Below are 72,089 nucleotides of genomic sequence, written 5' to 3'. Positions count from 1 at the left end.
GTACAACACTCAATAGAAAGTCTAACAATGTCAGCACGTTCCTTTACTTTAATATTATTTCTTGCAATTATCATAGACCCACCTCTGTTAACTGACTTTCTATTGAAGCAGCTGACAACATTATAATTATTTAAACTGAACATCATATTGCTTTCTTTAAGCCAATGTTCAGTGAAACAGATAATGTCAATATTGTATTTTTCCAAAAATAATTGTATAATTAACTCACTGCCGGGAAAACTTTGTATGTTCTGATGAACAATTACCAATTCTAATTGCTTTCCCTTTGTCTTTGTTAGCAGTTTAAATCTGCAGTCAAATTACTTATATCACTATTTAAACAAAAATTAATAGAATTATTTGTTATGTCACAATTTTTATATTGAAGTTTACCATGTAAACTGTTCATGAAGTCAATATTATAAGCCACTAAAGTGGCTATTTTATTCTTAGAAGATTTAGAAATATACATTGTATCTTTTGTCAAATAATTGAATGTCCCCTTATCATCAAATTCAGGACCTATTACTGGGTATCTATCGCTCTCCTTCTAATAACAACGCAGACGATTTTATATACACACTGGATAATCATTTAAACAATTTGGAATCTTATAAGAATGTAATTTTGACTGGTGATATAAATTTAGATACCTTTAAGATACGGTGAGAAAAGTGATACCTCTACTTATGATTGCAGCAATAGGTTACAATACCTAAATATGTTGGCAACACATGGCATGCTACCGGGTCATGTACTGCCAACAAGGGATAGTAATTGTCTCGATCACTTCATTTTGAAACTTGATAGTGGTACAAACTCAGCACAGATAAATGTTTTTAATACTACTATCACTGACCACTGCATGATATTATTAATTTTACGTAACAAAAATAACGTCCGTAAATGTATAAAGACGAGGACTGTTACTGATTTCGAGAAAGCAGTACAAGATTTAAAAACTAATACTTTATCGGATTTACTATTGAATAATAACCCTAACTTACTGACTGATCAATTAATAGAAATATTAAGAAAAAGTATATCTGACAACACAATAACAAAATTTATATCATGTAAATATCGTACAATTAAACCATGGATAACGCCAGGTATTTTGCGTTGTATTAGAAATAGAAATAATATGCAAAAAAAGCTAAAAAGGAATCCAGAAAATGAAATACTAAAAATTACATACAGAAGGTACCGAAATTATTGTAATAATCTGATTAAAAAACTTAAATATAAATTCGAAAGAGATCAATTGCTAAAAAATAAAAAGAATTCTAAAATGCTATGGAAGTGTATAAATGACATAACTCACAGAAATAAAATAAAAAATAACAGTTATGAACTATTGCATTGTAGACCAACCCCTAAGGAATCTGTTGACTTTGTTAATGGATATTTTTCTAATATTGGACGAATTCTGGCCGAGAATATAAATTATCTAAACAAATTTAATATTTTTTCAAAATCTCAATTCGGCTTCCGACAGGGCATTTCGACTGAAGACGCTACTATTTCCCTAACATCTGAAATTACTAAAAACGTAGATAAAAACCAAAAATGTATAACAGTTTTTCTTGACTTAAAAAAAGCTTTTGATACAATTTCTGTGTGCACCCTGGTACAGAGACTCGAGAATATAGGTATTCGAGGACATCCCTTAAAACTTTTAAAGGACTATCTATGTGGTCGTAAGCAGAGAGTCAGAGTTGGGGAACTTGTTAGTGATGAGGCCGATGTAACCTTCGGGACGCCACAAGGTAGCGTCTTAGGACCTACATTGTTTTTAATATATATAAATAATTTGTGTAACCTGGATATTGAGAAAGGACAGGTCTTCTCATACGCTGATGATACTGCGGTGGTATTCTCTGGTCCCACTTGGGATGCTGTGCGTATCTCTGCCGAAACTGGACTAACCAAAATAGCCAAATGGCTGAACACAAACTTCCTAACGTTGAACGCCTCCAAAACTAATTACATATGCTTTTCTAAATACAATAATACACAACCGCCTCCTACATATCAAATTAAAATTCATACAGCTAACAGCCACAGTTATAACATATGCTCTTGTGACGTCATTGAAAGACAAGAAAGCGTAAAGTACCTCGGCGTAATTATTGACCAGCGTTTGTCCTGGTATGCCCATATAAATGTTGTAATGTCCAGAATGCATAAACTCGTATGGCTATTTAGAACATTAAGGTTAGTAACAAATAAGGAATTGTTAAATCAAATATATACATCAATAGCTCAATCTATTCTAACTTATTGTATTCCTGTCTGGGGTGGAGCAGCAAAGACTAAATTCCTAGAACTTGAGAGAGCTCAGAGATCCTTATTAAAAGTTATGTATTTCCAGAAACATAGATTTCCTACGGAAAAGCTCTATCAGATGTGTGATCTTCTTTCTTCCAGGCAACTTTACATAATCCAAGTAATATTAAGAGTACATAAAAACCTCTTTTATGACTCCAAATCTTTAAGCAAAAGAAGGAAGCACAATGTAGCACCTGTACAACCCGTTAGATCGACCTATGCTGGAAGACAGTTTGGTAAACAATCGACTTATATTTATAACGCTGTAAATAAAATTCTTAACATCTACCCTATGAATCTTTATACCTGTAAAAAAGTTTTAACAAAATGGCTAAAATCTAAAAACTATAACGAAATTGAAGCTATTTTGTACAGTTCTGGATGACAGCATGGTCTATGAGCAATTGGACTGTAGTCCTGAGGAATGTAGTCACAATGTAATATATATATACAATGATTATAATATTTTAATAAACATACATTTGCACCCAACACCCTTCCACACTTACATACACACACACACACACACACACACACACACAGTCTTTTACAGTAGAAACAAATTCTTAATATAATAATAAATAACCCTAGAAGAGCGTGATCTCCTATCACAAGTATTTAATTATGCTTACAAGGAGATCCCAGCCCCGGCTTAAGGAAGTATATAAATAAGAATATGTGATTGTTGATATGTAAAAAAAAAAAAAAATTCTAAAACATCTATGTTAATGAAATAAATTTATTATTATTTATTATTATTATTATTCGCGGTATTGGCAACATTCAATCTGTATATTCCCGCGGGTCTATCTCCCCTTACCTTTAAACCAGTTCATAGATCGTATCCTGTGATAACAACCCTGCAGTGGTTGTTGATGTAATTGCAGGCCCCCATCCTGAGATTGAGTTGCCTAGGCCTGTCGTTAATAGTACTAATCACCTTTCCGTAGCGAACCCCTCCTTTTATAAACCAGGGCCTATTGAGGTATTGTTAGGTGCCGACGTGTTCGGTTACATTATGCAACCTGAAAAATCGATTTCTCTTCCTCATGGTCTGACCGGCCTTTCAACCGTTTTTGGTTGTGTGTTGTCTGGACCTGTTGCTGGTAATTTCCCCGACCTTGAACCCCCTATGACTGGCATTTCTCTATCCCAGGTCGTAGATAAATTTTGGAAAATTGAGGAACTGCCTCAAGTTCTCAATCCCAATCCTGAGGAGTTAGAGTGCGAACGTATTTTTAAGAATGGAATCGCCCGTGAGAGTGACGGTCGTTTTATGGTCCGACTTCCGTTTATCTATGATCGTCCCCAGCTTGGTGAATCCAAGTCTACAGCGGTTCAGTGTTTCCTAAATTTAGAAAGACGTTTCAATGCCAACTCAGAGGTTCGTGAAAAATATATTATATTTATGCGTGAGTACATAGATCTTCACCATATGTCTCCCATTTCCTATAATCCATCATTACTTGAGCATTATTATATTCCCCATCAGGGAGTGTTTAAGGCCGACGACCACTCTAAAATTCGTGTTGTTTTTAATGGAAGTAGTCCAACCTCTAATGGTATTTCATTAAACCAGTGTTTACACACAGGTCCCAAGCTCCAACGAGATATCACTCATATCCTTCTTAATTTCCGTAGACATGCTGTGGTCTTTGTGACAGACATAAAAATGATGTTCCGGATGACCTGGGTGCACCCCAATGATCGTCAGTATCAGTTAATCTTGTGGCGTGAATCCCCATCTGCACTTCTTGTTACGTACGAGTTAGCTACAAATACTTACGGCCTACGGTCTAGTCCCTACATTTCCATTCGTACCCTTTTAGAGCTTGCTGAACGTGAGCGCTCATCATACCCACGAGCAGCTGCTGTTCTGGTAAATGATATTTATGTTGATGACTGCCTAACCGGAGCGAGTTCACTCGGTGAAGCTCAAATATTAAAAACAGAACTTCAGTCCCTAATGGCCTGTGGTGGTTATGAGTTGAGAAAATGGATCAGTAATGAACCCGAATTGCTCAAAGACATACCCCTCGAACATCTACAGAGTCCATGTGAATTTCATGACCCAGATAACCCACCAACCATTCCTGTACTTGGTATTCAGTATAATCCGACTGCAGATTCCTTTACATGCAGTTTTTCCTTTAAGCCTCAGAAGTCCCTAACCAAGCGTACAGTTCTCTCCCTCATCGATCGTATTTATGATCCATGTGGATGAATATCTCCAGTTGTATTTAAAGCCAAAGCGTTTATACAACGTCTATGGATGTCGGGCCTCAACTGGGATAAACCTCTTAACCAATCCCTTTCTGATGAGTGGTTATTATTTGTACAAGACCAGGAGAATATTAAACAGCTGAGCATTCCTCGTCGGATATTGCCTGCGGATGCCACTTCCATTTCCTTACACGGCTTTTGTGATGCTTCGGAGGCTGGTTATGCAGCTGTTGTATACCTTAGGACTGAATCCTATTCTGGCCATTGCTCCGTCCATCTCCTCATTTCTAAGAGTAAGATTGCCCCTATCCGTACTCGTCTCACAATTCCCAAGCTGGAATTGCAAGGAGCTGTGCTCCTCACAAAATTAATTCATCACGTTACCATTTGTCTACAGAAGGTAATCGTGTTGGATGCTATCCATAGTTGGACGGATAGCAAAATTGTGCTGGCATGGATAAAGACTCCTCCTCACCTGCTTCAAACATTCGAAGCAAACCGCGTGTCTCAAATCATCTCATCCGATTTCCCTTCCGAGTGGCATCATGTTCCTGGTTCTATTAACCCTAGCGATTGCGCTTCCCGAGGTCTTAGCGCATCGTCTCTTCTTAACCATGATCTATGGTGCTCTCCTTCCTGGTTGACAGAATTCCCTAATCATTGGCCTATTGGTGCAGACTTGACAAACAATCCTATTGATTCTTTACCTGGCCTTCGCTGTTTGTTAATTGAAATACCTACGCTAGCTATGGATCTCTCGTTTCTCCTCGACCGGTATAGTTCCTTAAATAAACTAGTCGGAGTGTTAGGCTTTATTCTGCGTTTTATTTATAATGTTAAATATGTTAATTTACGTGTTATTAATCCTTACCTTTCTGTTGACGAACGACGTAATTCTTTGTTGATGCTTATTAAAGCAACCCAGTTACATGCATTTTCTAACGAAATAGAATCCTTAAAATGCGGTAATGTTATTAAATCCCCTTTAAAACGGCTGTCGTGTTTCCTAGATGAAAACGGTTTAGTCAGAGTTGGCGGACGTATACGTAATTCTGAACTCCCATACGATGCTCGTCACCCATTACTTTTACCTAAGTCTGGCCCCCTTGTTAAATTAATAATTTCCCATTATCATATCGAAAAATTCTCATGCTGGTCCTAATGCCTTACATGCTATCCTTTCCCGTGAATACTGGATATTATCGGCTGTAACGATCGCCCCTTTCCCTAATAAGTTTTTTGGATAATATTTTATTCTCTTCTTCTAATTAATTGGATAATATAATAATTATTTAAATATATAGATCAGAAACGAGAACACTCAATCATTTGGCCATATAAATAATGATATGTGATCGTCTAGTATCGGAGGACCTGTTGTGTATGTGTAGTAACTATAGATTCTTTGATTGGTATATGACGGAGTAATAACTACGAGATAAATACATATCTCGATAATACAAATTATGATACAAAGTATATGTTATGAATAATAATTATACAGTAAATAATTTAAAGTGAAATCATTATGGTTTTAATAATTAAGAGGGCCCCCTAAGGGGCAGAGGAGACTGGCTCCATCCACACGCCAAGCCTCAAGTGGAAGACTTACCAACTAACTTGTTCCTTCCCCCTTGAATATGGAATATGCAAAGTAGGATTGCGATATACACCATTTGAAGGTGAGATGGGATGAGTATTCTCAGCACCAAAACAAGTTTAGTTTATATTATTAAATCAACATTACAAGTGGCTTCACCAAGCTTGTGATGCTTCAAGTAGATAAATAAAGATATAGTTGCCAAAGGCAAATCGAACTGAATTCAGGATCACTCACGACACAGAAGCTTACTTATGGATATTGACCCCTTCAGTTCCATGAGGCGATAGAGAGACCGTCAAAGAGACTGCCGACCTCGAAACTAAATCCCAGCATCACTCAGTCACAGAGCCCACCTAATTGGGAACACCCCGGCCCCAGTGCGACAGTGGAGATCAGACTGAAGATACGAGTCGTAACAGAAACTAGGAGGTCACTCAAAAGCCAGAACTTACTAATGGATCCCAGTATCCCTTCAGCCCTATAATGTGACATTGGAGATCACCCGTAATTGCAGTACGATAAATAGTAGAGTGGTATGATAGCCCGATGCCATCAACACCACAATATTGGTCAATCCAATATATAATGTTGATAATTGCTATATTACAAACATAGCATGTATAATTTATAAATTTCATTAATACCGATAATACTCGAGGAAATAAGGATTATGTATTCGTTAATCAGAGCTAGGCTCTGTTATGATATGTTATATTTAAATAAGATTACTTACATTGTAATCATTATATTAGTGAGATATTGTAAGCGAGGACCATAAGTCCCAAATCTAAATAGACATGTCTGGATGATCCACATGATGAACCAACTAGAAGATAATGTTTAGTTTATATAAGGACTGCACGTCCAAATATATATCAGTAGGATTTGATTAATCACATAGTGAAATAATCAGAATAATATAGATAATAATGTCAAAGGTCTATGACATGGATTATTGTGATGTATGAACATCCACTAGGTGGATAGTCGATGTGATACAGGACCGGAGTCCTTAGATGTAAAGGCCAAAGTCTAAGATAATTGATGAAATGATTAGCCATAAAAATGGATAATCATAAATATATATAGATTGAGGACCGAAGCCCATAGAAGTGATTATATTTATGTATACATAAACATATATACATAATATGTATATATAAATTAAAGGACTAAGAGTCCTAATATGATTAAGTTGAGCACTACAGTAAGTTGAACACTAAAGTAATTAGTATTTGTTATTAAGGCCAAGGACCTTAAAATAAACTTTTATTTTATTGAATTGTCTGGAACAAGGAAAATAATAATAAATATCTTAATTAATAAAGAACCGAAGAAATACTCTAATAATAACCAATAAGAATTAATAGATACCAGTTTAATTAGTAATTATACTTTTATATGTGTGTGAATTGTCCTGAGATTATTATTATTATATGTATACGTTTATTAAACCCACTAATTATGATGACGATTTAGGCCCTCATACTGGCCACTGATGGTTCAGGGAGAGAACCACAAGTGGTGCCCGAGACTTGTGACACGGGTGTAGGTTTAAAGGACCCTTTTAAAATGCACTAACACTCACCTTCACTACTTCTGGTAAACTCCCAGATCTCATCTAATAAACCCCCCAATGCGTACAATTTTCACAATTACATATCTGTTGTTATATGATAACTATATATTATAATTAGGCAATTCTACTATTTACGGAAAGCAAAATAAGTCTCTATAGCTATAAGGGAGTCATATTGAACAGCATTGCTATTGCTTCAGCTGATTAATATAGATAATATTGATTACGGATTAATTCATCTATTATATACATATTTGTGCAGTGTAATAATTTGTATTATATAATAAATGTGATATGTGTCCTAAATCTTTACCTACATAACACCATATGTCCAAGGTAGCAACATATCTCTATATTGATACACCACACATATAACGCACATATAGTAAAGTTCAGGGTGTGAGACCTAGATAACCACATAGTTATCAACTAAACTGAAGTCCCTATTGGTTGTAGAAATCTCCACAGGGATCGTGGTCTAAAACCTTCATTGCGAGCTTTGACCCATCTCTCCTCAAATGATGGAACATGTGACTTCATCATAGATTCATCGATCTGAGCCTCTCTCTCCTCCTGATGAAAACTTCCACAACTAATTCAGAAATTATACTTCCTTACTAAAGCCTCCATAGAGATTTACGGATCATAATATATCATCAAAAACTCTTGGAAAATGTCACTTCAATAGTTCAATCATCGATACAAATATTTTCCTCCTTCTAGTGAAGCCTTCAGTAACCACGAACTCCCCCATGCGACACCTTTTGTAGAATGTATATAATTGTAGTATGGGTAAGTACTAAATCCCAACCAGGCAGTATCCCTCTATTTGAAATAGCAACCTTGCATTACTATCACAAACAAAGAATACTACAAAGCTAGTTATTCTGTGTTAGTAATAAAATATTTGAAATAAATAATTAATAGATGAATTTAGTAAGGGAAATATTTACCGTTGGCAAGTAATTGAATTATTAATAGCTACACAAGTGCAACAAAGTTCTATTATAACTCCATTAGATTACTTTTATTTATTTAAAGTAAATTTGCTATTATCTGAATTCTTATTGTAAATATTAAATTACCTATAAACGTTGAAGATTTTAACATGAGGAAATTCCTTAACATCGAACAAGAAAGTACCAAACGCTGTATAACGTATATGCTTAAGAAATAAATAAATATAATATAAACCGATACACGAATTTCTAGAGACTATAACGTACGTAAAGATTCAATTATTCTAATATATATTTTACCCATTGTATGATGTACAATTACATAGGATTTAAGCACATAGTAAAACACACAATTTATATGTAGAAAAGGAAATAAACACATGTAGAACCTAAAGAAAATAATTTTATAATACTAACATGCACAAAATAAAACAATAATATAAAAATAATAAAATCACACAATTTATAAAAAAGTAAATAAACATATGTAATACCTAGAGAAAATGATTTTATAATACTAACATGCACACAATAACTCAATAACAGAAAATAACAAAATTATACACATGTATGTCTGCATAATAATTTACATGCGCTACGCATGTAACTCGAACCCGCGACTGCAGGAAACAGCGTACAGCTTACCACCAAACCATAGAGGCTCTCAATCTTATTATAACTTTAATATCTAACATTTAAACAAGGCTTAGATTATGGCCATAAGTCGACTTAACATACATCTAACCGAGTTTAATAATCCTATTATTTGCAATTATAAATTTAGCTGGATCAACACATCCTAAATATTATCTTCTCAATAAATTTCAGAATGCCTCATTTAAAGTAAAAGAATTAAATCACTTACCGAGATGCTCGACAGGAACCACTAATAAAATAATTAATTAAACACTTGCTCACCTCACGGTCACTCCCGACTAATCCCTTCTAACACCCATATTGGCTATTTATAGACATTTTTGTTTACCAATGTACATTAGTGTGCGTAAATCAAAGCTATCGTTTTGAGCTGATGAATTCTATGAAATAAGATTGAAACAATTTTTATTTAATATTATTTTTGTATTGTTTTTACGTAAAATTATTTAATATATCTTATTTATTAAACCATATGATGTTTCTATTTATAATTATTTTATTTTTTAAATAATCTAGTTTATAGAAATTAAATCAATGTTTAGTTAGTGAATTAAAGTCCTAAAATGAATTGTTTTTAAAATCTAATACAATTTTTGAACTAAATATTTGTAATATACTTATGGGTATAGGTGAACCGTCGCGGCCCGACGTGCTATTCAAAACATAATATTTCATTGTCTCTCTTGTTACCGCCTTAAAGCATCCGTATCTCAACCCCCTATGGGTGATCTACCCACGGACCAGGTTACTTCGGCTAGACCATTTTCTCGTGTTGGCACTGACTTTGCGGGCTCTTTCTATACTAAAGTACAATCCTATCGAAATAAGAAAATAGTAAAGAGTTATCTGTGTGTATTTGTTTGCCTGTGAACTAAAGCGGTACATTTAGAAGTAGTATCCGACCTTACGACTGAATCTTTCCTATCTACCTTTACCCGATTTGTTGCGCGTCGCGGATTACCTACCCTTATGCGTTCGGATTGTGGACGAAATTATATAGGAGCGAGTAACTATATTAGAGAGCTTGATTCATTCCTGTCCCAAAAGCATGATGATCTTGCTTCACAACTAGCCCGCAAGAATATAAATTGGGAATTTGACCCACCGGCCTGTCCTTATTGGGGAGGATTGTTTGAAGCAGCCGTTAAGTCTGCCAAGACGCACCTTAAACGAGTAATCGGTGAAAATCCCCTTACCTTTGAAGAATTGACCACTGTATTTGCAAAAATTGAGCCTGTACTTAACTCTCGGCCTTTGTGTTCCTTATCTCAAGATCCCAATGATCTTGAAGTGTTAACCCCTGGTCACTTTCTCATTGGTCAACCCCTTACTGCGTTACCCGAGTACCCATTGAGAGACGAGAAGCAGCATCGCATTTCACGCTTTCACTTATTGCAACAAATTACTCAACATTTTTGGTCGCGGTGGCATTCAGAGTACCTATCAACCCTTCAAACTCGTAATAAGTGGACTTCTCCTATGAATCCTCCTAATGTTGATGAATTGGTTTTGATAAAGGATGACAACCTCCCTCCTTTGGAGTGGCGCCGCGGACGTATAGTACAGTTATTTCTTGGTCAAGACGGTGTAATTCGAGTAGTCGAGGTCAAAACCTCTACTGGTTCCTTAAAACGTTCTCTTACAAAACTGATACGCCTCCCTATTGAGTAATGTATTGTATAGCTCCATTACCTTGTAATTTTTCCCTTAATTTTGATAATTTGTTCCGTAAACATCACAGCTGTTTAGAGCGGGGGCTTCAAAATCTACCCTGTATCATCGTAAGCACAGATTATTATATTAGAGTCCGTTAGTTTGTGTTCCCGCGCGTTCCCTTCCCCTCCCTTACCTACAGTACTGAACTGACCGTACAGCGGCCTTGACGCGCGCGCGCATTGTGTTGTGAATTAATATAAATTAGAACTGTGTTAAACCTACTGTGAAACTGTAAAGCTAGCGAAGATATCTTCGAGACCCTGAAGCCCAAGAAATCCGCAGAACCATACAGGTACGTGACTGACGCTTCCACACTTATTTTTCCCTATATATATATACAGAGTAAATTCCCTAACATTTTGGGAGCAGAGAGTACTTTCCCTAACAGACAATGTTGCTTCGTGTCCGGTTACATTTAAATTGACATTTATTGACATTGCTACAATTACGGAAACATTTAAACAATTAAATTTAAAAAATACTGAAGACCATTGGGGCATGCCTGTTAAAGTTATTAACACCGCTATAGATGTTATTGCTCCATATTTAGTAACTATCTTCAATAAATGTATTTTTGACGGTGTTTTTTCCAATTTAATGAAACATAGCAAAATAATTCCACTTTATAAGTCAGGGGATAAAACTGAAGTAGGTAATTATAGGCCCATTTCTATCTTACCAGTACTAAGTAAAGTGTTTGAACAAATTATGTTCAATCAAATGCTTCAACACTTTAAAACAAATAGACTGCTTCACAGTCAGCAATTTGGTTTCACAGCCGGTAAATCAACTACTGACGCTGGTGTAGCTTTAATGAAACACATTTTTCACTGTTGGGAGAGGTCTCAGAATGCTATCGGTATATTCTGTGACCTTTCAAAAGCATTTGATTGCGTTGATCATGAAACACTCTTGCTCAAACTAGAACATTACGGTATTAGATATGAAGCACTAAGCATGATGAAATCCTATCTAAATAATAGAATGCAAGTTGTTGAAATAAATGGTGTAAAGTCTGAGGGAATTAGTGTTGAAATGGGTGTTCCTCAGGGCTCTATTCTAGGTCCTTTCTTATTTTTAGTTTACATAAACGATCTTCCTTATATGGTAGAAAAGATAGCTGACATAGTTCTGTTTGCTGATGATACTTCATTAGTATTCAAAGTCAATCGACATATTGATGATATGGACGAAGTAAATGGTGCTCTCTCTTATGTTTTGAAATGGTTTACTGCTAATAATATGCTTCTAAATGCAAATAAAACTAAATGTATCAAATTTACGCTCCCCAATGTAAGGACAGTAGATTCAAAAATCGTATTGGACAATAAACCTATTTATTTTGTTGACGAAACTGTATTTTTAGGTATCACATTAGATTCCAAGTTGCAATGGGGTGCTCATATTGCTAAATTGGCGAGTCGACTTAGTTCTGCCGCTTATGCGGTAAGAAGAATTAGACAATTAACAGACGTGGCAACGGCTAAACTTGTCTATTTTAGCTATTTCCATAGCATTATGTCGTATGGTATTTTGTTATGGGGCAAAGCAGCTGATATAAATACAATATTTAGTTTACAAAAGAGGGCATTATTATATCATTATTTATTTATATTTAAGTTCTAACTTGGCCAGTTCTCATATACCAATTATTACTTTCGATTGCTAGTTACTACTAATATTAAAATAGGAACCGACAAGTAACATGTTTAGAACTTGCGAAGGCTACAGTATATTTCGTATATGAAAACTAGCCAAGTTAGACCTTAGGCTACAGTATATTATCCTAAGTTATAAGAAGAAATGATATTTTATATTGTTATAAATACATTTCAGGACAGACCATTGAACTTGGCACCCATTTAGATCTCATCTCTTTTGTCGTAGAAGTCAACAATCAAGGCATATATCATAATATTAAACTCGGCTATCATTTTACATTTATGTTTTTGATGGGATATCATTACTTTTTGTACATAAATTATACGAGGTACTTATTTATAACTAAATTAATACCAAATTATTTTTGATAACTGTATTTTCGTATATTTACGGGATATAATTGTCTTTTTTTTGTGTTATTTTCTATATTTTCTTGTAACTTTTAAATGTTGAAGTCCAAAGCCAATTCAGTATCAGGAATTTTTGGGCAAATCGGGGCGGTATAACGTCCACAGATGGTTGTACTCTACAATAGAGCTCTCGTGACTTGGATCTAAATTGTTAAGACGTACTCCATCTAAGGTTTTAACTCTGGAGAGTCCAACGTAAACCTGCCCTTTATTAAATATAGAGGAGCCTATGTTGAGAAGAGGACTGCCAAAACTAAGGCCTTGTGATTTGTGGATAGTAATAGCATATGTTAAGCAAATACGGAATTGTTCTCTTTCAACATATACATTATTTAACATCTGAAACTTCGTATTGACACGTTATAGTTCATAAAGACGATTATGTAACAAATTGACTGTTATCTATTGAATTCTCAAGAAAACAATTTGTTACCAATGAGTTCTCATTCTCGAGTTAACTCGTACATTCCTACTTATAACTGTACTAAAATTATTATTAATTTTTGGTTTAAACTATTGTCTATACCATACGTATTTACTAAAATAATGTAATAATAATATAACCACAAATATATAAGTATAATTTAAGAAAACTATGAATTTCGTAGCATAAATCGCAACCTTATACATAGGTTAGTTCAACGTTTTATCGCACCGCTCCCACACGGCGCCGCCGCGGCGCCCTATACCGAAATGCCTATTATTTAATAATTATTTATAAAAATAATGATCTTACACTATCGATGTGCGCTAAATATTGAAACAATAATTAATACCAAATCTCAGTTAATAACATAATAAATACGAAATTCGACTATACTCCTAGTTATAAGTACGAGTATATTTTAGACAGAATCTAAATTATAGCAACTAGTGTTTACCGCTCAATGCAATATTTGAAGTTTGCTAGTTATCGACACTGATGTGAAGGGGTCAACGTAAATTGGTGGCTATCGACGTTTTCATAGAATTTTAGTATTTGTAAGCGACGCACTACTTATATATAATTTATTGTATATTTTTATGTCATGTTCCTCTTAAGATGTTCTTGTTTTGCCCTATTGTTTAGAAATGTATGTATACCTGTATTACGCACCTACGTATGATTTTTATTAAAGGTACAGGTATGTGCAATGACCCGCCGTACTGTCCGTAAGCAAGCGCAAGCCTCCCCACCTAATTGCTTAGTAGCTTCCCACCAACCAACGCGAACGCGGCTTGTTGCACGTCCTAGTTTTAAACTACGCAATATCTTTTATTTTCATCCCTTATAATCTGATCCTTCGACCCAAATCTACACCAGTGTACAGTGAAGTACAATCATGTTTGTAACACCTCCCCGCGATAAACTCACAATAAAAGAACGCAATAAGTTGTGCGACAGGTTAGATAGTGCTAGTGAACATGTGCTCGGCTCAAGCCGCATGGTAGTACCGAGCCCCGCTAAACCCACGGCTCGCAGTGATATTGTTCATGACCGTAAAATGTCTACATCGCGTCATACTATCAAGAATGAATCGGTTGTTACCAAAGAATCTACGTCGTTAACTCGACGCAAGCAACTGGAGCTGGAAGCTGCCAACGCTAAAGCTAAAATACAGATGGAGCTGATCGACAAAAAGCTGGAAGTCGATTTGGCTATGCTTGAAGAAGACGATGGTGTCGCGTCTAGATGTCCATCCCGAATAAGCAGGACTAGCAGCCGGAGGAAGGCGCAGTCTCATGTGGAACAGTGGTTAGAGCAGAGCAACATACAGCCGACAGGAATTGAGGTTCCAGAGGCGGCAGCAACGACGAACGAGGCAGGGCTGGCAGCTAATGTTAAGGATATAAGCCATGTTCCTGCTCCCGAGATGCCCGTCGATAGTATCTTGCAGCTAGCTCACACATTGAAGGACATCATGACTACCTCGTCTACGCAGCAGGATGACCGCCTGTTGACCCGGTTGTCCACACCACGAGAGTTACCATCATACAGTGGTGACCCTATAGAATGGTTGCATTTCAAAAATGCTTATATAGAATCCACTAATACATGCCGGTTTAGTGATTCAGAAAATTTGTGGAGACTACGTCGAGCCCTGAAAAGTGACGCCAAGGAAGCCGTCACTGACTTGTTGATCGGCAACACATCACCAGAATTTGTAATCCAGTCATTAGAGATGAGGTTTGGGCGCCCTGATGTCATCATACAGCACCTTACTTCACAAATGAGAAAGTTAAGTCCATTACCTACTTCTTATCATCATGACCTAATTAATTTTTCTGTTAAAATAAATAACTGCATTGCAACGTTACTTGCACTCAATCAATTAGATTATTTACGCACTCCAGAATTATTATCTGCAATTATATCCAAGTTACCCAGTATTCTTATAACTAAATGGACAGAATATATAAGTTACAGTTATTGGCTACATTTTTAAAGCAGGAAGCTGAGATGGTGATCGTTGTGGGAGTATCACAGTATAAAAAATCAGAGTCCGTACCCCACAAAAAGATTGATGACAGATCACGATACAGTCGACCTATTTTTACCACTACATCAAAACCAGATAGTATATTCTGTAACTTTTGTAACAAGTCCGCTCATTTCCTAACCGATTGCAGAGTATTCAAGCGAGCTATGAGAAAGGACCGGTGGAGATATGCTAAGATGCAAGGCTTATGTTATAATTGTTTATCTAGTAAACATGATAAAACCGTATGCACGGCACCTATGTGCGGTATTGAAAACTGTGGACTCGCGCACCACCCATTACTTCATTATAAAAAGCCTACTACGTCACGTGAGAAGCCGACTGTCGAGGCACAATCATCAACATCGGCCGCCGACGCAGATAACACGATCGTGGCGCATGTGGCCGCGGCGCGCGCGCACGAGCCGCGCTCGTCCACCCCGTCTGTCGACAGCGTAGTGATGTGTTACTCAAAGTGATAAAAGTGAATCTCAGTGGACCCAATGGTAATGTATGTACCTATGCATTATTAGACGACGGTGCATCCATTTCTATGATCGACAGAGAGTTAGTTACTCAGTTAGGTATAAAAAGTGTAGATTGTAGCTCAATAAAATTCATTGATGCATTTGGTATTGAAATATTTCAGTCAGACGCTCCAAAAATATGTACAAAAATATCTGGATTTGATAATGTTCAATATAATATAACTTTGCGCCAAGTAAATAAATTAAAATTGCCTCAACAAAATTTATCTGTCATAAATAATATTAATTGTGAACACTTGTTACCCGTAAAAAATTATGTTTGTAAACAATGTGTAGTGCCTCGCTTACTGATCGGAGAAGATAATTATTTTTTGCTTGCTCCTTTAGAGATGTTACATGGAAATGAAAATGAACCTTATGCGACTCGATCTCGATTAGGTTGGTCCTTACACGGCTGTTTTGGTCGCACACACTCGCGTTCGAATGGTCACTCATTCCATCTCACTCACACCGAGTCACAGGTAAGCGATATTAGCAAATTAAATAGTTTAGTTAAGCAGTCATTCGATATAGATGCAATAAGAATTTCGACCTTAAGACGTGAGAATACGGCACATTTAAGAGCTCTTCGTATATTAGACGACACGGCACGTAATGTAGGTAATCGATGGGAAGTTGGTTTACCGTTTGTTAAAGATAATTTTATTATGCCTGATAGTTATGAGTATGCACGATCGAGATTACAGAGTTTACTGAAACGGTTTCAGGCGGACTGCGCCTACGCATATAAGTATAGGAGAGAGATAGACAAGCTGTTCCAGCACGGCTACGCTCGAGAACTTAATGATTCTGAACTCTCAGCTAGTCACATTTGGTACTTGTCACACTTTGGGGTTCAAAATCCAAATAAACCGGACAAGTTACGCGTAGTATTTGATGGTGCAAGTAAAGTACAGGGTATGTGTCTCAATGACTTTCTACTCACTGGCCCTGACCTATATAATTCATTATTAGGTATCATGTTACGTTTTCGTGAACATAAGTTTGTTATAATAGGAGACATAAAGGATATGTTCCTTCAAATTAAAATTCGTCCTGAAGACCAGCACGTATTACGTTTTCTGTGGCAGCCAGATGGAAAAACGGAACCGAAGGTTTGTGTAATGCAAAGCTTGGTATTTGGTGCTACTAGTTCACCATTTATTGCCCAGTATGTAAAAAATAAAAAATGCAATGAAATATCAGGATCAGTATCCTGAAGCTGTGGACATCATTGTAAATAATCACTACATGGACGATTGTTTACACTCTTGTGATAGTGAAAGTAAGGCTATTCAATTATTGCGCGAAATAACATATATACAGAGTAAGGCTGGGTTTGAAATCACACGCTGGTCGAGCAATAGTAAATACGTTTTACAGAACGTGCCGCTAGAGGCGCTTGCGCCGACTGCAGTCGAGTTCAAACTCGGAGCTACGAACACAAGTGAGCGCACTTTGGGTTTGATATGGCATCCGAGCGACGACACGTTCGGATTTAAAATATCTTTAGATCGCATACCGCAAAACATTTTAGACGGGACAGAATCACCCACTAAAGCTAAAATGTTGAGTATTATTATGTCGGTATACGATTTACATGGCTTTCTTTCTCCTTTTATTATTAAAGGGAAAATTATTTTCCAGTATGTACATCGCAGTGGAGTTGAGTGGAATTGCCGCATCCATACCGACGAACATGCACGGTGGATCCATTGGTTATGCGATTTACGGCAGCTGCACTCGCTACGCATTCCACGGTGCTACGCTAATACAGGCGACTGGACACGTTGTTATGAAAGCGAGCAATGTATAAATATTAGTACGAATGAGTTAGACAATTGTTATATTAAAGAAATACAATTGCATGTTTTTTGTGATGCTTCTATAAAGGCGTACGCAGCTGTTATGTACTGGCGATTTATTCGTTCAGACGGTTATGTACTTATTTGTTTTGTGTCTAGTAAAAGCAGGGTGAGTCCCCTGCGACCTGTGTCTGTTCCTAGGCTGGAATTGCAGGGTGCTCTTCTCGGAGCGCGCCTCGCTACCACTATATGTAACGATCATAAACATGTTCAGCCTACAAAAAGGTATTTTTGGACTGATTCCAGTACAGTATTGCAGTGGTTACGCAGTGATCCACGTGACTACAGGCCTTACGTTGCACATCGTCTAGGTGAACTGGATGAGCTGACCAAGTCCTGCGATGTAATGTGTGAGATACGGTCGGTACATGCAGTCATCGAGACCAGCTCAGATTTATTTTTACCAAATGAAGATAATATTTCGAGATGGATCGTTCTCGTGCGTGCCACCGCAAGAGTATTGTTGTTTATTAGAAGATGTCAACGTAAAGACATACAACTTGATACTCATTTAATGAAAAAGGCAGAACAGCTTCTCATTAAAAAGTGTCAACAAGATTCTTTCTCTTCCGAATTAACCTTATTAAAACAAGGTAAGTCGTTACCACCTACAAGTCGTCTGTTACAATTAACGCCTTATATTGACGACTCGGTTATTTTACGGTCTGAAGGTCGTATCGACAGAGTAGTAGGTGTTGAACACGCTACTCGAAGGCCCACCATTTTAGACGGTAAGCACAGAATAACACGCTTATTAGTTGAGCACTATCACCGACTAGCACTTCATGGAGCCAATGAACTTGTCGTGAACGAATTGAGGCAGCAGTTTTGGATTTTAAAGCTGTGACCAACTGTGCGCTCAATAGCTTCGCGTTGTTTATTCTGTCGTTACAGACGCGCGGATCCACAGCCACAACGTATGGCTGACCTTCCAGCTGAAAGGATGCAACATAATAGGCGTCCATTCAGCTATTTAGGCGTGGATTTCTTCGGCCCTCTCGAGGTCACTGTCGGTCGTCAGCGACATAAACGATATGGCATGTTATTTACTTGCCTCACTGTTAGAGCAATTCATATTGAGCTGACAGTGGATCTCTCGACTGACTCTGTTATAATGGCCCTTAGACGCATGGCAGCTCGACGAGGCATGCCAACTGTCATAGCTTCTGACAACGGCACTAATCTGAGAGGGGCTGACAACGAATTGAAACGGAGCTTGGCAGATCTCAACAGCGATGCCTTGCGTGACGATGGAACCATACGCGGAGTCGAATGGAAATTCATTCCTCCTGGAGCTCCCGAGATGGGCGGCTCATGGGAACGGATGATCCGTACAGTAAAAACTGCATTAAGAGTAATCTTAAAAGAGCGCGCCCCACATCCCGACACTTTAGCTACTTTATTAGCGGAAGTGGAGGGACTAGTAAATAGTCATCCAATCACACACGTGTCATCTGATCTTAATTATCCGGAAGCGTTGACACCTAATCATTTTTTGATAGGTACTTCCTCAACTAGTCCATGTTTTGGCAAGTACAATGACACTGATCTGCAATTAAGAAAACGTTGGCGAGTGGCACAACGGTTGGCGGATATGTTCTGGGCCCGTTGGCTAAAAGAATATTTACCAAGCTTGGTCCCTCGTCAAAAATGGACACAAGAATGTAGGTGTTTACAAGTAGGTGATTACGTCATTATTATAGAACCTAATCTAGATCGTAACTGCTGGCGACATGGTATAGTGAGTGCGACCCACGCAGGCGCGGACGGGCGAGTTCGTGTTGTTGATGTGCGTACACGTACGGGTTTGATTCGCCGGCCGGTTACACGCGTCGCTGTACTATCCCCACGGGAGGATAGTGCTAACTTGGTTAGCACTATCCTACTACTAAGGAGGCAGTGTAAGCGACGCACTACTTATATATAATTTATTGTATATTTTTATGTCATGTTCCTCTTAAGATGTTCTTGTTTTGCCCTATTGTTTAGAAATGTATGTATACCTGTATTACGCACCTGCGTATGTATTTTATTAAAGGTACAGGTATGTGCAATGACCCGCCGTACTGTCCGTATGCAAGCCTCCCCACCTAATTGCTTAGTAGCTTCCCACCAACCAACGCGAACGCGGCTTGTTGCACGTCCTAGTTTTAAACTACGCAATATGTATCTTTTATTTTCATCCCTTATAATATTCGTCCAGTATAAGTTGAAATAGAATCAATTAAAGTGAAAAATTGTAGTAAAATGATAACAATTTACCAGTTTCATTTACTGTTTCACCTAATTACCTATCTGCATGCCAAATTTGAACTTACTAGGTCATCTGGAAGTGGGTTATAATTTTGATCTATAGTTGATCAGTGATAAAAATGACGATTTTTGGACATTAATATCTAAATAACCGTTTGAGATATGTTTATGAAATTTGGAACACATATTTATCTCGCAAGTCTCAATATATGAACCAAATTTGACAGGTTTGTGTGAAAGAGTTTTTGAGTTATGAGGGGGTCAAAAGTGGCTCCAAATGGTTCGTGTAAATATACACACGGTGCTGCTTGCCAGTTTACTTGAAACTCGGCTTGACACGCTACCGCGTGTCTAGATCACTAAAAATAGTATTCATGAATGTTATAAAAATTTGAAAATATATAAAAAAATAAATATAAATTCTAATAGAAAAAAAAATAATACATGGATAAATAAAAAAATTGTAAATGCCTGTAACTATAAAGATACATTATATACGTTATGGAAAAAGGATAGTAATAATATGATATTAAAGCTAAAATATAATAAAGCTAGAAATTATGCTCATAAATTAGTACAAAAAGCTAAAAATAGTGAAATTATTAAATCTATCGACACTAACAAGAATAACTCTAAAAATTTATGGGATATATTAAACAGAATAACCGGTAGAATTAGAAAATCAGTTGATGAAATTATACTACAAGCATTTGAGAAAAATTTCATGAAAACTAGTGATATTGCGAATAACTTTGCAAACACCTTTAACAATAGTGTAAAGTATATCATACCATCTTGTACAACAAAGCTTCTTGATCCCAAAATATGTAAAAACCCCATCAACTTATCTATGCGCCTTAAAAAAGCAACAGCATGTGATGTTAATAAGATCCCATCAAAAACATAAATGTGAAATGATAGCCGAGTTTAATATTATGATATATGCCTTGATTGTTGACTTAGATCGATCCGATCCATCCTGCACCAAGTAAGGTTGAAGCTATTACAAATATTCCTGAACCTAAAAACAAACGATTACTACAAGCTTTTCTTGGTCTTTATAATTTTTATGAGAGGTTCATACCTCATAAAGCCACTTTATTGGAGCCTTTACATCGTTTGCTGGATACCCGGCAAGAATGGCATTGGACTGAAAGGGAACAAAATTCATTTGAGACGGCAAAGCGATTATTGACATTTGATTTAACGTTAGTACATTATGACGTAGCTAAACCTATAACACTTACTTGTGATAGTTCAGAATATGGTGTAGGAGCTGTATTGTCATATGTAACAGATAATAACGAATTTCCTATAGCTACGGCATCTAGAACTTTATATCCTCATGAACGGCGTTATTCACAGCTTGACAAAGAAGCCGCTTCAATTATGTTTGGCATAAAAAAGTTTCAGAACTATCTCACAGGAAGACAATTCTGTATAACAACAGACCACAAACCATTGCTTGGTATATTTGATCCGAAGAAGCCAATGCCTAATATGATTTCACCACGGTTGACGAGAATTGCCATAGCCTTGACATCTCATAACTATGAGATAAAATATAAGCCTGGTCCAGAGATAGGTAATGCTGACCATTTAAGTCGTTGGCCACAACCAGTACAAAGTGAACCTCAAACACATATTGGTGAGGTTTTTTTAATGGCTGAAGCTCCAGAAGATTTTCCATTTGATGCAGAAGATATAGCTAGAGAGACAAATCGGGATAAAATATTATCTAAAGTTATTTATTACATACAAAGGGGATGGCCTGCAAAAGAAACCGACGCTGATTTACGACCATTCTGGTTACATCGCACAGAACTGTCACTGCAAGAAAATTGCATACTTCTGGGATGCCGCGTCGTACCTCACACTCGAGCAACGCTCCAAATACTACATAAAACACATACAGGTATAGTTCAAACGAAAGCACTGGCTAGAAGCTACGTTTGGTGGCCTGAACTAAATGATGACATAGAACTTCTAGTTGGTGGTTGTGTTAGGTGCTTGGAAAATCGACATATGCCTCCTAAGACTACACATGAATGGATTACACCTTCGAGACCTTGGTCAAGAATCCACATCGATTTCGCTGGACCGTATCACAACAAATATTTTTTAATTATAGTCGACGCATATTCCCGATGGCCTGAAGTATTCATGGTAAATAATACAACAACAGCCACGGTAATACGATTGCTGAGAACGACCTTTGCAACTCATGGTCTATGTGAAGTTTTAGTATCGGATAATGGTACATCGTTTGTATCAGGAGATATGAAGCATTTTTTGCAGGCCAATAAAATTCGTCAGGTAACTACAGCACCTTACCATCCGGCGACCAACGGATTAGCAGAACGGATGGTACAGACAGTCAAAGATAAACTAAAGAAAATGAATGATTTATCTTGGGATATCAAAATTCCGAATTTATTGTTAGGTTTGCGGGTTACTCCATGTACAGGAACAAATAAAACCCCCGCAGAACTATTAATGAATAGACAGTTGCGCACATTGTTAGATACTATACATTCAGATAATCTGAAACATAAAAGAACAGAAATACAAATTGACAACAATAAACAGATAGCAGGCAGAGAAACTACTGTGGGACAAAATGTAATGTTCAGAAATTATAGCAATCAGGGCCCTAAATGGTTACCAGGCAAAGTCTTGCAGAAAAGTGGGCCTTCCAATTACAAACTTGAAACAGAGGAAGGTGTAGCAGTTAATCGGCATATTGATCAGTTGATTAAATATAAACCAAGGCTAGAGAAAGGGGAAGAAGGGATTACTGATATAACGTCAGAGGCAAATAAAGACTCTAATAGCACAGACAGTAGTGGTACGAATTACCAACAAGAGCAACAGGAAAATAGTAGTCAAGAGTCAGAGACAATTATTGAAATACCAGATGCCGAGAAATGGGCTGAGATTTTGGGTATCCCTCCTTCTTCGGAATCAACATTGCCGGGAAATCCGGGAATCCGGGGAAAATTAGAACTAAGTTAAATGTACATTCCAGAACTCCATATCAAAGGCCACAAGATCATATAGACAATCTGTATTTATCCTAAATGTGTTTTATATATAAGTGATCATTGTTTCAGTTATACTATTGGTAGATATTGTTTATTCTTAATATTAATATGTTTAATTATGTTATACTTAGATGATCAAACGAACTTGCAAAAGTGAAGTTCGATCTTAATTATCCTGTTTTCGCCGAAGAGATTTATTTTTATTAACCATGTAGTACCCTCAGTACGACTAGCCATTCCGCACACAATATTAAGCGTAGTAGGGGTAAAAAGAAAAAAGTGGGGAGAGCTCTCCTCCACTCTACTTCGCTATAGTATCGTTGAGCAGCCTCATTATTTTTAGAGAAAAAAGATTTGGGTTTATTTACAACATTCACCTGTTTTAAGGGATAAAAATATGGGATTGGGTGGGAATTTAAATCTCTTCGGCGAAAACAGGATAATTAAGATCGAACTTCACTTTTGCAAGTTCGTTTGATCATCTAATTATCCTGTTTTCGCCAACGAGATTTATTTTTATTAACCATGTAGATGTTTAGAGAAAAGTCAATGTTGTAAAATAAAACTATAAGGCAAATATACTGAATATTATTGATAGATTTCTATTATATAATATATTTCTTTATTATTGTAACAAAAAATGTACTTAGGTATAAATGTAACAATCACATCTTACTTATAAATTAATCATCTTAAAATTAACAATGAACTATTTATATATTACTAAATAGATTAGTATTCCTACTGATAATCGGTCTATTATAGAAATTGGCAAAAGTGGTAGAGTTTCCAGTCCAACCAGCACAACGGTGGATTGTATCAACGCTTACGCCAGCGCGTAGTGCAGCCGAGGTCGCCGCGTGACGGGTGCTAAGTGCTCGAAATACATTGGTGTTGATACCACTTAGCTTTAAGATCTGCTTAATCCACCGCCCTATGGTCGATGGTGAAGCAGCCCTATGAGGTTTTTTACAAGTCAGGAATAAATTATTTTCTTTCTGCGGTCTGATTGAAGCAGTTGCAGACATGTAGGCGATAACTGAGGCAGCAGGGCAAATACTCGGCTTGCTTATAAAGAACGGGAGGTCTAACACCGGTTGGGCTCGACCTGCGGCTGATGTTTTCACCAAGTCTGTAATCATAATAACTATTCTATCATCATATATATTAATATTCTCTAATCTGATTAGGGAAATTGTTTGAGTTCTTTGTTCTGTTGCCAAAGCTAACAAAGCAGTACATTTATGTGTTATTTTTTCTAAACACAATGTGTTGTTTGGGTGTAAAGAAGACAGATAATCCAACACAATATTAGGGTTCCAAGTTATATTATAGCGCGGGAATGTTGGTTTTAATTTAAATGCGCCTTTGAAAAATCTTTTAATCATTGGATTTTCGCCTATACAATTTCTTGAAATTAAAGAAATTGCTGAGCGATGATTGTTAAAAGTGGAGTAGGACGCTCCACCATCTAAGCATCTGCTAAGAAAATCTAATAATGAACTTATTTCGACATCGTAAAAATCTATTCTCTTTTCTATGCAATATTCCCATCATTTTTTAAAACTGGATGAATACTGATTTATGGTATTTTTGGACAAGGACGATAACATAGTGTTTATTGCAGAATTCGGTACACCTTGTTTGAGGAACGCCTGTTGCATACAATGCTCGCTGCCAATGAAAGATGGTGGTGCAGCGGGTGTATTGTTCTGAAAGTAGATGATATATATATATAATGGCCTATGCGTCTATTATAGACGATTTATGGCGTAATGGTCCGTGAACAGCTTTTTTCGTGGCTGTATAAACCGATACGAGAACGGCATGGCCTACCACAGGCCCGACAAGGGAAACTATCGGCAGTAGTCTGTACTGAGCCGCCTAGGTGGCGCTTCCGTCTCTTGTCAGCAAGCCTTTGAAGCCAGGCATCATCGCAAACCCTTCGACCCTCCATTACGCGTTTGCGCCAATCTGATTTATTGGTTGCGAGCTTTTCCCAGCTACGGTGGTCTATTTGAAAAGTGGCCATGTCACGTTTGGCGCAATCCTTAAAGCGAAGCAAAGGCCTCCCTACATCTCTCTTTGCATTCGCTATTGCACCGAGCAGAACGCGTCGTGGTAAACGAGAGGGTTCCATTCTGTGCACGTGCCCTAGCCAACGTAGGCGCTTCTGTTTAAGAAATGCTGTCAAACTAGGCAGCTGTGCGATTTCTAGAATCCTCTCGTTGGTTACCCTGTCACGCCATGAAATGCCCAAAATTTTGCGTAGACAACGCATGTAAAAAGTGTTTAATCGACTCTCTTGTTTTGCATACGTTGTCCAGGTCTCGGCTCCATATAGGAGAATGCTTAGTATGGAAGCCTGAAAGACTACCATCTTGGTCTTGATAGTCAGGTATTTGTTGTACCATACTCGTGTACTAAGCCTCCCAAACATAGTTGCCGCCTTGCCAATACGTGAGTCGATCTCCGCTTCAAGCGAGAGATTGTTTGACACGGTCGACCCTAAGTAGCAAAACCTGTCAACTACCTCTAACAGCGTGCCATTCAAAGAAATTAAAGGGGCTTCTTGAATGCCTTGTGTTAGCACAACTGTCTTCTTGGTGTTAACATACATGGCGTACAGGGAGCAGGCCTGAGAAAATTTGTCCAACATAGATTGAAGCTCAGCTGCAGAATTGGCTACAAAGGCGGCGTCATCGGCAAAGAGAAGACTAACTACGAAAAGGTCCTCGCGGTTTCTCTTAGATTTGAGGAGAGAGATGTTGAAAATATTTCCGTCGGTCCTTGTATGCAGATGGATACCCTGATGGTCATCGCCGAATGCTGTGTATATCAGGAGCGAGAAATATATTCCAAACAGGGTGGGAGCCAAGACGCAGCCCTGCCGCACACCTCTGCGAACGTCAAACGATTCAGACGACTGGCCGTTAAAAACTATGGTGCCCCTCATATCCTCGTGGAAAGATTTAATGAGGCTCAGGAGTTTAGGTGGACACCAAATGCTCCCCAGCGCCGAGTACAAACCCTCCCTGCTAACCGTGTCAAAAGCTTTGTTGAGGTCAACGAAAGCCACAAACAGGGGAGTCTTCTCTAGTATTCTGCTCTCTACACTTTTCTTGCAATTGCCTGAGTGTAAAGATCATATCTACCGTGGAACGCTGAGAACGGAACCCGCACTGTGTCTCTGGGTAAATGCGCGCCGCAAGCTTTTGGAGTCTACATAGAATAACACGTCCAAAAAGCTTGCCAACTATACTCAGAAGGGATATACCACGGTAGCAGTTGCAGTCGCCGCGGTCACCTTTCCCTTTGTATAGTGTTATGATGTTGGCATCTCGCATATCCTGTGGCACATCACCCGCTTCCCAGCACTTCAACAAAAGATTCCGCAGGATTGGTTTCGCGCATTCGAGTTTAATTATTTCAGCCTGGGTGCCATCTTTTCCGGGACTCTTTCCGCGTTTAAGCTGATTGACAGCCACGATGAAATCCTCTAAGGACGGTGGATCATCCAGTTCGGTCCAAACATCCATTTTCGGCATACTCAGCACTGCCTCTGGCTGTAAGTATACAGGACGTGAGTAGAGACCGGTGTAATGCTCAACCCAGCGTTCGAGCTGTTTTTGGTTGTCGGTTATAATAAAACCATTCGCGTCCTTAAGAGGTGCTGACTTCTTTTTAATAGGTCCAAGGGCCCGTTTGACACCCTCATAGACACCACCGATGTCCCCTCTATCTGCACAGGTTTGAATGGTGCGGCCAAGTTCCGACCAGTATAAGTTGGCATAGTACCGTGCACTCCGTTGAAGAGCCGCCTTTGTAGCTCGAAGCGCTTTGTCGGTGTCCGTACTGGGATTCAAGCGATGCCTAAGGGCAGCGTTACGCTTTGAGTCCAGCAATGGTTGAAGGTGCTCGACATTTTCCGCGAACCAGTCGTGAGATTTGGTTTTCTGATAACCGAAAACCTCGCCGGCGCTCTCAGTGAGTAGTTTTCTGACGTTATTCCACTCAACATTTATAGGTGCACTACCGTCCCATGCAGCAAGCATTTCATTTGCCAAACACTCAAATTTTTGGACACATTCGTCATTCCTGATATTAGAAAGATTTAGCTTTCTTCTACCCGGCACCTTGGACGAATGTATCCTCTTGGGAGTGAAGGCTATGTGTGCCGCTACCAGTGAGTGGTCGGTGTTGCAGTCGGCACTATGGAAGGAACGTGTGTGGAGAATATCACGAAGATTTTTGCTTCTGGAAAGTACTATATCCAGTTGATGCCAATGACCAGATCTCGGATGTTTCCAAGAGACTTTACGCGACGTTTTACCCTTGAAATATGTATTAGTTACACACAGCGAGTATTCGGAGCAAAACTCGAGTAACCGTTGACCATTTTCATTCAGCTTGCCAATGCCATGGTAACCAATACAATTCGGCCATGCGGTATAATCTCCGCCAACATGGGCATTGAAGTCGCCTAAAATATAAAGGCGATCGCCTCGATTGACATTCTTTACTGTCTCCCTCAGTTGGTTATAGAATCGATCTTTTGACTCGTCCGTAGATATTAAAGTCGGAGCATAAGCGGAAATAATAGTAATAGAACCGCAACTGCTATTGAGTCTCAAGACCATAATGCGTTCCGAAATGCCGCGTGGGTTCTCGATGGCGGACAGTAAATCGTTGCGTATCGCAAAACCCACTCCGTGTTCGCGAACATCTGAGGACTCTTTTCCTTCCAGAAGAATGTATAAGTAGACTCGCGCAATGAGCCATCGTCTGGAAGCCTGGTCTCTTGTAAAGCACAGACTGAGATGTTTAGTCTACTTAACTCTGCATCAATCAAAGCAGTTTTACGCAGATCTTGTGCGCAATATGATTGTGACCCTCCACAGGTATCCGGGAGGCCTGTCCTCATAGTACGGACATTCCATGTAGCAATGCGCATGGATTGGCGGGGCAGTGTTTTACTGTTGTTCTGTTTAACAGGTGCAACAATTATCGTCGCCAGCCGTCTAGCCATCTGCTAGTGCTCCCTACACCCTAAAGGAACTTTTTTCTGGATTCGCACCATTGCCAGATTTCTTTTGAAATGAATGTTAAATGGAGATGTTGGATTCCGCCCATCCTGTTTACATAGGATATAGCGGTGGTATTATCGATACGTAGTAGAATTTCGCAATTATTTCTATCCTGAGCAAATGATCTTATTCCGAAAAACACAACTAGCAATTCCAAATAGTTTATGTGATGAGATTGTTCTTTGATTGACCAATGACCGCCAGTTCTCTCGCCGTTACATGCGGCCCCCCAACCGGTTTTAGACGCGTCCGTAAAAATTTCTAATTCGAATTTTCCACGTCGGATAGGGTTTTGAGTAAGCAAAATATTATTTTTCCACCATAGTAAGTCATCAGTCAGGCGTCAGCGCTTGCGCAGACTGTACGCATAAATAATAAATTCCTTAGTATTTATTTATTGTTATATTGTTTATAAAAGTTAGTTACTTTTGTGTTATTTAAATACTTAATAACAATGAGTAAAAATCTTAGAAAAATTGGAACAAAATCAACGAAAAATTTATCAATATGCTCACCAAAAATTAACATCGACCCTCAAAAATCAACTGAAGAGGTTCTTCTGGAAATTAATGAAAAACTAGAAATTCTATACAATATGCAAAAAACTATTAATGATCTGTCGGAATCTGTGGATTTTTATGCAGAAAAAATATCAAGAATTAGTAGAAAACAAAGATAAAATGGAGAAAAAAATTATCTCGCTGGAACAAAAAAATGTCCATCTAAAACGATGCAATCAGGCACTGGAGGAACGGGTTATATTAATTGAACAAAAAAGCAAGGAGAAGGATATTGAAATTGTGGGTGTGGAGGAATTGGAGAACGAAAATGTAAAATCAGTAGTGAATAAATTGGCTAATAAGTTAGATCTACCCACAGAAAACATTGTGGAGGCAAGACGAATGGGCGTTAAAAAACCTAACCAGCAAAAACCGCGAGCAATTATTGTAACAATGACATCCAGAATACAGAGAGATAAGTGGTTGGAAGTAAGAAAGCATAATAATTTACAGAACAGTGATGTATATAACAACCAAAATTAAAAGCGAATTTACATAAATGAACACCTCACAAAATCCAAACGTGAATTATTGTGGAAGGCAAGAAGTGAATTAAGACAAATTTATAAATACATATGGATAATTAATGGGAATAGACTCGTCCGCAAATTAGAAGGTCATAAAATATATACTGTAAGATCGGATAGTGATATAAATCAGTTAAAAAAGTGTCATGATCTACCAAACATGCCTTGAGCTTTTTCAATACATTAAGTGTAAACAAATGTGTTGACATCCTTATATTATACAATTCACACCATCATTTGATTTACCTACAGAAATTGAATGTGTGAAATACTCGGATGTTGCCAAATGGAATACTTATATAAACGGACATAATAAATGTCTTAATGTAATACATTTAAATATACGATCATTAAGAAAAAATTTCAAGCAATTTTTAATATATATCGAAAGATGCCGGCCATGTCTCGATATAATCACACTTTCAGAAATCAACATAACACAGGATGAATTACCATTGTATACATTGCCTGAATATGATATGTATTGGAACACAAGAGAAACAAGACGAGGAGGAGGAATATTGGTGTATGTGAAAAAGAAATATAATTTCACAACTAATGTCATTAAAGGAAAATATGGAGAATACGTTCAAGGCAAATTAATATTAGAGAACTATTTAAACATATATTTATTAGTTATGTATAGACCATACTAATAGAATGGGATTTACTGTCGAGTTAAATAATTTGATAAAATGTATACCTCATAGGAGCGACATAATATTAATTGGAGATGCAAACATAAATATTGAAATAAATGATCTTGGTATGTTGGCGAAACGGTATCAAAATATTATGTATGGGCATGGATTGCAATGCACAATAAATGGAATTACTCGTGAGGAGCATCGCTTCGATGGCAGTGTGTCTGCGTCGTCGATCATGTGTGGGTGCGTACGCGGCAAACTGTTCCTGCTTCTCACATACTCACAGCGAACATTTCCGATCACTACTTAGTGGGATTGTCTATTGATATAAGTGACTACATGGCATGCTCTAAGCAGGTCGACGAGAAAGTGATTAAAATAAATAATAAAAAGGTTTGTGATAAATTGGATGCAGTGGAGTGGCGGGAGTTCTTATTGTGTGAGTGTCCCTTGTTATTATATCATAGATTAAGTACATTGTTTAGTGAGATATATGCCAGTTGTGAATACCAATCTAATACTCAGAAATCTAGATACAGGCAACCATGGATAAACAGTAAAATATTACATATGATATATAGGAGAGATCAATTATTTAGAAAGTCAAAGAATAATCCAAAAAATATTACTAGTAAATTAGAATACACAAAATATAGAAATAAAGTAAACAAATGTATAAATAAATGTTTTAATATGTACAGACAGAATGAATTAAAAAAAAATGTGAAAATGATGTAAGAAAAATTTGGGAAAATATTAATAATTGGCTGGGTAGAAAAAAGGGGAACATAGACAATGTTATTAAGAAATATTTGGGTAAGAAAGAAACAATTCAAAACATAAGTTCAAAAACGTTTACTAATGAAATACATAACATAAAACATAACTGTAATGATAAATTTATAGATAGAAATATATATGTAGAGGAGTCTAATATGTCTATGAGGTATAGGAAAGTAACTGCATATGATATAGAAAAATAATAGATAAAGTAAGCCCTAACAAAGCCCCGGGTGCAGATAAAATTAGAGTGACAGATATAAAATATATTAAAAAACAAATTAGTCCAGTCATAGCTCATTTTATAAACATGAGTGTGGCACAAAGTTGTTATCCCGATTTATTAAAAACATCAGTAATAAGGCCCCTATATAAGCATGGTAGTCACTACGAGTACACAAACTATAGGCCAATTGCTATCCTTTATATAATTAATAAAATAACAGAAAAAGTAATTGTGACGCAAATTACAAATTTTTTAGAGAGCCATGCTGTATTATCGGATACACAACATGGTTTCAGGCGAGGACGCAGTACTGCGACAGCCCTTAATGAGTTCACCGACCATGTAAACAATTGTCTTGATCAAAAACAGAGTGTAGTAGCCGTTTTTATTGATTTTAAACAAGCCTTTGATACATTAAATCATGAACAGTTGTTACAGGCTATGGCAGAATGTGGAATAAGAGGTCCCATTAATCAGTGGTTAAAATGTTATATGAACCAAAGAAAACTAAAAACGCATATATGCGGTATCACTGGAGATGAGTCTGATATACTGTATGGTGTCCCTACTGGATCAGTCTATGGACCAATAGGGTATATAATGCATGTCAATAGTTTGTGTAATGTAGTTAAGAAATGTAAAATGATCATGTATGCGGATGATACATGTTTGCTGTATGCTGGAAGAGACCCTGCTGACATACAGAAAAATATCCAAACTGACTTAACAAATGTTATAAAATGGGCACATGATAATGGTATAATTATAAACCTAAATAAAACTAAATGTATGCATTTGCGTTCCCCGTAGCTTAAATTAGAAGATTGTACATTTAACATTATAGCACATAGTTACAATTGTTTACATGTTGAAGATAACGACTGTAGCTGCCCTCAGATAGAATTTGTTTCTCACTATAAGTAGCTTGGTCTTATAATTGACCAGAGCATGTCATGGCGATTACATGTAAATAATGTTTGTGCTAAATTAAGATCAATGTTGGCAAAATTCCATCAACTAAGTTTTGCAGTTAACAGAAAAACGTTATATACAATATATCATGCGCTAATAGATTCCTTATTATCTTATGGTTTGGGTAGTTACGGTTGTACCTTTGACACATATCTTAATCAAATTAAGGACTTACAAATAAAATTTATGAAGCTACTAGTTGATAAAAATAAGAGACATAAATGTAAGCAAAATAGGTACATTGAGTTGTTTAGAATATGCAGATTATTAGATATAAAAAATATAAATAAATTATTAATATTAATAGAGAATTTTAAAAATAATAAATTTAAAAATCATGTTATTCATAAAATTACTACACGTAAAGTTAACAATAAAGAATACATTGTACCTAAGGTCTGTAATTATTACGGATCAAGAACTAGAAAATATCTAGTTCCAAAATATTATAATATGTTACCAAAAAATATAAGATCATTAGATAATGTATCCAAAAAATTATTCAAAAAGAAATTATTAAACTTTTTTGTAAACAAACATTGTATGGAATAAGATACCTGGTTCTACAGGAATGTGTTTATGTGAATGTATGTGTGTGTATATATAGATTAGAAATAAGTATTAAGTTAAGCGCTTTTGCTGCAGACAAACTGCTGAGCAGTTTTGCGGCTTATTGTTTTAATATAATTAGTTCCGTTATTTGAATAATAAAGAGAAAAAAAAAATCACAGAAACTGTTTGGGATATTCATAACTGCATTATAGTTATCGCAGTTATTACGTAATGCCAAAAATTTCTCTCTCTCGAATAATTTTGTGTACATCCAGCTATATGCTATAGCTGGACATGCTACTGTTAGGGTTCCCAAAAAACTAGCAAAATCGCGAATTTTAATTGTTTTTGACACAAAAATTTTATTAATGCTTTTTAAAATTTGTATTTTTTTCTTCTCGGGTAGTTCTAAAATCATTTTCTCGGAATTTAATATAAAGCCTAAGAATTTACATAACCTACTTGGAATTAGGTTAGACTTTTTGTAATTGATAACGAAGCCTAGTTTAGTTAAACATTCAATTGTTTCATTGACATTGTGTTTACATTCGTCATAGGAACCTCCGATACATAAAATGTCATCTAAATATCGAATTGATAAGAAACCTTTAGATCTCAAGTTTGTTATCACTGGTTTAAGTATTTTTGTGAAAATATATGGTGCCGACGATAGACCGAACGGCAAGCAAGTAAATTCGTATACTTTTTGTTGAAAACAGAATCGTAAATACTTTCTATGACTTTTATGTACCGGAAGTAAAAAATAGGCTTCAGTTAAGTCAAGATTTACCATATCTTTAGTTAAAAGCCTAGTAGCAGTTCTGATATCTTCCATTTTAAAGTGTTTGCAATCGACAAACTTATTTAATTTCTTTAAATTTAAAATAAATCTAAAACCACCGTCTTTCTTGTTTACTAGAAAGATATCGGAGATAAAAAATGGCCTTTGACAAAAACACATTTCTGTATAGCTCCTATATTCAGTAAATGAGATATTTCTGACTTCATATATTTACTTTCCTTAGCTGAAAAAAGACGAGTTTGAATTGAATTTGGATTCTGTATTGGCATTTCTATGAAAGGAATTCGGTAGCCGGATATAGAGTTCAAAATATATTGATCATCTGTAATGGATGACCATGATTTATAAAAGTGTTGTAAACGTCCCGCATGTACCTGTGGTAATTGTGGTGAAGTTAACGGAGTGTCCTCGCTGTCTGTACCATCGATGATGTCTGAGACGCGTTCGAGTTCGAGCCGGTGGCATGCGGTGGGCGCCGTAGCAACGGTGCATATGGCTGGCGTCGAACTGGTGCTGGCACTGGCGCCGGCTGTTGCGGGAATGGTGCAGTTCGCCGGCGATACGGCCTTTGTTGATAGTGACCTCCGCCACGGTTCACATAAGACTTGAGTGGACGGCCGCGAGACGGAGGTCCCCTGGAGTTTAAATTATTTGTAGGTGCCTGAATAAACAGACTAGTTTTTTTGATACCTCTACTATTTTTTACCACATCTCCTATATTGTTCCCGAATAAAAATTCATCTCGTTTACGTTCTTGAAATGAGTTTACAAGATCTTTATCCACTAAATGTAGGACCAGAGATCGTCGAGTGTCAGTTTCGAGATAGTGGGAATCTGCTAATAATTTACTGGTGTCGGATAAAGTACTTAAAATCTCGACTATTTTGGGTTCCTTACATAATAAAAGTGACATTGCCTTAGTAATTCCACTTATCACAGTTCCTAATTGGGTTTGCTTAGTGTAAATACGTTTGTCCCTATTGCGGTTCTGTTCACTTAGCATGGTGCTTATTTCCGCATTTAAAGTTGGGGGTTTAGCAAGCGGGACGTTTTTAGGAAAGGAAATTTCTTTAATAGTGTCTCCTTGTCTTCCTTTTTTAATCCATTTATTAATAAAGGATTGAGTCGCATAGCAATGTGGTCGACTATGGGTTCGCCCCAATCAGCCTCCTTCTCTTCAAAACTTCCCAGAGCTTCAATGAGATCAGGATCGATGTTTAAGGTTGTGGCAGCACCAGTATCTGCTGCCTCTGCGACGCTGGGCGTTACAGTCTGAACTATCGCTTCGGAGGACGCGGTGGCTACACAATCCGCGGCTGGAGCGAAGCTCTCGGCGTTTTGCGTACCAAGATTGAAGGTATCCGAGGTTTCTTCGTAAGACGGGTACCACTCGTCTTCCGGTTCCGTATCTCGTTTTTCTGATAACGAGAGAATGTATTATTGGTAAATGTATGATAAATATAAATATATCACCTCTTTGGGCACTTTGTTGATCACGCCACAAGCCAAACACTTGCTGATTCCACCTTTTGCACTGAATAACTTGACTCCTATCGCGTATATCTCAGGCGGTATGGCAACGTCGCATTCTATTTTGCGATGTGGCCATATATATTCGTCGATAGTACGATATACTCGACACATTTTTTACTAATAATTCGTGACTGAATGGCTCCGAACGGCTAAATTTTTGGTATACACAAAGACTTTTTGGCTCTGAATATATTTCAAAAATCAATTAATTGTGTTGATCACTTTATATACTCGTCCTTACTGCGATACTTATTTTGATCCGAATATATATAGATACCGTAACGGTCTATCAATTATGAATTTATTAATTTACTAATCTAGATATTTTATATTCGCAATGCTCCATACATGCAAGCTCCAGCAACGGTGGAGGTAGGGGGGACCGTACACCGCACCCCACGCACACAAACAAATTAGAATAAATTAAATTCATAAGATTATTCATATATTTCGACTGCCTCGGTGGTCACACCGCTTTACATCCGATGGTCGCGGGTTCGATTTCTCGCACGGTGCAAACAATTGTACTCATCGGTCATCGATTGTTTTCATCGGTCTGGGTGTTTTATATGTATATTATATATGTATTTACAAAATAAAAATATCTATTTATATCAGTTCAGTATCAGTCTGTGTTAATTGTCCAGGGCTATTTATTATATTTTTATTCACGGTTATCTTTTTCCATCGCACCGCTCGCTATGGACAGTGAATTCATAGAAATGTCACTCTAAAAACAAAAATAGTTTTGTGTTTTATATTTCAAATACTAAATGCAAAATAGGTATTTTCAAAATACTTTTTCAAAATAAAGTACCTTTTGAATTTTTGTCCAAACCTCAGATATTTTATTTATTTTAGGTATATCAATCATTACATAGTGTAGTATAAAACAAAGTCGCTGTCGCATCTAACAGTACATAAATAAAGAAAGAAGACTTTTTGGCTCTGATACCGTAACGGCCTATCAATTATGAATTTATTATACCTAATCTAGATATTTTATATTCGCAATGCTACATACATTGTAATATCCGCCTCCATTCATTGTAACGGTGGAGGGACTAAATAGTTGAATAAAACTGAATAAGCAGTTGCTCCACTCTATAGGTACTGCGTCGTCGTCGTATGCTGTTCATTTTTTCACTCGTTTTGGCGCCAAGAGAGGGTCACATAGTCGTGGTCAAGTTAAGAACTTATAATTTAATTTTGATAACAATAGATACACGAAAAACAGTAGGTATTTTAATAATGCACGTAAGTACTGTACTTACAAATATTTGTTCTTAATTGTACACTTGAAAAACTTAACACTTAATAACTTGTACATATACACGTACATATTGCCATTTTCTCTTAAAGACATCCAAAGAAGCACTATTTATCAAATACGCGGGGTGCACCGACCTTTGACCTTATAACACCTGATTCGCGCGTAACGAATTACATTGCTACTTTTTGGTATTTTATAGTGGATATGTCACTATAAAATATTATTATTTCTTTAGATTATGACATAATAACATAGTTTACATGATTTTAAGGGAAACATACGATAAAAAAAAAATCCCGTAAAATGTAAAAAATAAAAAATGGTTATTTTTGGTTATCACGGACTTTTTTGTTGACCTTATTTTGATACATCTCAAAGCACTAGACAATACGCATTTTCATTAAACAGTATTGTATTTTATTATTTCTTTAACTTTAATGCACAAAAAAATTTGTACATGTGGCGGACTTAATATTTTGCCGCGTTATTTACCAGGCAACCATGAGTGGTGCAGCGAAAGATTATTGGCGGTGCACTAATATAAATAAGAAATGTCAAAAAAAGATTTTTAAAGATAATAAAGATAAGCAAAATATACATTTCTATAACAATATACATACATAAATATATATGTAAATATAACCCATAAATGTATAAATATTCTATATAAATAAATACATAATGATCCGATAATCAAATTATAAGTACAGTCTCAAATTGAAAGTAAGAAAAACAGAAAATATAGAGAGAACTATAGGGATATAACAGAAAGATGTGAAAAAAGGAGAAGGACACTAAAAAAGTTACAAATTTAAATAATGTTGCCGCAATTTCTGTTTAAATGAATTTATTACATTATTATATATATTAGGCATACGACTAGCCTTATGACTGTTACTTTTTTTTTAATCTATACATCTATACATGTAAATAAAATTGGAGTGTCTGTTTGTAATATTGAAATAACCGTTTTTTACTACTTGCATATGAATATAAATACGGTACATACACCAAAATAACATATTTTACAAGTTTTGTCTGTCTGTCTGTCTGTTTGTTCCGGCTAATCTCTGAAATAGCTGGACCGATTTTGACGGGACTTCTTTTGGCAAGTAGCTGATGTAATAAGGAGTAACTTACGCTACTGTTATTTTAGAAAAATAAAATAAAATTTCACGCGGACGAAGTCGCTGGGGCCAGCTAGTCTATAGATATACCGAGATTTAATGTTTAAGTTACTATTATGTTGTTGACAAAATTTTACTGTAATGTTACTATTACGTTATCCAACACAAAATGTATTAATTTGTATGAATAAATAAATAAATAATAATAATCTATACATCTATACATATAAATAAAATTGGAGTGTCTGTTTGTAATATTGAAATAACCGTTTTTTACTACATGCATATGAATATATATAAGGTACATATACCAAATTAACAATTTTTATAATTTTTGTCTGTCTGTCTGTCGGTCTGTTTGTTCCGGCTAATATCTGAAATGGCTGGACCGATTTATAAGGAGTTTGGGGTTTCTGATTAGTGTAGATATAAAATAAAAGTTCGACTTACAGTTGATATATATATATATATATATAAACACCTCTTTGGGCACTTTGTTGATCACGCCACAACCTAAACACTTGCCGATTCCACCTTTTGCACTGAATAACTTGACCTCTATCGCGTATATCTCAGGCGGTATGGCAACGTCGCATTCTATTTTGCGATGTGGCCATATATATTCGTCGATAGTACGATATACTCGACACTTTTTTTACTAATAATTCGTGACTGAATGGCTCCGAACGGCTAAATTTTTGGTATACACAAAGACTTTTTGGCTCTGAATATATTCCAAAAATCAATTAATTATGTTGATCACTTTATATACTCGTCCTTACTGCGATACTTACTTTCATCCGAATATATATAGATACCGTAACGGTCTATCAATTATGACTTTATTAATTTACTAATGTAGATATTTTATATTCGCAATGCTTCATACATGCAAGCTCCAGCAACGGTGGAGGCAGGGTCCCCCCTGCACCGTACACCGCACCCCGCGCACACAAACAAATTAGATATTTTTTGAATACACAAAGACTTTTTGGCTCTGTATATATATTTCAAAAATCAGTTAATTGTGTTGATCACTTTATATACTGGTCCTTACTGCGATACTTATTTTAATCCGAATATATATAGATACCGTAACGGTCTATCAATTATGAATTTACTAATCTAGATATTTTATATTCGCAATGCTCCATACATGCAAGCTCCAGCAACGGTGGAGGCAGGGGGGAGCACCGTACACCGCATCCCGCGCACATAAACAAATTAGAATAAATTAAATTCATAAGATTATTCATATATTTCGACTGCCTCGGTGGTCACACCGCTTTACATCCGATGGTCGCGGGTTCGATTTCTCGCACGATGCAAACATTTGTACTCATCGGTCATCGATTGTTTTCATCGGTCTGGGTGTTTTATATGTATATTATATATGTATTTACAAAATAAAAATATCTATTTATATCAGTTCAGTATCAGTCTGTGTTAATTGTCCAGGGTTATTTATTATATTTTTATAAACGGTTATCTTTTTCCATCGCACCGCTCGCTATCGACAGTGAATTCATAGAAATGTCACTCTAAAAACAAAAATAGTTTTGTGTTTTGTATTTCAAATACTAAATGCAAAATAGGTATTTTCAAAATACTTTTTAAAAATTAAGTACCTTTTGAATTTTTGTCCAAACCTCAGATATTTTATTTATTTTAGGTATATCAATCATTACATAGTAATATAAAAACAAAGTCGCTGTCGCATCTAACAGTACATAAACAAAGAAAGAAGACTTTGGCTCTGATACCGTAACGGCCTATGAATTATGAATTTATTATACCTAATCTAGATATTTTATATTCGCAATGCTACGTACATTGTAATATCCGCCTCCATTCATTGTAACGGTGGAGGGACTAAATAGTTGAATAAAACTGAATAAGCAGTTGCTCCACTCTATAGGTACTGCGTCGTCGTCGTATGCTGTTCATTTTTTCACTCGTTTTGGCGCCAAGAGAGGGTCACATAGTCGTGGTCAAGTTAAGAACTTATAATTTAATTTTGATAACAATAGATACAAGTAAAAAGTAGGTATTATATTAATGTACGTAAGTACTGTACTTAAAAATATTTATTCTTTACTGTATGTACATTTGAAAAACTTAACACTTAAGGACTTGTACATATACACGTACATACTGCCATTTTCTCTTAAAGACATCCAGAGAAGCACTATTTATCAAATACGCGGGGTGCACCGACCTTTGACCTTATAACACCTGATTCGCGCGTAACGAATTACATTGCTACTTTTTGGTATTTTATAGTGGATATGTCACTATAAAATATTATTATTTCTTTAGATTATGACATAATAACATAGTTTACATGATTTTAAGGGAAACATACGATAAAAAAAATCCCGTAAAATGTAAAAGATAAAAAATGGTTATTGTTGGTTATCCTTAAGAGATAGACATATACCATCACGGACTTTTTTGTTGACCTTATTTTGATACATCTCAAAGCACTAGACAACACGCATTTTCATTAAACAGTATTGTATTTTTTTATTTCTTTAACTTTAATGCACAAAAAAATTTGTACATGTGACGTACTTAATATTTTGCCGCGTTATTTACCAGGCAACCATGAGTGGTGCAGCGAAAGATTATTGGCGGTGCACTAATATAAATAAGAAATGTCAAAAAAAGATTTATAAAGATAATAAAGATAAGCAAAATATACATTTCTATAAAAAAATAACAATATACATACATAAATATATATCTAAGTATAACCCATAAATGTATAAATATTATATATAAGTAAATACATAATGATCCGATAATCAAATTATAAGTACAGTCTCAAATTGAAAGTAAGAAAATCAGAAAATATAGAGAGAACTATATGGATATAACAGAAAGATGTGAAAAAAGGAGAAGGACAGTAAAAAAGTTACAAATTTAAATAATGTTCCCGCAATTTCTGTTTAAATGAATTTATTACATTATTATATATATTAGGCATACGACTAGCCTTATGACTGTTACTTTTTTTTTAATCTATACATCTATACATGTAAATAAAATTGGAGTGTCTGTTTGTAATATTGAAATAACCGTTTTTTACTACTTGCATATGAATATAAATACGGTACATACACCAAAATAACATATTTTACAAGTTTTGTCTGTCTGTCTGTCTGTTTGTTCCGGCTAATCTCTGAAATAGCTGGACCGATTTTGACGGGACTTTTTTTGGCAAGTAGCTGATGTAATAAGGAGTAACTTACGCTACTGTTATTTTAGAAAAATAAAATAAAATTTCACGCGGACGAAGTCGCTGGGGCCAGCTAGTCTATAGATATACCGAGATTTAATGTTTAAGTTGCTATTATGTTGTTGACAAAATTTTACTGTAATGTTACTATTACGTTATCCTACACAATTTGTATTATTTTGGATGAATAAATAAATAAATAAATAATAATCTATACATCTATACATTTAATAAAAATTGGAGTGTCTGTTTGTAATATAGAAAAAACCGTTTTTTACTACATGCATATGAATATATATAAGGTACATATACCAAAATAACAATTTTTATAATTTTAGTCTGTCTGTCTGTCGGTCTGTTTGTTCCGGCTAATCTCTGAAATGGCTGGACCGATTTTGACGGTACTTTTTTTGGCAGGTAGCTGATTTATAAGGAGTAACTTAGGCTACTTTTATTTTAGAAAAATAAAGTTAAATTCCACACGGACGAAGTCGCGGGAACAGCTTGTTTTTAATAAAAACGGTTTATTTGATAGAAAAAACATCTTTTTTGTGGTACTTGAGAATGTTGAAGCCTGTTGTTTGTAATATTGAAATAACCGTTTTTTACTACTTGCATATGAATATAAATACGGTACATACACCAAAATAACATATTTTACAATTTTTGTCTGTCTGTCTGTTTGTTCCGGCTAATCTCTGAAATGGCTGGACCGATTTTGACGGGACTTTTTTTGGCAGGTAGCTGATGTAATAAGGAGTAACTTAGGCTACTTTTATTTTAGAAAAATAAAGTTAAAAACCACGTGGACGAAGTCGCGGGAACAGCTAGTGTATAATATATTAGAGATACCTACGTGTTTTTTTATTGATGACTAGCTGTACACGGGATTTCGTCCGTGTTGAATTTAACTTTATTTTTCTAAAATATAAGAAGTTAAATTCCACGCGGACGAAGTCGGGTATACAGCTAGTTGTCCGTAGTCTAGCGATTTAGCTAGCACACTGCTTTGATTCCTGCTTGGTGGCCGAGGGTTCGATTCCTCGCACGCTGCAAACATTTGTATTCATGAGTATGATTGTTTGTAACGGTCTGGGTGTTTTCTATGTATAGATAATATATATGTATTTACGAAAAAAAATCTTTGTATTTATATCAGTACCCATAACATAATCTTCAGCTAGCTTAACTTTGGTCTCGATGAAGCTGTGTGAATTGTCCTGAGATTACTATTATTACTATAATAAATCTTTTCAAATCAGCCGATGTTTATTTTTGCCATAATACGTGCTGTTACCATGTGATAATATTACGTACGTACTTATTAAACTATTAACTTATTATTAAATTGTTTGTAACGGTCTGGGTGTTTTCTATGTATAGATAATATATATGTATTTACGAAAAAATCTTTGTATTTATATCAGTACCCATAACATAATCTTCAGCTAGCTTAACTTGGGTCTAGATGAAGCTGTATGAATTGTCCTGAGATTACTATTATTATTAATTGGTACACAGGTAAACTACTAACTAGGCCATATTGGTGTTGTTTGTTATGGTGAAAAAACTAGTAGGTATATATATAAGTTACACGTACAATTTCAAAGACTTATTTCTTGAAAACTACTGGCTATTCTGAAATAAAACTTTAGTGTTTGTATATGTAATGTTTGCATATAAAATATGATTAAAGGTTACCAGTGTATTTACACTTTTACTGAACAAACAGAGTTGTTTAATACTGAAAATATTGTGTGGAAGGCATCAATTACTTTCAGTGCATGTATAGCTTTTCTCTTTTCCTAATTATTATTATTATTAAGTTTAAAGTGGTTGAATTTTACGTAAGGGGTTTTTATACATTATTTCTAATGTACCATTTATTTTAAGTTTTTTAAACTCTATTCATCGAGACCTATCTAATGAGTCCAAACACGATATTTCTGCTGTAAGTTTTCGAAGAGTATGTTCATCATCTGATAATACTGGTGCCAGCATGAAGTCAAGGTTAACAGATAACTAATTACTTTTATTTCGTCAAAATCTTTAGATTACGTATAATAAATTCATAATATCGCTACCTATTCAAATCAAAACAAGTATTAGGTACTTCATGTACTAGTATATAAATTCATCAACACACAAGTAAATGATTTTTAAATATATTCAGAGCCAAAAAATCTTTGTGCATTTAAAAAAAATGCCGATACGGATTCACTATTGCAGGAAATTGTTGAAAAAATATATATCGAGTATAAGTATCTACTACTATCGACGAATACATTTGGCAACAACGCATGGTCTCGGCCGGAACGGCAACATCGCATATTAGAATACAAAGATAGTGATAGAAAGAGAGAGACAGTGGATCAGCAATATCTACGGATCGTGGCTGGATCAACTAAGTGTGCAAGTGTATATAAATATATATATATATATACATTTGTCTTTAATTCAAAGGAAATATAAATAATGAACGCATCACATTTAAAACAGTATAAATAGTTAATAATTTAATAATAAGTTAATAGTTTAATAAGTACGTACGTAATATTATCACATGGTAACAGCACGTATTATGGCAAAAATAAACATCGGCTGATTTGAAAAGATTTATTATAGTAATAATAGTAATCTCAGGACAATTCACACAGCTTCATCTAGACCAAAGTTAAGCTAGCTGAAGATTATGTTATGGGTACTGATATAAATACAAAGATTTTTTTTCGTAAATACATATATATTATCTATACATAGAAAACACCCAGACCGTTACAAACAATCATACTCATGAATACAAATGTTTGCAGCGTGCGAGGAATCGAACCCTCGACCACCAAGCAGGAATCAAAGCAGTGTGCTAGCTAAATCGCTAGACTACCGACAACTAGCTGTACACGCGACTTCGTCCGCGTGGAATTTAACTTCTTATATTTTAGAAAAATAAAGTTAAATTCAACACGGACGAAATCCCGTGTACAGCTAGTCATCAATAAAAAAACACGTAGGTATCTCTAATATATTATACACTAGCTGTTCCCGCGACTTCGTCCACGTGGTTTTTAACTTTATTTTTCTAAAATAAAAGTAGCCTAAGTTACTCCTTATTACATCAGCTACCTGCCAAAAAAAGTCCCGTCAAAATCGGTCCAGCCATTTCAGAGATTAGCCGGAACAAACAGACAGACAGACAAAAATTGTAAAATATGTTATTTTGGTGTATGTACCGTATTTATATTCATATGCAAGTAGTAAAAAACGGTTATTTCAATATTACAAACAACAGGCTTCAACATTCTCAAGTACCACAAAAAAGATGTTTTTATTAAAAACAAGGTGTTCCCGCGACTTCGTCCGCGTGGAATTTAACTTTATTTTTCTAAAATAAAAGTAACCTAAGTTACTCCTTATAAATCAGCTACCTGCCAAAAAAAAGTACCGTCAAAATCGGTCCAGCCATTTCAGAGATTAGCCGGAACAAACAGACAGACAGACAGACAGACTAAAATTATAAAAATAGTTATTTTGGTATATGTACCTTATATATATTCATATGCATGTAGTAAAAAACGGTTTTTTCAATATTACAAACAGACACTCCAATTTTTATTAAATGTATAGATGTATAGATTATTATTTATTTATTCATCCAAAATAATACAAATTGTGTAGGATAACGTAATAGTAACATTACAGTAAAATTTTGTCAATAACATAATAGCAACTTAAACATTAAATCTCGGTATATCTATAGACTAGCTGGCCCCAGCGACTTCGTCCGCGTGAAATTTTATTTTATTTTTCTAAAATAACAGTAGCGTAAGTTACTCCTTATTACATCAGCTACTTGCCAAAAAAAGTCCCGTCAAAATCGGTCCAGCTATTTCAGAGATTAGCCGCAACAAACAGACAGACAGACAGACTGTACTATGCTATACTATGTATTGATTGATATACCTAAAATAAATATAATATCTGAGGTTTGAACAAAAACTCAAAGGGTAATTTATTTTGAAAAAGTATTTTGAAAATACCTATTTTGCTTTTAGTGTTATAGTACTTTAACTGTTATGTTTTAAGTAACAATGTTTAATTATAATTAATACTACTGCACCAACACTCCGATCGTGCAAAAAATTTAGCTGTTTCATTATTTTTTAGTTCAATTAGTGGTCTACCTAAGTCCTGGGCTAAGGGGGGGAGAGTCATGACCCCCCATGACTCCCAAGACCTCCATGACGCTCCCCCCTGGATCCGCCGTTACGTCTTCTCTTCATTCGCTCAGTAACGTTGTTACAAAAGGAAAAATTCCCGTCCAAAAAATAACAAGTATTGAGGTTTGATCTGGAGTCACGTTACTCCAGACTGATTTCTATAAATATTTAGATTAGGTAGACTATTATTTTTGAAATACTAGCTAGACATTATTAAGTTACTGTAGCCATAATGTAGTAGCCCAAACGTGCCAATGAGGAAGCCCTTGGCAAATGCTGCACCCTGATTGGCCCGTTTGAATTGGATCAAGAACTGCTCGTATGCCAAAAAGGTGGATTTGTATAAAATCGTGTATAAATCGCTTAATTATTATTATTACTCGTCGTGACAGTTGTGGCTCAAAACGGATCAACATTTATATATGGTCATCTGGCATTAGATCAACAAAAGGCCTCCGGATCAACAAGTGAAAAAGGATCAACAAAAAACTACCTATACGGCACGTCTGAGCCACAAAGTGCCCAAGGGGATATTTATATATATATATATATATATATATATATATATATATATATATATATATATATATCATACATTTACCAATAAAACTTGTGGGTAAGTAAATATAAAATTATAATTTAGAAAAGAAAAAGCTTTCTGTTAATATCTAATATTAACATAAAGGAGGAAAAAAATACACTATTGGTTAACCTCACGTGTTAACTCGGATCAAAAAAAAAAAAAAATTTTATAGTGATTCTTAACACCCATTGGACTAAAGTAAAATCACTACCCTTCCAACACTTCTTCGTCATTTCTATAAACGGCAGACGTTCCCTGAAGTTTGGCTTCGTATTTCTTCAATTTTCGACGCCAACGTTCTTCTTTTTCTTCGTGGGATCGCTTAGGCATTTTGCTCTTTTTTTTTTTTTTTTGGACTCTAAATATATTCGTGATTGCGTGCGGTCTTGGCGCTTGCGCACAAAGGAATGAGGTTGCTCAACGATACTGTAGCGAAGTAGAGTGGAGGGGAGAGCTCTCCCCACTTTTTTCTTTTTAACCCTACAACGCGTAATATTGTGTGCGGAATGGCTAGTCGTACTGAGGGTACTACATGGTTAATAAAAATAAATCTCGTAGGCGAAAACAGGATAATTAATTACAAAGTGATTAAACTATCTTAGAGGGGAGGTATGTCATATATAGATGTGGGTACTTACTTTTATACTTTGTTGATTAATAAAGTGTATTAATGTAGGTAGGCACAATATCTTCTTTACATAAAGTGATACAAGCTACATAGCACGTTTTATTTAAAATATTATATCTTGAGGACATAAGATACCTTGAGTTGAAATTCAAATTTTTGCATCCTTTGCAATAAGGTAACCTCGAGGGAGCGTTGAGACTCTGCAATGTCTTCTAGGTTGGCCATGTTCAACTGTAGTACTGTGTATAATGTGATTTAGTGATCCCAGATGAAAAGTTCAAGTGAAATAGTGTAAAAGTTACCAGCAGGTAGGTGCAGTGGTGTAACTTCTCAAGTACACATAGGATAGTGCTGACTCCAACAAATGATGTGTATTGAATATAAAGTTATAATAATCACTACTAATTTTTGTAATATAATTAAAATAAATTATAGAAAAATATTTAAATTTAGGAGCAATGTGTCACTTGATTAAAAACTACCCGCCGAAAAAGGCCTTTTCTTTGATTTTGAAAACTATTCACAGAGTTAAATATATATATGGACCTCTCAACCCATCAATTATTATTAACGGTATCAATTGTGTTGGGAATATCACAAATCATAATAATCAAACTACATAAATATTTACTGATATTACCTTTCAAGGACTCACATCCCTAACACACACTTTCCCATGGGAGCTGGCATCTTGTCAGAGAAGATTTTTTAGAAAGAGAGTGGTACCAGATGAAGTTTATTAAGTTTCTGATATTGTATTTAATGTATTTTCAGTATCAAGCCATAAGGCTTATCACAAATAAAACATAAACACACACAAATAAAAATTATTATCTACATAGATAGCTATGTAGATAAGAATTTTTATTTGTGTCCTATATAAAGATACATACAGAAATATAGGAATATTAAAATAGTAATTTTAATCCTTCAGTTAATTTAAGTATTGATTCATTTTGGTTTTTATGAAAAGCATCATTACTATATTAGCAATGAAACATTAAGTAGTTGGATGAGACAAGGAATGACAGCTAGTGGTGTGGAAATCTACCCTTCATTCCACATGTCATGCCTGTAGTTCTTTTACACTTAGATGGGAAGTAACTCGCAATACTATTTTTAAGAATGCAGGTTAGTCTTATAGTCTAGTCTTCAGGGTCGAATGTTTTTTGCAAATTATTATAACCACAGATAATATAATATTACATACAGACCGCTGAGATTACAGTGACTGTATTTTTGATGAGGCTTTATGTAACCTGGATTCTGATTAGGTGGATGCACTTTATGTCGATTGCTTGAGAGAATAACCGATAGAAATTGTTTTTGTTTATTGATTTATATAGTGAATATAAATTATGTTCGTATAATAAACTTTGAATCTTTTATGGTATAGATTGGTTAGGTATTCATTGTGTTGACTCTATAAAAAAGAAATATTTTATTTTCGATTTTTCTAATAAATAAAATTATGGCTATATAATGAGCCTTGACTTGTTATTGTCATAATTTTATAGCATAGGTGTACTACAACTACCAACCTCTAAATATCTACAAGTGATTATATATGGAGTGTCTCGGCCTAAGCATCTCGTATAATTGTAAAATTAAACGAACTTACCTTAAGTGAAGTTCTATGGAAGTTGCTCTAAAAAGAATGACGTTTGCGAAGTTGACAGCTCCTGCGATTGGTTATTTTTTAAATGGAAACATTCTTGTTTCTCTAAATAACACGAAGACACAATGCGAAGATTGTTGAAACTACAAGTAATTATATATGGACTGTTTTAAACTTGACGCGGTCATTATTTATACGTATAATTAGTAAAAATCACGGGATCTTACCACGTTTTATATTTATTTGCTGAGTTCCCGATATTTCGGTAGTGTTTCAACCACCATGATCACGGGTAAACTGAAGAGCAGCGGGTAGATGGAAAATGAAATCTTTTTATGGGCAGACATATGCGTCTACCTTCACACGTCTTCGTTTGTTGCTACTACTGGAACTCGCTCGATATTCATCTCGGCAAACTGTACTCACAGTATCTTTACGTACATTTAATACACTTTTTGATCGCGTTTTTTGTTTTTGTTTAATTAAACCAATCACTGGATTCCAGGCATTAGAGAGCCTATAGCCGTCTTCTCGATTGAAATTTTTATATTTCTGTATTTCAATGGCCTCTCTAACCATTCTTGGGATATAATGCCGTTCTGATGTTAATACTTTTGGTTGGTGTAGTTCAATCCAGTGATTGGGTCCCGATCCCAACAAGTGTTCCGCTATGGCTGATTTACGTGGATCGTTGTTTTTAATAGCTTTTATATGTTCAGCAATGCGACGGGCTATTCTTTTTGTCTGTCCGATGTATGAGCTCCCACAACTACAGTCCACCTTATAGACTCCAGGATGTTGTAGAGGAAAGTTGTCCTTAGGTGAACGTAACATTTGCTTTATTTTTCTGTGCGGAGTAAAAACAGTATCTACAGAGTATTTACTCAATAGTCTGCTTATCTTATCAGTCACTCCTTTAATATAAGGCAAGAAAGTTTTTTGACGTTCCACTTTACATGATTTGGGGCGACTGCTTTTGTTGTGTTTATGGCGCCATCTAGAAATGTCTATATTATACCCGTTATTCCGTAGTACACCTTCTACGTGTAAGAGTTCTTCTTTAATTTGTATCTTGTCACACAGGTCATAAGCCCGATTAACCAGTGATGATACTACGGAGTCAAGGTGCCTGGGATGATGATGTGATGTAGCGTGCAGGTATCGGTCCGTATGAGTTGGTTTTCTATAAACAGTGTGTCCCAATGTCCCATCTTTTTGAACTGTAACTTTGATGTCAAGATAAGCCAAGGATCTCTCTTTCTCTATTTCAACTGTAAATTTTGATTTTGTATGGATGCTGTTTAGATAGGATAGATATTGCATAACTTCGGTTTCCGTTCCCTCCAAAATACAAAATATGTCATCCACATATCTCTTCCACAACTTTACAGGCAATGCAGTTGTTGAAATTGCCAAATTATCAATTTTCTCCATCCATAAGTTAGCGACAACAGGAGCCACGGGGCTACCCATGGCTACTCCTTCGACCTGGAGATAATACTCATTCCGATATACCAAGTAACCAGAGGTCAAACAATGCTCAAGCAATATTGCATATTCATCCGGGATGTTATTTTCCTGTAATTTTGACTTTACTAGTTCGACGCATTCCGATATCGGCACATTAGTGAATAGAGATTCTACGTCGAAACTCACCAAAATTTCATTTTCATTTAATTTTATGTGCTCCAGGGTTTGGACAAATTGTCGGGAGTCCTTGACGTATGAAAAAGTTTTTCCGACTAATGGTTGCAACACTAGTGCTATATGTTTGGCTAGATCATATGTTGGTGAGTCAATTTGACTAACGATAGGGCGTAGAGGACTACGGGCACTGACCTCGTGTGTTACGCGGATGACACCTTGGTCACTGCCCGGGGGCGGGACCTACGGGAGGCTACCCGCTTTGCCACGGCAAGCGTGGCACTGGTCGTCGGCCGAATAAGGAGGCTTGGGCTCCAGGTGGCGCTGGAGAAGACCGAGGTCCTATGTTTTCATGGGCCTCGGCGCGCGCCACCTCCGGATGCCCAGCTGGTCGTCAGTGGCCAGAGGGTGGGGGTCAAGCCCTGTATTAGGTATTTGGGGCTTGACCTGGACAGTCGTTGGAGCTTCCGCGCTCATTTCCGGAACCTGGTCCCTCGCCTTATGGCAGCCGCCGGCGCTCTTAGCTGGCTGCTGCCAAACGTGAGGGGCCCGGGAGAAGGTTCCCGCCGCCTATACCTCGGCGTGGTGCGGTCCATGGCCCTGTACGGGGCCCCCATCTGGGTGGGGGCCCTAGGTAGGGAAAATGTGGCCTGTCTCAACAGGCCACACAGGGCCATGGCCATCAGGGCCATTAGAGGCTACCGCACCATATCCGGGGAAGCGGCGGGTCTGCTGGCGGGGTCTCCTCCGTGGGACTTGGTAGCGGAGCTCCACGCGTCAGTGTACCACTGGCGCGCGGAGCGACGTTCCATGGGGGAGGCACCCGCTGGTCACGAGATCGAAGCGCGGAGGTCCGACTTTCGGCGGATCCTCAGGATCGAATGGCGGGCTAGATTGATGAGCCCGTCGGCCGGCCTGAGGACCGTCGAGGCTGTCCGTCCCATCCTCAAACGGTGGATGAATAGGAGATGGCCACTGACGTACCGCATGACACAGATATTGTCCGGGCACGGTTGCTTCGGGCGGTATCTGTGTCATGTGGCGAGGAAGGAGCCGACGACCGGCTGCCACGAATGCGGAGGTGTAGAGGACACGGCGCAACACACGCTGGAAATATGTCCAGCGTTTGAGAGTGAGCGCCGTGTCCTCACACGAATAGTGGGGGACGATCTCTCGCTGCCGAATTTAGTTCGGAGGATGGTCAGTAGCGAGAGATCGTGGCTGGCGGTGAGCTCCTTCTGCGAGGAAGTTATCTCGGGAAAGGAGGCGGCGGAAAGGTAGCGGGAGTTAGCTCGTCCCGCTTCCCTCCGCCGCAGAAGAGCCAGGTCTAGAGGTGGGGGCGTACCCAACTCTGCCCCCCTATATCCCCCCCTGGGGCCGCGGTGACTACCTTAAAGGAGGCAATCCCCCAATCCAAAGGCCCCGGAGGTGTGCGCGTGTACCCACACGCCTCCACAATGGAGTAGGGCGAAATAGGTCGCCCTAACCACAAAACGAGATGGGGCCTGCCCTACAACATCTACAGGGCGGGCCGTCGCCGTCGGAGCTGGGGTAGAATGCACTTGCGAATCCCCTGGCTCCGGCATAGGCGCTCGTAGGTACACCGTGTGGTTTTTAGTGGGTACAAGTCCCACACACCACCTCGCCATCCCTCCGGCGGGGTGACGGTCTTTTGAAGATTTTTCCACACGTTAAAAAAAAAAAAAAAGGGCGTAGAGTGGATTTTAGGTACCTTGTGGATTTTAGGTAGTCTTAGGTGGTCTTAGAAGATATTTAACAACATGATCTGGGAGACACTGTTGATATCTTCTAATCAGTTCACACGTTTTTCGTGCCACTCTTGCAGTAGGGTTGTACTTAACTTTTTTATATGTGCCTTTGTCACTAAGTAAATCAGTCATTTTACTGTCATAAGTGGAAACATTCATAACTACTGTAGTATTACCTTTGTCTGCCTTTAGTACTAGAACCTGGTCATCCTTACGTAAATCTTTTAGCGCTGCGAATTCTTGAGAGGTTAAGTTGCTTTTTGGGCTTCTAGCTTGGCGCAATACAACCGCAATATCCTGTCTTAATGAATCTGCGTCATACCCAGTAATTCTGTTATGATGTATGGTTTCCTCTATATTACCAATTATTGTTTCATAAGGAATGTGTTTTGGAGACGGAGCAAAGTTAAGACCCTTCTCCAAGGCCCGTAATGCAGGCTCACTTAGATCTTTGTCTGACATATTAATAACCGTATCATTTTGGATCGAGTTATCTAAGTGAGTTACTTTCGAGATATTTTTACTTAGTAGTATCTCGTATTTACGGTTAAGTTTTTGTGCACTAAACTCACCAGATCGTTCCGCCTGCAAGTATGTAATACGATCACAGTGTTTAAAATCCTCCTCGGATAACAAAATACTGCATTCCAGATGTAACGCGTACAGTTCACTTTGAATTCTATCGAGCAAGTACCGATCGTTTCGTATGAGCTTACGAAGGAGTTTTTTACTCGCTTGTCGTAGAATGCCGGCGGAACCTGGGATATCCATTCGCGGTTTTATACGCGCACATATTGGTATCAAATCACTATCACGGCATTTTAACAAAAATTCCAATGATTTACGTGAACACTCCAGCTTTGGAGGAAGAGATATGTGGATGACATATTTTGTATTTTGGAGGGAACGGAAACCGAAGTTATGCAATATCTATCCTATCTAAACAGCATCCATACAAAATCAAAATTTACAGTTGAAATAGAGAAAGAGAGATCCTTGGCTTTTCTTGACATCAAAGTTACAGTTCAAAAAGATGGGACATTGGGACACACTGTTTATAGAAAACCAACTCATACGGACCGATACCTGCACGCTACATCACATCATCATCCCAGGCACCTTGACTCCGTAGTATCATCACTGGTTAATCGGGCTTATGACCTGTGTGACAAGATACAAATTAAAGAAGAACTCTTACACGTAGAAGGTGTACTACGGAATAACGGGTATAATATAGACATTTCTAGATGGCGCCATAAACACAACAAAAGCAGTCGCCCCAAATCATGTAGAGTGGAACGTCAAAAAACTTTCTTGCCTTATATTAAAGGAGTGACTGATAAGATAAGCAGACTATTGAGTAAATACTCTGTAGATACTGTTTTTACTCCGCACAGAAAAATAAAGCAAATGTTACGTTCACCTAAGGACAACTTTCCTCTACAACATCCTGGAGTCTATAAGGTGGACTGTAGTTGTGGGAGCTCATACATCGGACAGACAAAAAGAACAATAGCCCGTCGCATTGCTGAACATATAAAAGCTATTAAAAACAACGATCCACGTAAATCAGCCATAGCGGAACACTTGTTGGGATCGGGACCCAATCACTGGATTGAACTACACCAACCAAAAGTATTAACATCAGAACGGCATTATATCCCAAGAATGGTTAGAGAGGCCATTGAAATACAGAAATATAAAAATTTCAATCGAGAAGACGGCTATAGGCTCTCTAATGCCTGGAATCCAGTGATTGGTTTAATTAAACAAAAACAAAAAACGCGATCAAAAAGTGTATTAAATGTACGTAAAGATAGTGTGAGTACAGTTTGCCGACATGAATATCGAGCGAGTTCCAGTAGTAGCAACAAACGAAGACGTGTGAAGGTAGACGCATATGTCTGCCCATAAAAAGATTTCATTTTCCATCTACCCGCTGCTCTTCAGTTTACCCGTGATCATGGTGGTTGAAACACTACCGAAATATCGGGAACTCAGCAAATAAATATAAAACGTGGTAAGATCCCGTGATTTTTACTAATTATATATGGAGTGTCTCGGACTAAGCATCTCGTATAATTTCCATAGAACTTCACTTAAGGTAAGTTCGTTTAATTTTACAATTATTTAGAAAACTAATGATGTTACACTGTCGACGTGCCCTAAATGTTGAAACAATAATTAATACCAAATCTCAGTTAATAACGTAATAAATACGAAATTCGACTATACTCTTAGTTATAAGTAGGAGTATATTTTAGACAGATTCTGATTATAACTAGTGTTTACGCCTAAAGCAATATTCGAAGTTTGCTATTTGTCGACACTGATGTGAAGAGGTTAACGTAAATTGGTCATGTTCGACGTTTTCATACAATATTACTTTACGTCCAGTACAAGATGACCTATTTGGTAGCCAGGGATCAACGTTAATTGGTGGCTTCGACGTTTTCGTACAATATTGCTTTGCGTCCAGTACAAGATGAGCTATTTGGTAGCCAGAGATCAACGTTAATTGGTGGATTTCGACGTTTTCATAGAATTTTAGTATTCGTCCGATATAAGTTGAAATAGAATCAAGTAAAGTGAAATATTATAATAAAATGATAACAATTTACCAGTTTCAGTTTCATTTTTTCCTTTATATTTACTTAGTTACCTATCTGCATGCCAAATTTGAACTTCCTAACTCATCTGGAAGTGGGTTATAATTTTGATCTATAGTTGAGTCAGTGATAAAAATGACGATATTTGGACGTAAATATCTAAATAACCGTTTGAGATGTATTTATGAAATTTGGAACACATATTTATCTCGCAAGTCTCAATATATGAAGCAAATTTGACAAGTTTATATGAAAGAGTTTTTGAGTTATGAGGGGGTCAAAAGTAGCTCCAAATGGTTCGTGTAAAACTACACACGGTGCTGCTCGCCAGTTCTCTTACTTGACACGCTCGGCTTTGACACGCTCCCGCGTGTCTAGATATCGCATAGCACCCGCCATGCATCAACATCTGCAGCACACCACGCGAGACTCTCAATTAATGTAATCAAATGAACCACGCGGTGGTCTGTCAATTCTTTCAGCTTGGCAATATTCTATAACCTACATATTTTTATCTGATACAGAACAGGACAGGATCTTTGTTGAGGCAATATTTAAATTATCTACGTGATTACGACATAATTTTGTTATGTAATTTATTATAAATAGTTAATGATTAAACGAACTTACCTAAGTGAAGTTCTATCATAATTATACGAAGCGCTTCGTCCGAAGAGATTAGTACTAAATATATATAACTGTTAAAGCCTGATAAATTTCTATAGCAAAACCGGCTAACTATTATTAATATTACATTTTACCGAGGCGTTATATTGATTTATTTTTTTACCACCCGTTACAAAATTATATTCTCTCATCAAATTCACTTAGTCACGAAACTTGCATACTGTAAAATCTTATCAAAATACAAGGATATCTAATTACTTTTTGAGTATTTTTATTGCTCCACGTGTCTGTAAGGACATATTTGGCGACCGTGACAGGACTGTACGAAAATACAGTTTGAAATTAAAGGACTGACTCGCTGTGAATATTACGTCGCGCAATTGATACAAAGTATATCGCGAAGATAATACAAAAGAAGCACAGAAACCAGCTACCAGCCTTTGGAGAAGAAAGAATTGGGATTTGTACAACTAATGAGCCGATCAGCGTAGCATCTAAAGCATCGCATCGCATCATTTGAAGCCAAAATCAGAGCTAAGTGCCTTTCCTTTGTTCTCCCTACAACACCTATCCATATTACAACAATCATCATAAAAATTAAATTAAAACATTGTAATAGATGTTTAAAAATATCAAGAAATTGCATCGTTTATTGTATAATAAGTAGAATCTTCCACTTGTGCATTCTATGTGTATAACCAAAAAATTAATGTCTATTTTGCAAAATATTACGAAATTCATAGTGTAACAGCAATACATATCTTTTGTTGTTATTTTATTTAATTACATATAACGATCGATAATATATTTAACATATTTTACAGTGGGTAAGTAAAGATTGCGTCATCATATTAAACACTTAATTACCTTGCCTTTAAATACATACTAGATGAAAACCCGGCTTCGCTCGGGTAGATATTTCTGTAGTCATTGGTTCTCAAAGAATATTAAAGGTAAGCAAGGCATAGATTCATAAAGCTTCGTTCATTGTGTTTAATAAATACTATAGTAAATAATAAGTGTAAAAGTATTTCTACAAATATTTTTTATTTTAAATCATCATTCAAAATAAATTAACAAAACATATAACTTTTAAGGTTTATTCTCTGTTAACCTCTTTGTTTTAAGCACTCTCTACTTTACCAGATATTTAAAACCAATTGCTTCATCCAAATATCTTTCCCATTCTTGATCGTCATTTTCTTTCTTTTTTTTTTAATTTAGTCCGCGCGACTCTCCGGGATTTGCCGAGTTCCTAGTTTTGTCGCTCTTTTAGTTCGACGACGTGGTCCACCACCGTCCTTTTCCCCTTCTTCCTCTTTTTCCTATCCATTTCCTCTTCCTTTCAACCTTCCCTCTCGTCCAGCGTTAGCCATTTGCTACGCTCCCACTCTGGGATCGAGCCCCCATAAACATGCGGGGCTTGGGGCTACAGGGACACCAAGTAGCTTAGTAATTAATTTGTAAGTGCCATACTTGGTTATAGTTTGTTTTTTAATCCGGGAGACTAAATTGACAGGTTTAAATATCAAATTTTCAAATAATGTTAACACCTCGGCTGTATGGGCAGTTCCCTTTGCCTTTCCGATTGAGGATAAATGAAAAACCAAAAAAAAAAAGTTATCACCTGTAGCGGGGTAGCTGTACCGATTTGTTTAATCGGAAACTTTTATTCTAATAACTTAGTTTTAAAATTTAATATGACGTTTCCAGAACAGAATTGTATAATTTACGTACATATACTAATGTTTCCACTACTGTCGTAGTGTTATACAGAATAAAAATGTATTTTTGTCGTTTCCGTACAAATAGTAATTTTTACAGTATTAATCTACAAACCAACATTTTTTCTTACAATCAGCTAAATAATATATGACACTATGAAAATGTCATTTGTTTTATAAAAAAAGGCAGTTAGTCTTTATTTTAGTGAAAAATAACAAAATCTATTTTGATACAACAACCATATATTTATTAATACTTATACAGCTTTAAATGTCAAATTTTCAAATAATGTTACCACCTCGGCTGGGCTCGTATGGGCGCAGTTCCCTTTGCCTTTCCGATTAAGGATAAACGGAACCAAAAAAAAATGTTACCACCTGTAGCGGGGTAGCCATACCGATTTGTTTAATCGGAAACTTTTATTGTAACAAATTAGTTTTAAAGTTTAATATGACTTTTCCATAACAGAATTTTATAATTTACGTACATATACTAATGTTTCCACTACTGTCGTAGTGTTATACAGAATAAAAATATATTTTTGTCGTTACCGTACAAATAGTAATTTTTACAGTATTAATCTACAAACCAACATTTTTTTCTTACAATCAGTTAAATAATATAGAACACTACGAAAAGTCATTTGTTTTATAAAATAGGATACAACAACCATATATTTATTATTACCTGTACTTTATTAATTTTGTGTTAATGCTTTTTAAATAAACACCCACACATTATTTCCGTATAACCTACAAAAATGGGTAAATAACATTAATTTCCAATAGTGCCACAACCTTATTTAAAAAATGCAAATACCTGGTGTGTAATAATAAAAATGGGTAATTATGTGTGTAATAATAAAATGTGAAGAAATTGTGAGTGTTATTAAGTTTTTTTTAATAAGTTCATCAGAAAAGAGAAACAACATTTGACATTGGACATTGACTTTAATTTTTGTAATTTATATTGTAAAACTTTAAGTTGGGCTAAAAAGGACTTGTATCCAGAGCCGTGAAACAAATTAATAAAAAAATATTGTCAAATTTGTCCCGCAATTGGCCAATTTGAAGAAAAAACACATAACTCTTTTATCATAAAAAAGTGTCAAAAACTATATTTTCGCGAAACGTCAACGAAACATGTCATATGTCACAGTTCTTTGGCACGAACGCACGCGTAGTGTTAATTGGTTGTTAGCTAGTGACATGAAAAGATGGCGACTACAGTTTGTTTGTAATTAGAATTTAACGAAATACTCCATAATCCGAATTTATGTTGTCGACTCGAAATCAATATTTTTTGTTTTGTTATTCACATAAGATTTCATTCGAGTCTAGCGTACACCTTGACGGAATTATTAATATAGATTACTTTCTGCCATAATTATTAATAGCTTGTATATTTTGTCCTAATTATCTACAACTAGTAATAAATATATTGTTTATAGATAATATATTAACCAATAAGTGATAAATAGACTATTATTAAGTTCCTTTATCATTAATTTTGTTTGTTCAATATACCTAAGGTATAAATAATATTACATAGGGGATATCTGAATTAGTTTAGAAATTAGTTTTTCATTTATTTATTATTGTTTGCCCTAATCGCTATTATTCTCGTCCGTTTGTAACTACGTTGTTAATGTCACGTACGTCGCCGAACATTGGGTCGCTGCGCTGCGCATTCGCAGCTTACTGTCAGCGCTCCACCGCAGCGCTTACCTGCTGTTGGCGTACGGCAACGGTCTACAGCAGAGAACGCCGTAACGAGGAGCGTGAACGATAATTATTTATTATATTCCAGTGTTTCGTTCTCGATATATATATTTACCCTAAATGGTATTTCTTCAAATCACTAGGCAACATAACGCAATTTTAGAGCTAGATTCTAAAGCCTAAAATAAAAAAGAAAATTAAACGTTTCACTGTCAACACTTGTCATACTCTATAGACAATAGATTGATACTTGTCATTCTTTACTTTGCGTGGCAACTATTGCGTCATAATTTTTAATTGTTCTTTAATTCTCAGTATTTTTTAATTGAAAACATATAACATTGAGTGTTTTTAGCATGCCGAAACGGAAAAATGAAGACAAAATACAGAAATAAAAAAATAAAATACGACGTCTTGAAGAGAAACGTAATAAAGCTCGACGACGTAAATCATCATATTGCGTCTCGGATTCAGAAGAATCTATCCAATATAAACAGACAGGTAAGTTTTATATAGTAAATAATTACAGATATGCAATATCCCAATATACATTACAAAGGTTACGGGTACAAAAACTTGAACATGCAAGTTGCGTCATCCCTAGAAAATATCGTTGAGATATTACAAAGGTCGTCAGTACTAAAAACATGCAAGTTGTGTCATACCTAGGGAATGTCCGTGAGATATTACAAAGGCTATTTGCACTAAAACTTGAATATAGAAGTTGCGTTAAGCAAGGCGATTATACTTAGTATAGTTACTATGAAAGGTGTCTGTTCTAAAACTGGAACATACATGCTGTATAAACCCTAGGGAGCATCCGAGAGATGTTACGAAGGGTATCACTATAAAAACTTGAACATGCAAGTCAAATTAAGCCTGGGAAGCATCCGTGAGATGTTGCGAAGGCAATGTTTACTAAAAACATAATATACAAGTTTTATTAAAACTGGTAAATTTAAAAAGTGGCTTTTCTAAATTAATTCACGCCTTTCAGATCAATCTGAGGAAAACAATTATACAGAATCTTTAGTAGATGCTGTATCTATATGTTCACAAGGGACTAATCTGCCCTCAGATATAGAAAATATGGACCCAAACGTTATACAACAACAACTTCACAGAGATACTCAGATAAACCAACCGGGGGGTCCACTGAACAGTGCACAGGTGAACCAACTTTAAATAGTGATATATTGCAAGCTCTTGGTGATGCAATGGAGGAAAAGCCTCTATTCGGTGATAATATCAATAATGAGTTAGCAAAACGATGGAATAAAATAGCGAAAAATGGGTTAGATAGAGAAGTAAAAGAGTCATTACTGAAGCAGTATTTAATACTTGATAATTGCAAAACTTTGCAAGCTCCTAAGCTCAATCCAGAAATCATGACCACAATTTCTGATACTGGAAAAAGACGAGGTAAGAAAATAGAGACTGATCAACAACAGTTAGGTCAGGGGATATCAGCTTTGAACAAGGCACTATCCTTAACAATTACTGACACAGGTGATTGTCTAAATATAATAAAAATATTAAGTGTTGCCTCAAAAATATTAACAGACTTACATTGTCACCTGACATTTAGTAGGAAGAAAATAATCTCAACTTCCTTGGACAAAAAGTTTTTAGAATTTATAAAAGATATAGATAGAGATGAATATCTCTATGGAGAGAATTTATTAGAAAAAATAAACGCCTTGAAAACCGCACAAAAAACTGGACAAACAATTAAAAAATCTGACAATTTCAAGCCCTCAAACAGAAGAACATTAAATCCTAGCACTTCGGGAAATTTCCGGGGCCTGCTTCGATATGCAGCACCAAAACCCTTCAATCGAGGTGGGTCAAAACGCCTGATGGAATGAAACCTTCCATACAAACAGCAGCATTATACAACAAGGAAATCCAAACAAGAAATGAAACCTCCTGCTCGGAAGTAATGGTATGTCATGGTGGCAGATTATCACATTTTATCCAATGTTGGGAAAAAATCACTGATGATACTACAATCATCCAATACATAAGAGGTTATTCTATATCTTTCACCACTTTACCATTTCAAAACATTATTCCAAGTTCATTTCAGTATAATTCTGATATAGAGAAGCAGGATATGAAAATTGCTATTACTAAATTACTTGAATTAGGGGCCATTTCTGTTTGTGAGCCCCATCCAGGTCAATTCATTTCCTCTATTTTTCTAATTCCTAAACCAAATGGCAGTAAAAGATTTATTTTAAATTTAAAACAGTTAAATAAGTTTGTAGCTACAGCACACTTTAAAATGGAAGATCATAGGACTGCGGCATCCTTGATAAATAAAAATAATTTTTTAGCAAAAATTGACCTTAAAGAATCATATTTGCTTATATCCATAAACCCAGAAGATCGAAAATTCCTTCGCTTTAAATATGATAGATTATATGAATTTAATTCACTACCATATGGCCTCTCCTCCGCTCCCTACATTTTTACAAAAGTCATGAGAGTAGTAGTCACATACTTAAGGAAAAAGGGATATAAGAATATAGTTTATCTGGACGATTTACTGTGCCTAGGCACTACTTACCAGTCATGTTTAGAAAATGTTAAACAGACTATTTTTATTCTGGAATGCTTAGGATTTGTTATAAACTATGAAAAAAGTTTTTTAGTACCTTCCAAATCTTGCAATTTTTTGGGTTTTATTTATGATACAAGTAGTATGACAATGCAATTACCTTTAGAAAAAATATATCAACTTCAAAAGGTGACAAATAAATTCCTTAACATGTGTAAATGTACAATACGGGAATTTGCCCAACTTATAGGGTTGTTAGTGTCAGCCTGCCCAGTTGTACAGTATGGCTGGTTATACACCAAATATTTAGAACGTCATAAATACCTAGCTTTACTAAAAAAATTTAATAATTATGATTGTATTATGGATCTACACCAAGATACGAGGTTAGATCTTGAATGGTGGGCAAAAAATATATTGCTAGTATCAAAATCAATATTAGTCCGTAATTATGATATTGAAATTTATACTGATGCATCTAGAACGGGCTGGGGCGCGGTCTGTAATAACAGTAAAATTAATATAAATTTCACATAAATTATCTAGAACTGCTAGCTATTTTTCTGGCATTGAAAACTTTTGTTAAAAACAAACAAGAAATTCAGGTTCTGTTAAGAGTAGATAATAAAACGGCTATTTCTTACATTAATCGTATGGGTGGTATTCAGTACCCACACCTTAATGACCTGGCTAGAAATATTTGGAAATGGTGCGAAGAAAGGAAAATATGGCTCTTCGCCTCTTATATAAAATCTTCAGATAATGTAGAAGCAGATATAGAATCTCGAAAAACAAATACAGATATCGAGTGGGAATTAAATTCACGCGTTTTTAAAGAAATAATAAATAAATTTGGTACACCGCAGGTGGACCTTTTTGCGTCTAGGGTCAACACTAAATGTCCCTTATATTTATCCTGGAAGCCAGATCCAGATGCATTAAATGTAGATGCATTTACTGTAAATTGGTCAAAGTATTATTTTTATGCCTTTCCACCATTTAGCCTAATTTTAAAATGTCTAATGAAAATAAGATATGAAAAAGCCTCAGGAATCATAGTCATGCCCTACTGGCCATCACAACCATGGTTCCCCGTTATGCAGGAAATGTTGGTTTCTGATTTATTATATTTTGGGCCAGATAAAGATCTGTTATTTTCGCCTTACAGGAGCTGCCATCCTCTTCACCAGCAACTTATCCTGGTGGGCGGAATCTTATCAGGCAATCTATGATAAGACAAGCTATCCCCACTATCGCTTTAGATACTATGATAGCTTCACTATCAAAGCACACACTAAAACAATATGATGTAACCTACAAAATATGGTGGGCTTTCTGTCAAGAAAACCAAATTAACCCTTTGTGTGCCTCAGTACCAAAAATAATACAGTTTTTAACAATTCAGTTTTAGAAAGGCTCTTCTTATGGAACCCTTAATTCTCATAAATCTGCTCTCTCTCTCTAATAATTGGTTCGCGTATAGGGAGGGATGAGCGTATTGATAGGTTGTTGAAAGGTTTTTACAAAACAAATCCTCCAAAACCGAAATACTCTTTTACTTGGGACCCATCTATTGTATTAAATACACTAAGAAAATGGCATCCTTGCAATTCATTACCGTTGGAAATTTTGACGAAAAAATTTGTTACATTACTAGCCTTATGTACAGCACAACGTGTACAAACACTTTCTTTAATAAAGATTAAAAATATATCTTATGTAGAGTCAGGTTTACATATAAATATCACAGATATAACTAAAACATCTGCGCCAGATCGTTCATTTGGGGTAATTGTTAAAAATACTCCCAATAAACTCGTAATTATTTAATTGAAATGAGCGTACAATCGACACGGGTGTAACCTAATACAGAATAATCGCAACTGGCTATGACCAAGCGGCAGCGGATGTTGCACGGTGCAGCAAAGCGATGCGTTACAAAACTTGTTAGACGACTCTCAGGTAAGTACATAACAGAAAGTCCGGCCAACCGCATACTACGGGTTTCGCTCGAATATGCTCATGAATTAAATTAATGTTGTACAATAATGATTGTATGTGTATATAAGTATAGTGTATGTATATAATAAGAGTATAAATGTTGGGGCGGGCTTGTGGGAATATCTCAAGACTGATGAGATATAAACACAGGCCTACTCTACCATCTCCTTCAGAGAGGTAGAGGGGTGTGGTCTTAAGGGAGAGCGCAAGTCGTGTAGATCCTTAAGGCAAGTGCGGTAGATACCCTTCACGAGGTTGCCGCCCTGTGATTGGTCTAGTTCCCTATGAAATAGACGTAACAAAAACTACCGGGCGACCAATGCAGGGATGGAGAGGTCATGTCCTTGCGTGTCCATCATCGACCAAAAAACAGAAGGTGGACAGTAATGACCTCCCGCGTGTTTGTGCCGTGCGCGGAGACCCGTACGGAGGGATGAAGGAGTCCTGGTGGTTGAGTGCAGCAGTGTGCCGGCTGTTGTTGTACACTGTTCACAACACACCTCTTTGGTCTGGATTTCCTCTCAAACGGGAGGTCGTGGAGTAGCTAACCACGATCAATCGGCTGCGATTCCCCATAAGCGGGCAGTCAAGCGAGGTTTGGTGGGCTGGGGGGTGGCAGTCGGCGTGGCGCGGCGCCTCGGGGCTAGCCTGCATCATTGTCTCGTGATGTAGGTGTCCTCGTTGTGTTTCGCTGCGTGCGGACTCGTCTACTTTCCAACCTGCTGTACCTATACCAAGGGAGTAGCTCTGACGATCATTCGCTGGAACGAATGACGTCCCCGACGTGAGGGCTCCGTGGAGGGTGGAGAGCTCCCAAGGTGAAGTAAAAGAAAAAAACCACTCATGGATACAGAGACTAAAAAACTCAAAAACAAAAAACCGACACAGGCTGCGTCCTCGAATGCGCCAAACCAACAACCAGAAAAGGCTGCGTCCCAAGATGCGCCAAAACGACCACCACTGCCCAAGGCCGCGTCCTTCGACGCCCAAGGGCAAGCCACAAACAAAGATGCGCCAAGCAAAGCTGCGTCCAAGGATTTGTTGAGGAAGGCTACCGACCGGGATGCGCCTGACCAGGCTGCGTCCAGAAACGTACCTTCCAAGGCAACCAAGGATGCGCCGAGCAAAGCTGCGTCACAAGATCCGACAAGGAGGACTGTCGAATGGAATGCGCCAACTCAGGCTGCGTCCCGTGACACACCGTCCATGTCGGTAAAAGATGCGGTGAAAAAGGCTGTGTCTGAGGACACGTTGAGGAAGGGCACTGAGCGGAATGCGCCAACCCAGGCTGCGTCCCGTAAAGTGCCTCCAGCGTTGGCCTTAGATGCGCCTCCAAAGGCAACTCCTAACCTTCCGCCAAAGACAGGCGCTGCTATGGGGGAACCAAGGACAAGCGCACTCCGAGATGCGCCCAACAGGGCTGCGTCAGTGAGTGCGTCTTCCGAAGGGAACTCGGCAGCACTGATGAAAGCGGAGGCGGAAGAGAGGCCAAACAAAGCTGCATCCGACAACGGTTCTGACACCCCGGCATTGGATCTGTCGTCACTAAAAGACGCAATCCAATCGCCCACGAAACCGGGTCAATGGAAGACCGTCACCAAACCCAAGTCGGCCTCAAAAAAGCGGCGCATGAAGGCCAGAGCCAAAGCAGCAGCACAACGCGCAGTAGCAGTGGATGCCGTAAGGCATCAGCTCGGTACCTGCCCAAAGGCGACCAAACCGAAAGGGGAGGCGTCAACAAGTGGGACCAAAGCACCTGCAACTGCCTCGACAAGTGCTGCACTGACGGTTGGCCTTCATAAACGCAGCATGAAGCCCAGAGGCCGGAAAAAGACCAGGACATACGACGATAAGACCGCACCAAGACCGCAGAAACGCACTCGTCCGGAGGACACGGTCACACCCAAAGGGGAGGGCAAAAAACCCAGAACCGCAGGAGTGATGGGTAGGGGACCGACGTCATACGCTGAAGCAGCTGCCAGCTTCCTGGCAAATGAACTGTGCGTTGCAGTCATGGTAGAACCATTTACCGACCTCATACAAGACCAAGCGGAGGATCTCAGAAGGCAGATCGAAGGGAAGCTTAGGCTCCAAGTCAAAGCCGACCTCAAGATCCCTGCAGCAACAAGAAAAGACCTCAAATTCCGTGGCAAGGCTCACTTCGCAGATGGTGTCCTCAAAACATGGTGTGAGGATGCCTACACCTTAGCCTGGCTTGAGAAAAGCATCACAGACATGGTCTCACCAGTAGAAGGCTCGAGGCTAGTCGTTAGACCACAGTCGGCCATACCGAAGAAGGTGCCGTGCCTGCTCTTTGTACCTGGAGAAATCGAGGACTTGGCAGAGCTACGTGAACTTCTCGCGGGGCAAAACAGCAACATGAGCATCAACTCCTGGACCCTGACACACGAAAGAATCAGAGAAGATCCACCAGGAACCTGCCTATTCTTTCGTATTCCTGAAAAGGATGTAGAAGTGCTGAAGGCCCAGGACAGAAGAGTCTACTACCTGATGGGGAACATCTATGTTCGCTTCCTGGACACAGATGTCTCCCATCAAACACCTGCAGCCGCCTCGAAACAGACGGAGGCCACAAGCCTTGGCGAGCAGGAGACGGAACCCGAGCCGACAACGTCGGCAATGGATGTCGAGACTGCGGCGGAGGACGTAGAGGCTCCGACGGCAATGGAGGTGCAGGTACCATCTTCACCGAGAATTATCTCGGATGAAGAGTGCTTTCCGGCAGGGGAGGAGAGAGCGAGGCCAGTGACAGCCTCCTCTACTCCTCCCCCTACGGGAAGACTAAACTCCTGCAGGGAAACCTCCAGCACAGCCAAACTGCGACGGCCTCACTACGCAGAGTGCTGGAAAATAACACCCAGACCATAGCCCCGATCCAAGAGCCGTGGATCAGAAACAACAAAATCTGTGGTCTCGGCAACATCGGAGGAAAACTGCTACTGGATACCTCCGTAAGTAAACCTAGGACTTGTATTTTCCTACCAAAACATGTTCCAACATTATTAATAAACGAATTCTGTTCAAGGGATCTAACAACAGTCAGAATAACCACTGTAGAACAAAATCTCCCGGACATCGTCCTCGCCTCAGCATACCTGCCGAGCGACGGGGAGGTGCCACCTCCAGAACTCAGCCAGCTGGTCGAGTACTGCGAGAGGGAGAAGCTGGAACTGGTCGTCGCCGCTGACTCCAACGCGCACCACACGCTATGGGGAAACAGTAAGACCAACAACAGAGGTGAGGACTTAGCTCTTTTTATTTTTAGCAATAACCTCACACTGCTCAATAAAGGTTCCGAACCTACATTCATAAACGCTCGTTCACAAACCATCATAGACATAACACTGACATCGACAGGCATCTCGGAGCATGTTCGTGACTGGCACATGTCCAACGAACTATCATGCTCTGATCATAGATGGATCCGCTTTACAATCGACATGCAGTTACCTAAACCACAGCCGAGACGGATTCCTCGTAACACTGACAAATTCAAATTCCTGGGATTGGTCAAAACGTACGTAGCAAAACAATCCGTACTCTCAATAAAACTAGACAAAACGGAAATAGACAACCACGCAGACAACATAACGTCCATACTAACCACGTGCTACGAACAGTCTTGCCCTCTTACCGTACCCAAAAGCAGAGGTAGGCAACACTGGTGGTGTCTCGAACTAGAGAGACACCGACGGAGGTTAAGGAAAACTTTCAACGTAGCCATGAATAGTAGGTCACAAAGTGATTGGGACAAATACACTACTTCGAGAAAAAAATACAAAAAACTAATTCGCCAACGACGACAGGAATGTTGGAGGCGATTCTGCACAAATATAGAAAACAACAACCAAGCAGTCAAGGTAAAAGCGTGTCTCTCCAAGGAGAAAGACCACACAATAGGCTGTCTAAAAAAACCAGATAACAGCTACACAACAAATGACACAGAAACTTGCGAAATACTACTGTCAACTCACTTCCCAGGATTTCTAGTGGACAATAACCACTCATGGAATTCACAGGAAGACAGGACAACCAGCAGCTCGGACTGGGAGGTAGCTTGCAAAATAATAGACAAAGAAAAACTAATATGGGCAATCAACACATTCCTGCCTTTCAAAGCAGCGGGACTAGATGGTGTCTTTCCGGCCCTCCTTAGATGGAGCGGAGACATAATAGCCGAACAACTCGTTCAGCTATTTCGAGCATGTCTGGCACACCGATACATACCTTTGAAATGGCGCGAAGTGAAAATAATCTTCATCCCAAAACCAGGCAGAGGTGATTATACGCAGGCCAAATCCTTTCGACCAATTAGTCTCACATCGTTTTTACTAAAAACTTTGGAGAGACTATGCGACAAAGAAATCAGAGACCTTGTGTCCACAAACAAACCACTCCACCCTAACCAACATGCCTACAGCGAAGGTAAATCAACGGAATCAGCACTCCACAGCGTAGTAACCCGAATTGGTAACTCGTTACACTCAAAGCAGCCAACACTAGGTGCCTTTATAGACATCGAAGGGGCCTTTGACAAAACGAATTTTACCAGCATAAGCCGGGCTCTTGCCATACATGGAGTACCTTTAACTATCATAGAATGGATAAGCAACATGCTAAAGAACCGTGCAATTCAGTTTACCGTTAACACTACCACACGAGGTATCGTGAGCAGAGGATGTCCACAAGGAGGGGTCCTATCACCTCTTCTTTGGAATCTAGTTGTTAACGAACTCATTGAGGAGCTCAACGACAACGACCTCTACACGGTAGGGTATGCTGACGATATTGCCATACTGATAACAGGAAAATTTGAGGGAACTCTATGCGACCGCATGAGAGAAGCCTTCAGAACTGTAGAGAGATGGTGTAAAAACCACGAACTCTCGGTAAATCCTTCCAAAACAGAACTAATCATGTTTACTAACAAAAGAGCTCCTGGTACCTTCAGGACACCGAAACTCTTTAACACAGACCTTAATCTAAAAGAAGAAGTCAAGTACCTGGGAGTTATACTGGACAGTAAGCTCCTATGGAACAAACATCTTGACCACAAAATTAACAAAAGTACCATAGCATTTTATCAATGTCGAAAGATGCTAGGAAATAAGTGGGGTATTACACCAAAAATAACACTCTGGCTATACACAGCTGTGATAAGACCAATGCTCGTGTACGGGGCCTTGGTTTGGTGGACAAGGTCGAAACTCACGACCACAGTCAACAAACTAAGGTCCTTTCAAAGACTTGCATGCTCTGCAATCACGGGATGTATGAAAACTACCCCAACAACAGCAATTGAAATAGCCCTCAATATAACACCCCTCGATTTGTACATACAACAGGAGGCAGCCATAGCTGCCATAAGGCTATACCATCTTGGTCTATGGGGCAAAAACCATAATAGTTCTCACACTCACATCCTGAACCAAGCAATCGAACACGAACCTTTGATTGCAGCTCCGTGTGACAGAACTCAAACTTATCACTCATTTAACAGAAAATACCAAATACAAATGAATCAGGAGGAACAAGACCAATCTGCTGTAAATGAACTGCGAATATACACAGATGGCTCCAAAACACATAACGGTTCAGGAGCAGGAGCCCACTCCCTTGACCTCAACATGAACTTATGCATACCACTCGGCCCACACAGTTCGATTTTCCAATGTGAATGCGTTGCCCTGACTGAGGCAGCACGAACAGTGCTAAAGTTAGGTGTCAACAACTTCAACTTAAAATTTATATCGGACAGTGCAGCCGTGCTAAAAGCACTACAGAACAGGAAATCAAACAACAGATTAATAATCGAATGTCACAATATCATGGATAAAGTGGCAGAGCACAACGGTGTAACCATCCAGTGGATAAAAGGGCACAGTGGATCATATGGAAATGATGCCGCGGACGAATTGGCGAGAAGAGGATCAGGCATGACGGTAGCAGGCCCCCTCCCGCTTCTGCCAATACCATTCTCACAATTTCGATCCTGGATTCGCCAAAGATACACTGAGATACAAAACCAAAGATGGAAACAAACCACCGATTGTAAACAATCAAAAGTGGCAATTCCCAGAACAAATCAACGAATAACAAAACGCCTAATAAATCTGGACAGGCATAACATAAAAACAATGATCGGGACAATGACGGGCCACTGTCCCTTAAACAGACATTTGTACACAATAGGTGCTACAGACAGTCCCCTATGCCGGGGCTGCTTTGTAGCCGAGGAAACGGCCGCTCACGTAATCCTGGAGTGCGAAGCAGTGACCACACAACGAAATCAAATCCTCGGAACGGTGAGGTCGCTCCGAGAAGCCTGCGAAGACACCAGGAGACTTCTGCGCTTCTGGGAGGAGCTTGGCTGGCTACGCTAGTAGCCTGGCTCTACACGCACAACGGCCCGAATGAGAGGCTAAGTGCGGAAAATGGAGTCCAACCGACATTGACATTGACATTGAGTATAAATGTATATATATATATATATATATTTATATTATTATAGTTATATATGCGAATATATTTTAATAAAATATAAAATGTATAAATCTGTAAATATGAACTTTAAGTCACCTACAGCACTCCCCCCAGAGGCCGTGTCTACGGACGATAGAAATCTGGAAACCTGACACGTCTTCCTGATTTAGTTGTATGTGTAAAATTTGGAGCTGTGTTATGAGGTTGGGTGGTAGGAGATATGTTCTGTGGAGGAGTTATATCAGACAGTATAAAGGCCGGTTTAAGACGGTCGATGGATACTGTCATATTATAACCTCGGACACTAATTTTATAAAATTTTGGGTTACGCTAAATAAATTCATATGGACCACTATAAGCAAACTGGAGTGCACCGCGTAACGACTCTTCCCTGAGGAATACGTGGCTACATGTGGCAAGATCCTTGAAAATGAATGTTTTGAGTGTAGAATGGTGCTGAGTAGGAACTGGACGAATAGAATCTGCGAACGATTTAATTCGAGCTGAGAAATCGGTGGTGTCAGTTGTGTAGTTGCTGACTTGGTCACCAAAGAATTCGCCCGGTAGTCTGAGTGGTTCACCATACACCAGTTCTGCTGATGAAGACTTAAGGTCTTCTTTAAACGAACTTCTTATGCCCTGGAGTACTAATGGTAACGATTCAGTCCAGTTTGGATCAGCGTGGCAGGTTATTGCGGCTTTCAGTTGTCGATGAAAACGCTCAACCAAACCGTTACACTGGGGATGATAAGCAGTTGTCCTACGATGCTTAAAACCAATGGACCTGGCCAACTGTTGGAACAGCGCCGACTCAAATTGCCTACCTTGGTCTGTAACGATATCGGTAGGGCAACCGAATCGGGCTATCCAATTGGATATAAATGCTTTGGCCACTGTTTCTGCGGTCATGTCAGGTAAAGGAACAGCTTCCGGCCATCGCGTGAAGCGATCGACGGCTGTCAAACAGTACCTATAAATACCGGAAAGAGGTAGGGGTCCGACTAGGTCTATATGGACGTATTTAAATCTAGCAGAAGGCAAGTTGTGTGTACCTAAAGGAGATGAAACGTGCCGAGTTACCTTCGTGCGCTGGCAGGCTAAACATGCCTTAGCCCATTCACGGCATTCTTTCCGCATGGTGGGCCAGACGTAACGTTGAACAATAAGTTTGGCTGTAGCATTGGCACCTGGATGACTCAGCTAATGTATACAGTCAAAGATTTGCCTACGGAGGTTTCTGGGGACGAATGGCCTGGGTGTCGGTGTACTGATATCACAATACAGTTCGGCACGACGCCCAGGTATATTCATTTTGCTGAAACGAAGGGATGATTCGCCCTGGAGACATTCCGCGAGTTCGGTATCGGTTATCTGTTCCTGAGCTAGTAATTCAAAATCGACTGGTTTTTGCAATTCACTAACACGGGACAGAGTATCTGCAATGACGTTATCTTTCCCTGAGATATGTTGGATATCGCTGGTGAATTGCGAAATAAAGTCGAGATGCCTATACTGACGGGGTGTGCAGTTACTTTTCCGCTGATGGAATGCATAACAGAGTGGTTTATGGTCAGTATAAACAGTGAAGTGTGTAGCCTCTAACATATAGCGAAAGTACTTAATGCTCTCATAAACAGCAAGGAGCTCCCGGTCATACGGAGAGTATTTTCTTTGTGATGGGCTTAATTTGCGGGAGAAGAATGCTAGAGGTTGCCAATGTCCGTCCTTTAGCTGTTGTAAAACACCACCTATTGCAGTGTCAGATGCATCAGTGACTAGTCCTAACTTAGCCTGAGAGTCAGGATGTGCTAAAAGCATTGCCGTGCAGAGACTATTTTTGCAATTTGTGAATGCTTGTAATGAATCTCCCTTCAAGGCAATGGGGTGCGAAGCTTTGATGGATCCTGTAAGAAGAGCGTTAAGAGGACCTTGAATTTTGGCGGCATTAGGTATGAAGCGTCTGTAATAATTGATCATACCCAAAAACCGCCTGAGTTCTCTCACCGTCTTAGGCGTGGGGAAGTCAGAGATTGCCTGTATCTTACCTTCCAGGGGCCTGGTACCTGTTTCAGATATACTGTAACCTAGAAATGTTACTTTTTTAGCACCAAAAATGCATTTAGAAGTATTTATTAGCACTCCGTAGTCTCTCATTCGGGCTAGAATTTGGTGTAGGTGTTTTTCATGTTCTTCTTCTGTTCTAGAAAATATCAAAAAGTCATCTAGAAAAGGATAACAAAATTCTAGGTCACGGGTCATCTCATCAACAAACCTTTGGAAAGTTTGGCCTGCATTTCGCAACCCAAATGTCATGAAAGGAAATTCATACAGTCCGAAAGGCGTAGTAATAGCGGTTTTTGATATATCCTCTTCAGCCACCGGGATCTGATTATAGGCTTTTACCAGATCTATGGTTGAGAAGTACCTACACCCTGATAAGTTATGGGAAAAGTCGTGAATGTGGCGGATAGGATATTTATCAGGGACAGTTCTGGCGTTAAACAACGTCTTTTCTAGATACAAGGTGTAAAGGAGAGGCCCATGGACTGTCAGATGGACGTGCAGTACCATTACCTAACATTATCTTAAATTCCTGCTTGGCAATTTTAAGTTTGTCAGGGGCGAGTCGGCGAGGTTGGTACGAAACTGGGGGACCTGGTGTGGTACGGATGTGGTGTTTAACGAAACCCGGGGTACCAGCTGGGCGTGTAATTTCTGGGTATTGAGCTAATATAGATAGATACTTACAGAAACTACCGTTCGTCATACCAGTCAATACTTTAACACTAGACACTAAACTGTTACGTTTTGCAACATTAACTACTGTGCTGGTGTTAGTTATGCTATCGAGAAGTCTACGGTTTCCAATATCGACAATGAGTTTATAATGATTTAAATAATCAACTCCGATTATAGCCTTTGTAACATTGGCAACAATAAATCGCCAAAGAAAATCGCGGCGTAACCCTAAATTCAAATTTAGCTGAATGTAACCGTAGGTATCGATAACAGAACCATTAGCAGCACTAAGTTTGTATTCCGTTTTAACACGATGTTTACGAATCACTGATATTGGATAAACACAAACGTCACTTCCAGTATCCACCAAAAATTCCATATTGGATCCGTGATCGGTGATGAACAGACGGCTGACGGAGCTTTGGCAATCATTCGCGGCAATCACTGACTGCGTAGGTCGTTTCCCGTTTTGAAGTCGCATGGCATGTATCAAACATTTCTTCGCCTGCGTACCGAATTGTTTGTG

At 37.6% G+C, this 72,089-nt stretch overlaps 6 protein-coding genes and 1 pseudogene across 6 annotated transcripts; 3 read left to right on the top strand and 4 right to left on the bottom strand.

Moving 5' to 3' along the window:
* The first annotated feature begins 3,349 nt into the window (after nucleotides 1-3,349).
* On the top strand, nucleotides 3,350-4,555 carry LOC131844920 (uncharacterized). The gene has a single exon (XM_059193915.1). The coding sequence runs from the start codon at nucleotides 3,350-3,352 to the stop codon at nucleotides 4,553-4,555; it is 1,206 nt and encodes a 401-aa protein (XP_059049898.1).
* Nucleotides 4,556-10,321: 5,766 nt separating this feature from the next.
* LOC131844919 (uncharacterized) lies at nucleotides 10,322-11,023 on the top strand. The gene has a single exon (XM_059193914.1). It carries the CDS (start codon nucleotides 10,322-10,324, stop codon nucleotides 11,021-11,023), a length of 702 nt encoding a protein of 233 aa, XP_059049897.1.
* Nucleotides 11,024-24,841: 13,818 nt separating this feature from the next.
* Nucleotides 24,842-28,317, bottom strand: LOC131844918 (uncharacterized). Its single transcript, XM_059193912.1, has 4 exons — nucleotides 27,969-28,317; nucleotides 26,566-27,771; nucleotides 25,165-26,420; nucleotides 24,842-25,000 (listed from the first exon to the last, which is right to left on the bottom strand). The coding sequence occupies exons 1-4, from the start codon at nucleotides 28,315-28,317 to the stop codon at nucleotides 24,842-24,844; spliced, it is 2,970 nt and encodes a 989-aa protein (XP_059049895.1).
* A 5,518-nt stretch (nucleotides 28,318-33,835) lies between these two features.
* Nucleotides 33,836-45,745, bottom strand: LOC131844917 (uncharacterized; annotated as a pseudogene).
* A 409-nt stretch (nucleotides 45,746-46,154) lies between these two features.
* Nucleotides 46,155-50,343, bottom strand: LOC131844916 (uncharacterized). The gene is made up of 3 exons (XM_059193911.1): nucleotides 50,290-50,343; nucleotides 48,345-49,377; nucleotides 46,155-46,282 (listed from the first exon to the last, which is right to left on the bottom strand). Exons 1-3 carry the CDS (start codon nucleotides 50,341-50,343, stop codon nucleotides 46,155-46,157), a joined length of 1,215 nt encoding a protein of 404 aa, XP_059049894.1.
* A 704-nt stretch (nucleotides 50,344-51,047) lies between these two features.
* On the bottom strand, nucleotides 51,048-51,845 carry LOC131844914 (uncharacterized). The gene has a single exon (XM_059193910.1). The coding sequence runs from the start codon at nucleotides 51,843-51,845 to the stop codon at nucleotides 51,048-51,050; it is 798 nt and encodes a 265-aa protein (XP_059049893.1).
* Nucleotides 51,846-63,163: 11,318 nt separating this feature from the next.
* Nucleotides 63,164-64,290, top strand: LOC131844913 (protein IWS1 homolog). Its single transcript, XM_059193909.1, has 2 exons — nucleotides 63,164-64,216; nucleotides 64,270-64,290. The coding sequence occupies exons 1-2, from the start codon at nucleotides 63,164-63,166 to the stop codon at nucleotides 64,288-64,290; spliced, it is 1,074 nt and encodes a 357-aa protein (XP_059049892.1).
* Nucleotides 64,291-72,089: the final 7,799 nt, after the last annotated feature.

This window comes from Achroia grisella, unplaced genomic scaffold (genome assembly GCF_030625045.1).
Source record: "Achroia grisella isolate CSIRO2021 unplaced genomic scaffold, CSIRO_AGI_Agris_v1 utg423, whole genome shotgun sequence".
Lineage (NCBI taxonomy): Eukaryota > Metazoa > Arthropoda > Insecta > Lepidoptera > Pyralidae > Achroia > Achroia grisella.
The sequence above is the reverse complement of the archived record's forward strand: the minus strand, read 5'-3'. Positions and strand labels throughout refer to the sequence as shown.

Bases quoted from the DNA above. Each gene is read 5' to 3' on its own strand.
- LOC131844920 (XM_059193915.1), top strand. From the start codon at position 3,350: ATGCAACCTGAAAAATCGATTTCTCTTCCTCATGGTCTGACCGGCCTT.
- LOC131844919 (XM_059193914.1), top strand. From the start codon at position 10,322: ATGCGTTCGGATTGTGGACGAAATTATATAGGAGCGAGTAACTATATT.
- LOC131844918 (XM_059193912.1), bottom strand. From the start codon at position 28,317: ATGGCTAGACGGCTGGCGACGATAATTGTTGCACCTGTTAAACAGAAC. The intron at 26,421-26,565 runs GTATATCCCTTC...CTTTACACTCAG, and splicing joins CGACTGCAACTGCTACCGTG to GCAATTGCAAGAAAAGTGTA. The intron at 25,001-25,164 runs GTACAGACTACT...ATCTACTTTCAG, and splicing joins AGCGCCACCTAGGCGGCTCA to AACAATACACCCGCTGCACC.
- LOC131844916 (XM_059193911.1), bottom strand. From the start codon at position 50,343: ATGACACAGATACCGCCCGAAGCAACCGTGCCCGGACAATATCTGTGT. The intron at 49,378-50,289 runs GTACGTCAGTGG...TCATACGTCAAG, and splicing joins GACAATATCTGTGTCATGCG to GACTCCCGACAATTTGTCCA. The intron at 46,283-48,344 runs GTAAATCAGCCA...CATTATACACAG, and splicing joins TATTAAAAACAACGATCCAC to TACTACAGTTGAACATGGCC.
- LOC131844914 (XM_059193910.1), bottom strand. From the start codon at position 51,845: ATGGATATCCCAGGTTCCGCCGGCATTCTACGACAAGCGAGTAAAAAA.
- LOC131844913 (XM_059193909.1), top strand. From the start codon at position 63,164: ATGGATACAGAGACTAAAAAACTCAAAAACAAAAAACCGACACAGGCT. The intron at 64,217-64,269 runs GTCACACCCAAA...AGTGATGGGTAG, and splicing joins GCACTCGTCCGGAGGACACG to GGGACCGACGTCATACGCTG.